Raw genomic sequence first — 69,178 nt, 5'->3', positions numbered from 1 at the left:
ATTGATATACAGAATACGTTTAAATAGATACATAGTTACATGATGAGGGCAAAATTGATTCCTTAAATCAAGGAAAGTATCCTCAAATTGAGGAAAGAATTTTAAATTCAAATCGAGGAAATTATCCTAAAAGATTTTAGGATGATATGAGATTATCCTAAAAGATTTTAGGATGATATGTTATCATTATTGTCCTTTTAAGAGTCATCGGATGATTCTTTTGATCCCTTTCTTTTTGCAAATTTACGTCTAATCTTCTTTAAGGTCTTAATTGAGTTGATATGAAGAGAGATATGATGGAGTTCCTGTTCCTTTGATGTTTTGTAAAGATGTGACGCATCTTTCCCTCTCACGTAGTCCTCAAAGCTTCCCGTGACACACGATTTGTCGAAGGAGTCCAAAAAAAAACAGAAAAAGGTTCGAGACTCAAAAGTATTATATATATATATATATAAATCTGAAAAAGGTTTGCAATTATAGGAGAGTTTTTTTCATTATTAGGCCGATACTGAGTTTTTCTAAGAATTATCTTAATATTGATAGATGTATACGTAGAAGGTTGTCATGTACAAAGGATGTGCAATTACTGTCGAGAGTAATTTCTCTAATATAAAATTTGGTTTTCATAATTTAGTAATTTACTCATTAACTTTATTGGGTATTATTGTCCTTTTAAGAGTCATCGGATGATTCTTTCGATCCCTTTCTTTTTGCAAATTTACGTCTAATCTTCTTTAAGGTCTGAATTGAGTTGATATGAAGAGAGATATGATGGAGTTCCTGTTTCTTTGATGTTTTGTAAAGATGCGACGCATCTTTCCCTCTCGCGTAGTCCTTTAAGCTTCCCGTGACGCACGATTTGTTGAAAGAGTCCAAAAAAAAAACGGAAAAAGGTTCTAGACTCAAAAGTTATATATGTGTGTGTGTGTGTGTGTGTATTCTTATAAATCTGAAAAAGGTTTGCAATTATAGGAGAGGTTTTTTCATTATTAGGCTGATACTAAGTTTTTCTAAGAATTATCTAAATATTGATAGATGTATACATAGAAGGTTGTCGTGTACAAAGGATGTGCAATTACTGTCTAGAGCAATTTCTATAATATAAAATTTGGTTTTCATAATTTAGTAATTTATTCATTAACTTTATTGGGTATTATTGTCCTTTTAAGAGTCGCCGGATGATTCTTTCGATCCCTTTCTTTTTGCAAACTCATGTCTAATCTTCTTTAAGGTCTAAATTGAGTTGCTATGAAGAGAGATATGATGGAGTTCCTGTTCCTTTGATGTTTTGTAAAGATGCGACACATCTTTCCCTCTCGCGTAGTCCTTAAAGCTTCTCGTGACCTGGAAACTTTCCAAGGAAAAGTATGCAAACCATTTCAATTATGTTGGGAAAGAAGGAGATGAAAATCATAGAGAAGAAGGCAGGAATCACATTTGATTCAATCACTAAAATTAAACCTATCAAGTTTTTCGTGGAAATTGAATGTTTAATAATAACCGTGGATATGAAGAGAAATGATTAATGAACCTGCTCCTTCCACGTCTTTTAAAGATGCAACACATCTTTTCCTCTCGTGTGGTCCTTAAAGCTTTCCGTGACACGGAAACTTTCCAAGGAAAAATATGCAAACCATTTCAATTGTGTTGAGAACAAAGGACATGAAAATGATTGAGAAGAAGGCAGGCACCACAGTTGATTCAATCACTAAAATTAACCGATCAAGTTCTTAGTGGATATTGAATGTTCAATAATAATCATGGATGCCAAAATGTACTTGAATATCTGTTACGTTTATTGTGTGGTCTTAGAATCACACTATTAGCAATAACGTAAATTTTTTTATAGAGTATTTGATCATTTATTTGTTGTTCTTGATTATTGTCGGGTTGAACTATAATACTAGGAACAACTTTAGAAGTTTTAGGTATAGGAACTTTCACCCTAACATCTTGAATGCAAACATCACGCATTCTTTCACTCCCACTGATGTCAACATCTTCGACGAACCTAGCATTTCCAGATTCAACAATTCTTGTACTATGATTATGACAGTAAAATCTATACCCTTTAGATTTCTCTACATAACCAATGAAGTAACCACTGGTTGTTCTTAAATCCAATTTCTTTTCATGTGGATTGTAAATTCTTACTTCTGTTGGACAACCCCAAACATGCAGGTGTCGTAAACTAGGTTTCCTTCCCATCCACAGTTCAAAGGGAGTCTTTAGAACTACCTTACTAGGAACCCTGTTTAATAAATATATAGAAGTCTTTAATGCATACATCCACAATGATAAGGGTAGATATGAATAACTCATCACACTCCTAACCATTTCCATTAAAGTACGATTATGCCTTTCTGTTACACTATTTTGTTGTGATGTACCTGGCATCATGTATTGAGCAAAAATACCATGTCTTTCAAGGAATTTAGCAAATGGACCCAGATATTTTCCGATTCATCATACTTTCCATAATATTCACCACCTCTATCCGACCTTACTAGTTTCAATTTTTTTTATCTAATTGCCTCTTGACTTCTTTAATATATACTTCAAGTGCATTCACTGATTGAGATTTATCATGCAATAGATAAATATAACCATAACATGAAAAATCATCAATAAAGATGACAAAATAACATTCTCCACCAAAAGATGGAACATCAAAAGGACTACATATATCAGTGTGTATAATTTGAAGAAGCTTTGTGCTTCTTGTGACACCTTTCTTAGTGTGTTTTGTTTGTTTACCTTTAATATAATCAATACACACTCCAAGATCAGTAAGATCCAAATTCGGAAGAATTCCATTCTTCACTAATCTTTACATTCTTTCTTTGGATACATGACCCAAACATTTATGCCACAAGTAAGCAGAATTCTCATCAACTAAACTGCGTTTAGTGCCAACATTATGATGCAAGGTCATTAAAGTTTCAACAAAAGCATTATCAAGTTTAAACTTGTAGAGACCATCACATAAATTTTCAGTTCCAATAGAATTATTATTCTTATATAAACTGAAAGATCCACAACCAAACTTAAAAGAGAATCCCGCTACATCAAGTTTTGGCAAAGAAACTAAATTGCGGGAAAATGTAGGTACATAAAGGGTTTGAAACAAATCCAAATAATGCCCATTATCAAAGATCAAACGATAAGTGCCAATGCCTTCAACTGGAGCTTTGTTTCCATTAACCGTGAACACATAATTCTCATTTGGCTTTATGGTTTGGATCGAAAGAAATCCCTACAACATATTTGAAACATGAGTGGTGGCACTAGAATTAGTCCACCAAGTATTATGAGGAACTTCGATAAAGTTTGATTCAAAACATACTAAAGCACAAGGCTTACCTTTCTTTTCAAACCAAGCTTTACGCTTCAGGTAATCATTCTTGAATTGTCCAATTTTATTACAAAAGTGACATTTGATAATATTGCGTTCCGTCTTGTGGATTTGAGCTTAGAAGAGTCATTCATGTTGTGTAAACATTTCTTCTTGCTCCTTCCACCTATCCTTTTGGAATTCTTTTCAACTTCTTAATGACTTAAGAGATGAACATAATGAGTCTTTTGATTCTTTATCCTTGTTTCCTCTTGAACAAGCATACTGGCCAATTTATTTACATTCCACTTGTCATTTATGGTGTTGTAATTTACTTGAAATGGCCCATATTGTTCATGAGGCAATGAATTAAGTATGAACTATACTAAAAAGTACTCATCCACGTTCATTCATATAGTCCTTAATTTTGCCGCTAAGTTTGTCATCTCAAGTACATGTTCATGCATGGTACGTGAACATCATATTTCATGATGGTCAAAGTACTCATCAATGTACCAGCAAGTGACTTATCAACAGTTGTGGGAAGAGTGGTCTTTAAGTTGTTCGCAACTGTTATCCGCATAAATATTAAGCTTAATCTGTTCGATCTTTCCCAAGCTTTATAGAAAGACTTTTCATTATCGATGCTCTCATTAGTAATAGCAGCCGGTTCCTCAACTTGAACTACTAAATCAAGATCCAGGACACTTGGGTGAAATTGGACTTGTTCACTCCAAGTTGGGAAACTCATTCTATTGAATAAAGGAACAGATGAAGCATGCGAATGAAGAGAAGCGGGTACAGATACTACAAATATGCAAGACAATACTCATACATTAATGCTTTGAGAATATCACATAATCATATTCAAATTAAACAATACATGTACATCATAATTCTCCTTTGGTTGATCCTACAGTAGACAAACATACAATAAACCATAATGACGCTAATAACTTTTATTTTGCAATTATAAATACACCTCATTAAAATTTATTTGATATCTTTGGATATACAAATAAATCTAACAAGACATATTAATTACCAACTATTACATTCATAAATTATAAGAAATTCATTAACTTTTGGGTGAATCCCTAAAGTCTTATAATAAATGAACTTCAATATACCCGTGACACAAATAAGGATATGTAATATATCAATATCAGTCAAAGCATCAATTAATCATGGATAATTGAATGAAACTTTATACAATTTCAAAAATTCAAGATACCTTAAGGTTTGGCCACTTTGATGACTAACAAACCATTCATAATTGAATTTATTAAAATTGTAAAGCACAATAATTGTTTCATTCACAAACATTCACCAAATTGCATGCTTAGGGAAAAATCGTAAATTAATGCATAAGAGCAAAACTGTAAAATCAGAATTCTTTAGGGGCAGAACCGAAAATTTAGCAACCAAGGGCAAAATGGTAAATAATTCGGTCAATGGCAAAACAATAAATAATTCATAAATGGCAGAAATAGAAATCACCAGCCAAGGGCAGAAACGTAAATTTACACAAAAGGGGCATAACCTTACTTTAGCACAAAGGGGCAGCACGCGCCTCAACTACTGAGCGAGCGCGTGGATTCCACGCCCCCGTCTCTCCTCACACGTGGCGCGTGGGTCTTACCTGCCTAATGCCTTTATTGGGTGATTGGCCATTTTCCGCTTCCGCCCAACCTTCTTCCGCCCGGGTCTCCTCCGACAGCCCATCTTTGACCAAATTAATCTGTGGGTTTTGGAGACCACGCTAGCACAACCACGCAGGTCCAAGCTTCGGCGAACTTTATCCATAAACCATACATATTTTTAATAATTGGAAAAATCATAAGATCCTAAACTATGGCTCTGATACCAACTGTTAGAGATAACGTAATTCTTTTATGCGAAAAAATTCTGAAATCCAGGATATTATATCTTAATTATTTTCACAATAAGAGGAATGAAGACATACATTTATCCATAGCGTTGCCCTTGAAGATAATTGTCGCAGAAATAGAAGAAACGTAGAAATTTGATATCTCTCTCTTAATCCACTTTTCTCTCTAACGTATTTTATCTGATGGGGGATAGAATACAACCGTTCGTTCTTCTTGGATGGAGAGAGGACCAGACTCTATTTATATGGGTTATCAATAGGTGTCTTCCATAAAAGCATGTTCCATTTCATAAAAGTCGCACCTCTTCGGAGGAACTGGAACTTCTTAATAAAAATGCATCTTTTGATCTTTTTCATAACCAAGATGTTTTGGCACTTAATTTATTAAACCATTAATTAATAACATCACGTGGGTCACAATTATTCTTACATCACTTGCTTTCAATGGGTGTGATTTGTTACATTGCACGGGTCCTATGTAGACTCACCTGATTCTCAAGTAGCCAGAAGACAGCCACTGCTGCCGCTTTCCATTAAATCCATAGCCACGCGTGAGCTGACCTCTATTTGCCCCTGTTTTCCAATGCCATCGCTAAAGAGCTCAAGCCGCGGCCGCTATTGTTTTACTTGTTGAATATAATCCTTAAAGTTGCTTTCGTGTCTGTCTTGTTCAGGTTCAATCCTTGATTACTTCACAGAGAAAGGCGAGTGAGACCGAGACCAAGAGATGCTGGTGAGTGATGGCTTTGAACGCTTGCAAGAAGGATTGAGAAAAAAAAAAAGGAAGAGAAAAAGCCACGTAGGATAAATGAAGATAAAAATCCATGCTGTTGGGTGGGAATTAATACAAAAAAGCAACAAGTGAATAATCAATTAATTAAAAAAGCCATGTAGGACTTTTGTCAGGAATTTATCGTCAATGCCAGTTAAGTGATCGTTTTTTCTCCGATTTGATACTCAAATAATCCGACGAAAAGTTTTTGGCACTAAAGTGAGCGCCGTACGCAACTTTCAGCACTTTTAATGTCATTCTGCCCATATAGTTGACATCATATTAGGATTTAGCGCATCTTCTTTCCACTGCTGTTTAGTGAGATGCTTTGGAAGATCAACATCTTCGAGATGATTATCTTTTACTGATCTTACAGCAGCTGAAAGTTCAGAATGCGTAGCCATCTCATTACTAGCCTGTGGTAGTTGGCTATTGTTGTCAGCAGCATTGTCAGTCACTTATTAATTTCTGGCTCTCGCCGTTGCATTTTCTCAAATCAACAAAAGGTCCCATTAGGTATGCCCCAAAGATGTTTCACCAAAAAGTGAAAAATCTCAAAAGATAAGGATGATTCGAATTGAATTGACAAAGATTAAAAAATGGTCATTTGTTTATTTTGGAAAGGAATGTAAATGGAACTAAAGGTATTTAAATTGCGAGTACTGAACTTCAGAAGTTGCAAGAAAAAAAAAGGTACCGGAAAGTTAAAGGTATTGCGAAGGTAAATTTGCAGGATAGTTAAAGACGAAAATAAAAGCAAAAACAGATGTTCAAATTGATTGATTATGGGTGCTGACCAAAAAAAAACAAAGATTGATTGATTATGTGCAGTTAGATTACTACATGAGCTCTTATAATACACTGTAGCAGTTATTTACAAGCAGTTCTTGGATTTTGAATCTATACAAACTTCCTAGCACGATCTACATTTACATTCTCTGAGATTCTAGACATGATTATACACAAAAACATGCAAATCCCTAGATTGTATGCATAATCATATGGCAATCATGTGTTTGAGTCAATCACCTTTCTTCATATTCAACTGTTGTATTAGCAAACCTCTAGTTTATTCATTAATATCATTTCCTCAACACTTAGCCAAAAATCTGAGATTGTCTGTGGTCGATGATTTTGTCAATCAATTTCCTTTAAGTTGTTGACTGGTGAAGCCTCTCGTTGATAATTTTTGCACTACATATTGTGATGACTTTATAAATGATGTTATCGATTTCCTTCACTAACGTTGAGCCTAATCGGTCTCCGTTTGTTTTTTTTTATTGATGACTTCTGCTTTTAATTATCGACTGAGCATGCCACTCGTTGATACCAATCTAGAGTTGGTCCCTTTTTTTTTTTTTGTGTCAACACTTCCTTTCTTCTTTCTCATTTTCACAGCAAGCGCTGGCAGGTTTTTGATTGCTTCCCTCACAATTCATTCAATGCCAAGAAAATAGAGATATCCAAGCACCCCTCTTTGTCTGCCTACGACTTAAATTAACCGGATAATTTCGATTTAACATGCATCATTCTCTTTTGCTTCCTCTCAAAGCGTATCTTCGAGAAAAGATAAAGGGAGTGGTCTAGATCAATTTCTAATGTTTGGTGAGCGAGTGTGTCAAAGCTAATAGTCAAAGTCCAATTTTCACCCGACCTAGAGGTTGCAAATCTTTTTCTTAGAGATTTTTTAGTAGTTCTGAATACACCGGTCAAAGAGAGGGAGTCCGGTCGGTTTTGGTTAGGTCAAAAATGGAAGCAATCCAAATTGATCTAATTAATCCATGTCGATCTATTTTTATGTAATACAATCTTAGCAATCTATATTCGACCCAACTTGACCTGACCCGTACTCAACCCAACTCGGGCTCCAATTTTTAGCAATTTTTCCCTTAAATACAAAAAATAATAGTATATTGAAAAAGAACTAATGAAATAAAAAAAACAAATAAACATGAAATAAAATCAGCATATAAGAAATTTCTAAATAGTTTCACAAATCAAGCTACTACAAAATCTCCTATTATTTCTCCTAGTGCTTGGAAGACTATTGCCTGAGTAGATATGTTAATTGGGAAAATGCACGTTGAAAGACAACCATACTTTCAAGCATTAGATATGTAGAGTTTCATCTATTAATGACATCTTGACGTTGTTGGGGAAAAATCAAGTAATCAAGAAGATGAACGAAAGCAGACTTTTTTTTGTCATAACACACTCTTTAAGGAATTATTTTCCCCAAAACGTTGCTAACGGTTACTAGCAAATTCCTCCATGACACAAGTCTCAAGCTAGAATACCCAATAGTAATTCTGGTATTTTTCCATGAACTCTCAAAGGGAAACAATAGAAAACAGTTGTCATATATCTTTTGAAAGAAACAAAAATGGAAGTTGTTCTATTAAGCAAAAATGTTGAGTAATTAATAGCGAAAAATATGTTTGAACGGATACAACCTTTTAAAGGTTGTAAGAGCACCTAATAATTGTTCGATAGAAATAATAAATTCGGAATTAAATAATAAACAAAATAATTGTAACTCTATTGCTAACATTTACTCTGTTTCAATAGGTCACAAATGTTATTTTATAATTATAAATCCGAATTTTAATAAATAAAAAATAATAATCGTTGATTAGTGCCAAATTTGTTCTACACTCACCAAAATCGCGCAACTATTCGCATGGCCGCATGCGGGTATAGTAGGGTCTAGTTCATTTAGCTATTGTCTTTATTTGTAAGAAAAGAAGACTTTCACAATTATATATTCGCCAACACACTCCCATTTAATTTATGTGGAACAAGGTACTTTCCAACATAAGCACCTTTGTACCGCTCTTCAAGCATGACATTGATATATAATCAACACATTTCTCTCCTCCCCTATGTAGCTCTCCCAAAATTTGAAATTGTTAAGTTTTTCAAATCGGTAGTCACTTAAAAAGTACTCCTTCTGGAGATAGATCTATGGACAACGTTGTTATACACCCTATCGTAATTACAGGCTTCCAAGCAAACTGGTGGTTCATAGATTTCTCTTTTGAAACATTTTTTCGTGGCCACAGGATTGTTATCCCACAAAGTCATGTTTAAACGTGCAATAAATAAAACGTGGTTCCCAAGAAACACACGTGCATGAGGGGGTCGTACTAACAGGGTCAGTATGACTCTGTGCATGTAGAAACAATAAAGTGCAATGCTTAGAGGATGGCTCGAGTAAGTAGAAAAATTTGCTCCCAAAGCAGCTACAAACTTTTTTCATTATGGATGCATCGCAGCACACCTATATAATGGATGGTTAGCACACTCAGAGTCTGGCGGGAAAATTTCATTTTGATACTCAAAGTGGGGCCTTTTTCTCAATTTGGTACCCAAAGTGGACATAGTCCCAAATTGGTACCCAAAATGCCCATTCAGTCTCAATTTGGTACCCAAAGTGCCCATTCAGTCTCAATTTGGTACCCAAAGTGGACATAGTCCCAAATTGGTACCCAAAGTGCCCATTTAGTCTCAATTTGGTACCCAAAGTGCCCATTCAGTCTCAATTTGGTACCTGAGTTCGCCGGCCGGTCAAATGCTCACCGGCCGGCTAGAAATTCTTTGTTCGGCTCACGGAACATTATTTTACTTTTTTATTTTTTTTCCTTTTTTTTTTTTTTTTTTCCTTTTCCTTTTCTTTTTTTTTCCTTCTTCCCTCCGCCGGCCCACGACCATGGCCGGCGGAGGTCGCCGGCGTCCGGGCGAGGGCGGCCCTCGCCCTGGGCTAGCGAGGGTCGCCACTCGCCGGCGTCGGCGAGGCGGCCCTTGCTTGGGTCGGCCTCGCCCAGATCCGGCGAGGGCAACCTCGCCCTCGCCGGATCGGGGTAGGGTCGGCCCTCGCTGCGTCGAGCGAGGGCCACCCTCGCTGGGCGGGCGAGGCCGACCCTACCCGGATCCGGCGAGGGCGAGGTTGCCCTCGCCGGATCTGGCGAGGGTCACCCTCGCCGGCGTCGGCAAGGGCGGCCTTCGCCTGGGCTGGCGAGGGTCGCCCTCGCCTGCGTCGGGCGAGGGCCGACCCAAGCGAGGGTGGCCCTCGCCCGACGCCGGCGAGGGCCGACGCCGGCGACCTCCGCCGGCCATGGCTGTGGCCGGCGGAGGGAAGAAGGAAAAAAAAAAGAAAAGGAAAAGGAAAAGAAAAAAACAGAAAAAGGGCAAAAAAATAAAAAGTAAAATACTTGTTCCTGAAGCAGTCTGAATAAGAGTTTCTTGCCGGCCGTGAGCATTTGACCGGCCGGCGAACTCAGGTACCAAATTGAGACTGAATGGGCACTTTGGGTACCAAATTGAGACTAAATAGGCACTTTGGGTACCAATTTGGGACTATGTCCACTTTGGGTACCAAATTGAGACTGAATGGGCACTTTGGGTACCAAATTGAGACTGAATGGGCACTTTGGGTACCAATTTGGGACTATGTCCACTTTGGGTACCAAATTGAGAAAAAGGCCCCACTTTGGATACCAAAATGAAATTTTCCCGAGTCTGGCAACAGATTTCGCAATGGCTCTTCCTTCTTTGGTCGCAAGCTTCCTTCCCTCCTCAATTCACCATAGCCAACCCTCCTCCTCTTCCTCCTCCGCTGCGTCCTCCGGCCCTCGATTCGCGACATGCGGTTTGAAGATTGAAGATCAAGAGATTGCGAGACGTTCGGCGAATTGGACACCGAGCGTTTGGGACTATGATTTTGTGCAATCACTCGGTGTTGATTACACGGTAATGATTTTCTTCTTTTTTTCAGCACAGAAGGATAGAAATTCTCGAAGTTTATTTTTTTTGGTCGAACAGAAATTCTCTAAGTTCAAGAGCTTGATTGTGCAAATTTTAAGTTCAATGACCGCGTTGACTACAAAAATAACCTGAGTAAAGCAACCAAATGTACAATTTTTCCCTATTTTTATGTACTTTAATGGGATGAGTCCACCAATACAAAAAAGACACAACCAAAAGAAAATTCGTCCTTGGAATTAGATATATGGATGTTTACTTCTTATGTACTTCTGTATATAATTTATATACGACGTTCGAGATATGAAACATCAATTTACACATTCATCCACTGCCACTCTATCAAATACACGACCAACCCCATCAACATTCTATTGGAGACATTAATAAACCTATTAATAAACCTGGTCGAAATAGCATATTCTCAATATATAGACACGAGCTCAACCGTGCCTACTCAAATGTTTTTGCAAATAAAGTGAGAATCGAACTGTTTCCATACGGGAGGCAATATTGAAGTCTGCTTGTGTATTGACTTTGATTAAGATCTCATTTTGCTGAGCTTTTCATGTGCCTAGGAGGATATATATACGGAGCAAGTCCGAAGGTTGAAGGAAGAAGTCAAAGGTCTATTCGACCGGGAGATGAATCAGGTGGCAAAACTCGAGCTCGTTGACGGGGTTCAAAGACTGGGACTAGGATATCATTTCGAGACAGAGATCAAGAACGCTCTTGGTTCCATCCATAACAACATCGAAGATGCTCAGCTTTCAGATGATCTCTATCCCGCTTCCCTTCGATTCCGGCTACTCAGACAACATGGATACAACGTACAGCAAGGTAGTCACCAACTAGTTAACCTCTTTAAATCATGTTGATGCATCAAAATTTACCTTACCATTCCTTTTTTTGGACATATAGATGTGCTTCAAAGGTTTATGAACGAGACAGGCACGTTCAACGAATCGCTCAAAAGGGATGTGAAGGGGCTTCTTGGTCTTTATGAAGTTTCTTTCCATGGATTGGAAGGTGAAACCATACTTGATGAAGCTTGGAACTTTGCTTCTAAGCATATGAAGGATCTAAACCTCGACGAAGTTCCCACTACTTTAGCGAGCCACGTGAATCATGCATTAGATATGCCGATCCACTGGAGGCCAAACAGGTTGGAGGCTCGGTGGTTCATCGACATGTACGAGAAACAGCAAGACATGATCCCCTCTTTGCTACGATTGGCTAAATTAAACTTCAACTTAGTGCAGTCTATCCACAGGAAGGAAGTTAGCAATCTGGCAAGGTATACACAAACACTCTATATTTCATAAATGCAATCTGGCAACGAAGGAGCGCATTTTGATTGACTTAGTCATCATATGACAAATTTTTCAGGTGGTGGGTTGAACTTGGGGCCAACAAGATGACCTTCTTTAGGGACAGGCTAGTGGAAAACTATTTTTGGAGCTGTATATTAGTTTTCGACCCTCAATATACAGCTTGCAGAGAATTGAATGTGAAGATGGGTTGTATGGTGACACTTATCGATGACGTTTATGATATATATGGGACGCCGGAAGAGCTTGAGCTCTTGACAGATTTCATTGTCAGGTTTGCATAGTATCTCTACCATCATCATTTTCCCTTGCAATTATTATTGCTGAGAAAAATGACAATTTATTAGTCTATGAACGTGATGGATAGAACAGATCCTAAAAATTATATATTATGAAATAAATTCTTCATTGTGTTTTGGACATATCATCTTTTATATCAGCTTGTTTTTCTTCTATGTAATTGATTGGTTTGGGCTGATAAAGTAAAGGTATGCACTAATTTTCATTGTTATTACTAAAAAGCATATTTGAGTATTGGTAAAATTTATAATATCGTTGAAACGGTGATAACTTGTCTAGGTGGGACATCACAGACATCGATAAGCTTCCTCCAACAATAAGAGATAGTTTTATGGTCTTGTACAACACGACCAACGAAGTTGGGTATTGGATGATGAGAGAGCGAGGAATCAACCCCATCCCTTACATGCGGAAAGTGGTAATCTCGACTTGCTAAATCTTTCACCTAATAATTTATAGCCCGAAAAAGTAGGAGAAAGAACGTCCCTCTACTTGTTCATTGACACAGTTTTCGAATTTCAATCCTATAGTGGGCGGATGAATGCAAGGCGTACATGAAGGAGGTCCATTGGTACAACAAGGGCATTAAACCGACACTGAAGGAGTACATGGACGTTGCGGTGGATTCAATCGGAGGGCTGATTGTGCTGTTGGATAGCTACTTCCTAACCACAGACAAAGTGACAGAAGAGGGACTTGATTACGTGTCGAAAATCCCAGGTGTCATGCATTCTTCCGCCAAGATCTTTCGATTCAACAATGATCTCGGTACATCATCGGTAACTTACTTTGATACTTGTCCTTCCTTGTTAATCGTCTCTTAGGAAAACTGTACACTATCGGAATATTCACTGTGATGTTCCATTCTTTTTTTGTTTCTTTGATACAAATGTGAGATGAATCTGGGGACTTACGTTTGTGACCCGTCTTTTTCGTCCATGCTTAGCATGAACTGGCACGAGGAGACAACTACAAGGCCCTAGAATGCTACATGAACGAAACCGGCGCTTTGGAAGAGGCCGCGCGGGAACATATCAGGCATCTGGTGCGTGAGACCTGGAAGAGGATGAACAAAGAAGTGTTTGAGGACTACACGTTTCCCGGGTTCGGGCCTTTTCTCAGTGCTTGTTCGAACTTAGCACGAGCTTCTCAATTCTTTTATCATTATGAAGACGGATATGGCCATCCCAGTCACGAAATCAAGGACCAGATTTTGTCGGCTTTATTCGACCCTGTTCCGATCGATTACGTATGCATTATATACCAAGGTCTTGCTTTTGGAGAGAGTCTCTAGTCTTAGCTTTTCTGGTGGCTCTGTGTGTGACATCCAGAATTTTCATAATCATGTTTATGTAAAAAATTTCCGTATCCGATAATGATACCTAAATTATAAAGTTAAGTATTATTTATCTTAGAATTCGGGTGGACATTTTAAATCATAGTCGGATTGTAAATTTTGTGAAGCGCGGAGGATGATTTTTCGTGAACGTAATCGTTCTGAGTTCGACGTATTGAAAATTAAAATATATAAATGTTGATGTATATGTTAATAGTAGAGCGGTGTTAATCAATTTATCGTTGTTTTAGTTGTTGATGGGTGGTATTATTTATTTAAACTTTAGTTAATTAGTACTAATAGTTGCTTAGTTACATTAATGGCCCCAAAAAAGAAGAATACTGTTTTATTATAATTATTCACAAATATCTTGGATTAGGACACAAACACATCATGTGACATTTGAGAGTAAGTGCTTGGCCATATGCCTCTTTCGTACTCAAACTTTACCACTAATTTTAACACGTATCCTTGAGTCATCATTTTCAGTAAGCCACCCTAGTAAGCCACTTGTTTTTCTTAAATAGCATGAGAGGCTTGAGAGCCACTTGTGTTATCTTTGCATGTCAAGACTCTTTTAATCTTGATGCATAATGCTCATATGCCCTTCTAAGGATACATGCAAAGCCCTGTGTCTCTTCCAAGGTGAGACTCATACTAACTTGACACCTAAAGACTAAGTGTCATCACCATAAGGCATTAGTCATCAAATTCTTCTCCCATTTGGCCATCAACTAAGTGAGACATTGCCACATGTGATTTACATGCAACCCTCTATCTAATAATTACCCATGATCATCGTTTTAATCTTGGTAACATCAAACTCAAATGGTACCTAGCCATATCACTCTATTTTTCCATTTTCAAAAGCAAATTCTCCTTTGATCTTATCTTCCACGAGTTGGAAGCATCCGATTGTTCAAGATTTTATTCAAGAGACAAATGAAGACTCTAGATGTTAAGTTAGTTCAATCTACTTAACACTTTTAAGCTTGGTTGGTTGAGATATGTCATTTTGATGTGCTATAATACTATGAACATGGTGATTGTTGGATTCGTTTTGATGGTTTTGTACATATTTAAAAGGTGTGTGATTGGCTTTCTTAAAGTGTGGCATATTTGGTAAGTGAAAATGATGAATCTGAACATAAGTAGATTTACTTCTGAAACTGAATAGATTTTACTCTCTGAACTCTAATATAATTACTTTTAAATCCGAGTAGATATAATTTTCTGAATCTGAATATACTTACTTCTGAATCCGAGTAGATTTTACTTTCTGAATCTGATACTTACTTTTGAACCCTAGTAGATTTTACTTTCTAAATCTGAAAATACTTACTTCTGATCCAAAGTAGATTTTATTTTCTGAATCTGAATATATTTACTTCTGAATCCGAGCAGAGTTTACTTTCTGAATCTGAATATGCTTACTTTTAAACCCGAGTAGATTTTACTTTCTGAATCTGAGTATATTTATTTTATAAACCTGAGTATATTTACATTCCGAGTCTGAGTATAATTACCTTATGAACTTGAATATGTTTACTTTTTTAACCTAAGTATATCCATTTATTGAGTGTTGACACCTAATTTTATTGGCTAGGTAAGTCGTCAAAAAAATTGAAAACGAAAAATATAGACAAAAGCATAGAATAACAAAAAAAATTGAGACAATTCGACCCGGCTCGCCTGGTTTGGGCTCTAGCCCTCTCCCTTCTTTTCTTTCCTTGGCCCGTTTCTTTTATTCTATTTAAGCCCAGCTCATTTTCCTTCATAAGCCCGGCCCCTCTTTCTTCCTTTCCCCTCTCTCTCTTCTTTCCTAGCATTGGCTAAAGCGAGGACGAGTGGCTGCTCGCTCGCACAAGAGACAGGCGGCAGAGCAGGGCTACGGCCAATAGAGGGGGCGTGCTGGCTACAAGTACAAGTTCAAAGGTGGCCTTAGCCGAAAATGGATCTCGGCTGGTCCCAAGGAGAGGAGCGGTGGCAAACCGACACTGGGAGGAGGCTTGAAGAGAAGGGAGGTTCGGGGACACTCGACGTGGGGGGGGAGCTGAAGAAGGGAAAGAAAGAAGAATCCAAAGAGGGAGCGGGCTGAGAAGAGAGAATCAACGGATAGCGGAGAAGGGTTTCAGTGAAACGGTGTAGCAAAGATTCTCTAGTGTCCAGAGCAATGAGAGGCTATTTCGGATCCGTTGGACTACGTTGACACCTAAATTTTTTGCCCTAAACATCTCTTTTCGCATTAAGAATTTAATTTCTCGATATCATCAAAATTTGGTCCCTAGCAAAAATGTTCACATTAGATTTTTATATTTCACATTGTACGGCGCTCATTTGAGTGTCATAACTTTTCTTTTCTATCACTTGAGTGTCATAATTTTTCAATCGATTACTTGAGTGCTATAATTTTTTAAAAACGTGCATCACAAGTGCGATGTCACGTCGGATTTTCGGTACTTAGGTGAACCTTTTTAAAAAGTTATGAGACTCATGTCGCGACCCTCGTTAGGTGTCAACAACTTAAGTGATCAATTAAAAATTACGGCATTCAAGTAGTTGAAAAAAAGTTATGACGCTCAAATGAATGCGTACAAAAGTTATGCCACTTGTACTGTCCGTATCCCTTACTTTATCATTGTGATATCCTTAACATTTCTCTTTATTAGAGTTGCATTCACATGCATTATGTGACCTTATTATTAAAATAAGCTTCATTCGCATTTTATTATCTATTTAGAGAGAAAATTTTCCAAAAAGTCCTAAACTTATTGCCTTTTTACAAATTTACTCATAAACTTTTCAATTTTGTCAATTGAGTCCTATACCTTTTCACATTTTGCCAATTGAATTCATCTGGCCATTTTTTGTTGAAAACCACTGACGTGAATATCGGCCGTCTTACGTGTCACGTTCGGCGCTAACGTGAATAATTTTTAATAATATTTTAATATTTTTCAAATTATTCTTTTTCCTTTTTATTTTCTTCTCTTTTCCTTCTTTTCTTTTTTTCTTTTTTTCTTTTTTTCCCTTTTCTCTTCTTTTCTTTTTCTTTTCTTTGTCTTCTTTCTTTTTCCCTTTTTCCCTCTGTTGGCCACCGCTAGGCCTCGTCGATGGCCGACGAGGGTGGCCCTTGGCCTCAGCCTCAACCCCGGCCCGGGCCATGACTTTCAGTGGTGGTCGGGATCTGAAGCTCATGGCCGCCATGGCCACTCGAGCTCGAGCTTCAGCTTGCGGCCATGGTCGGGGTGTGGAGCTCACATATCTTGAGCTCAATGCCTCGCGGCCATGGATGTAAGGTGGTGGTCAAGATCTGGAGCTCCTAAAGATCATATCAATTGAGGGTTCAATCTTTAGTCCTAAACATCATATCCCAATTGAGCTCCTAAAAATCTAACACTCTACATGATGTACAATATTAAATATCACCACAAATAAGGAAACAAACTTAATTGAGGGTTCGATCTTTAGTCCTAAAGATCATATCCCAATTATCAAACGTATATACGAAACTGACTTAAAAAGGAAAATGTCTATTCGGTAACGCCTTACAAATCAAATCAAATCCAGTTATAGCCAAATAATATCAATTTAGGCAATTAAATATTCAATCAAGCATGTAAATTAGGAAACTACCTTAATTGGGCTTTCGACTTGAATGACGACCAGCGGCGAGGAGGTTTGACGGTAATGGTAAGGACGAACTTGACCGACGAGGAAGCAGCGATGGTGCGGTGGGACCGTCGAACTTAGCGAACGACCAACGAGGGATTGATGCCGGCAGCGATGGAGAAACTGCTCTGGGCGCGGCAAAGGACTTCGCTGGCACGGCAAGCTGTCGGACAGCGATGGAAAAACCTACAGGAATTCAATAAGATTGCTTGGAAATTGCTGTGGTGGCGTTAGGGACTGCGGCAAAGAAGAGCAAACAACGATGCGAGGCGACGGCAAAGCTGAACGGCGATGGCAATTGGACTGAGGACCACAAGTAGTGACGTTGGTGGGATCTAGTGCTTGCCGTGGACGGTGCAGGTGGCGCTGCGGGAGGGACGGCTTGAGGAGCAACGGGCTTCGAGAAGTCCTGCAGGATGCCGCGTGGTGGAGGTCAGGTTGTACAGCGAGGCGACGAGGCCTGCGGTCGATGGTAACGCACACGGCAAGAGGGACGACAGAGCGGTGTCGCGCGGCTTCAGACGCGGCGATAGGCGTGAGGGAGAGCTTCTTTCTCGTGTGTGTCTCTCTATAGATTGCTAGCTTCTTTCTATTGTGCCCAACCTCTATAATTTGAAGAGAAAGTACATTTATAGAGGGTGAGATTAGGTCACTCTTGTAAGAATAAGAAATGTCTTAGAGAACAAGTGATATGACCAAGATAAGAAACTAGGGTATTTCTATTTATTACTTTTCCATATTGCCAAATCTGGTGATATAAAATGCTTCACCACTGCCAATTTGACACGAGAACATAAATCTTTCCTAGCTTAGGACATCGTATTTGCATTGCGCATGCGATTTTTGACAAAAATGAAAAACGGTCCTACTCGAACCCGATCCAGAAATTTTTTGGAATCGAGAACCGACTCGATCTCTATTTCTATTCTCCCCAGAATCAGCTCAGAACTGGACCAATTGATATTTTTTACTGGGCCTCGCAATAACTAGTAGGACCTCGTCAAATTGAAGGAGGCTAATCGTGGAGGCCCATAAGCACCGAGACTTTGTTCTTCGCGACCATTCACGACTACTCCCCCATTTTTCATTTTAAAAAAAAATTTCATCCGAAACCCTCAGCTACATCTCCATTTACAAGGCCAGTCCCATTATTATCTTCTCGGTTGCAATTCGCATGAAAAAGGATGGATTGCCCAATGGGCAGTGCCCATCCCACAACGACACCGGCTTCTTCAGCCATCAAACCACAACTTTTTGACCCGATTTAAGTTCACCGGAAAAAAGAAAAAAGAAAAAGAGGCAACAACATTAGGAAAAAAAACACTACTCACGACTTCCAGAAAAGCACACTAAATGCCTTAAATTTCCGGGCGATCACTGAAGCATCACGACTTTCTTGTTTCTGAGAACCCATTATGAGAATGAAGACGTACGGCTCAACGAGCGATCACTGAAGCATCACGACTTTCTTGTTTCTGAGAACCCATTATGAGAATGAAGACGTACGGCTCAACGAGCGATCGATATTTTTTTTTTCCTTTTATTTCTCAAGGGCATTGCAAGTATCCCCCACATTCCCATAAAATAAAAAGGGCAAAATTATTCCGTAGGGATTTAGGTTGCATGTTGATGTAGGGAGTCGGGGACAAGGGGGGGATTATGAAGCCACCACCGTCTCTTTTTCTTGGGGGGATAGATGTTTAATGTTGTTGTCCTGGCGTGTACCCAAGCGGGCCTAGCTACACGCCAAATCCCCCCCGTTTTTTTGAATGGCTGTTTTCTCATGAGCGATCTCTCAAAAACTCCCCCCCAAAAAACAAACGACGGATCCAAAGTCACCGTGAATCGGAAAACTCCAAAGCGCGATGACGATTCGACCACGTAACGAAGAAGGAAAAACCAAAAGTTTCGTGCTAATCATCGACGGCCCTCCTTTCTTTGCTACGCATCGCGCGGAGTCAAGCCCGCCGCCGGGTCACGCTTCTCCCGGAACACGAGCCTCATGTGCAGGAGCAACCCCCGAGATGCAAACAATGACAACAAAAAGAAAGTTGACAATTTATGTCGGGATGTTACATTCGACGTGATTATAGGGTGTCCTTTCGTAAAGCAATATATAGTGATAATGCGCCGATCTGAGCCATACTGCTCGAATTCGAATTTCTTTCGATAAATTTGTATAACGTTATTTTGTCATGCTAGTGAATCTTCGCCTATCTAAAACATCGAGTCGGTGATGATTTGTATCTGATTAGACATCATTATACAAAAAAAAACAAGATTTGGGAACACGAGTAATGAAGATAACGAGTTGATTGGACACGGGGCAGTATTCTTTGGGAAGCAACACCCCCACGTGACTCCGGACTCTCGGCACGTGATCCTCTGCTTCCCCGGCAGCTTCCCCTCGCTCGTGCGCAACTACTACAGTTCACCACCGAGTGTTTCCAAGTGAATGCGCTCGCTCCCTCGCTCTGCCAAGTTCCCGTTCTCCTTCTCCTCCTCCACCTCTTTTGCTCTTTTTCAACGCTTCCGTACAGTCTATTTAATACGCAGATTCTCTGAGCCCGAATTTTTTTTCAAGCTGCGGAGGCATTGAGATGCGTTCGCCACTTCCGCATTAGCAGTCTCCTTTTCTCCGTCCTGCTCATTTTGCATTCACATTCCCCCGCATTCGCAATTTGCAAGGCCGATAAGGTGAAAGCATGAGGGAGAGATTAGGCGGCGGCCTCACACCTCTACAGATTCTGCTAGCGATTCTTTGTAAGTGCTCTTGTTCCTTTTTTTTTTACTGCCGTTGTCTTCATATGGCATTGCGGTTTCTTTTTTTTGGCAAATTGACGAATTGGGTTGTCTTGAATGCTTGTTTTTGGAGGACCCGAGTCTGCTAAGTTTTCTGGGTTTGCTCTGTTGTGTCAGTTCTCTGCTCTTCTGCTTATCAAGAATCTGGCTTTTTTAAATTTCTGCCGCTGGACAGCCAATTTTGGTTCCAGCTCCAGTTTTTGCCGACGCTGTTGTTTTGGTGCAATCTCTTCATAGTTTGGTGGTTTTGACCTGATATTGGAAAATATTTTAAGGTGAAAAAGCTGTTAAAACCGAAGGATAGGGAAATTAATTGGAACCTTAGCAACAAGGCGTGTGGAAGCAGAAGGTATGATAGGAGCGAATTTTCATACTTCCGAGAGGCTTTGTTGGTATATCCAATCAATCCTTTCGGATGCATAAGAAGGGTGTCATACTTGATTTGTATTGTTAGAGCTTTATGAGCAAGTTCAATGTAGAATTTCTAAAACTCGGGATGGGCGTTGATGTCCAAAGAGGACCCTGAAAAGAGAGCCGGTATCTCGTTTCCAGTCCATAATGCGGAATAAATTGGTGGCATCTTTTGCGCATGCATGCTTTTTAGCCAAGTTGTGGTGCAGAAAACATTGTTATGAATGCTAATGAAAAGCTAAATTGATGGTTTTATTGAAGTACTTTACTGATTGACCTGATTAGCTTCTTGGATCGATGGTAGCTTTTCAGTTTGGGTTTCTGTGTAGTTAACACGGGGAAGGTTTTCAAAGCCCTTTTTATTACTTGCAGGAAAATTAGAATGGGTTTATTGGTTTCATGTTGGTACATCAACTAAGCTAAGCTCAGCAGGTTGGTCTGTAATATTCCTGCTAACAGAATCATTCTCCAGTTTGTGCAAAACTTGTGATACACAAGTTATGGTGTCTGTTTTGTGCAATGTTCTCTCAGACTGTAGGAAACTCAAAATGTTGCATTAACAACTTTCTAAGATGGCTTCTGGGGTCAGCTTGGACCAAAATTTGTGATTTCTGAGTTATGTTGCATTGCTTTAGAACCCATTTACTGTTTAAAGGGGAGAACTTTAAATTTTTTAATTATATCGTACAACAAATCAATACGAGCTGGCGACTTTATGCTTATCAGCAATTTTCATGTCTTCCTTAGCATGTATGACAGGCTATCAATCATTTAGTTCCTTTGTCTCTGCAGGTTTAAAAGTCTCCTATTGCAGCTCAATTCTTGGTGATGAACACAATGCTTTAGTTTCAATAGAGAGAAGTGCTGTGACTCCAGATATCTCGCCCAGTGCAGAACCTCAACCTTTTCTCCCTAGTTTAGCTCCTTCACCATTGATGCCATTCACGAATGCCACTGTGCCGAAATTATCAGGTGCGACTCACTTGCTCAAATATCATACGAATAAAGGTTTGCCTAAGCAATGTCAGTTACGCTTGGCCAAAAGTATTCTGGATGTGCTTGGGGCAAACTACTCTGAGTTTCCTGAGTATGACTATTGTGGAAAGCTTCCCAATAATCATGCTTGTAGAGCACCCTTTTCTTTTATTTGGCTTTGACCTGAACATTGAAGCTCCTATTTGCGTCACTTCTTCTCGAATCACGTACGACAGTGGGTTTTTCATGGAGACATGACAGGATTTCGTGCAATGATGCAGGGCAACTGCATCCATGATTGCAAACTGGTGTGAACATGTGACAGCTACTCTTGGCATTGATTAAACCCCGTGTGTTCTTTCTACCAGAGTTTGAATTAGCGAGCATTTTCTTGTGTCCACACCAATTTTGGTCAATTAAGGCCTATCCCACTTGACTTTCTTGACTAGAGTAGAACTATCTTTTCGTGCAAGGCAGTGCACATGGCCTAATATTCTGTTGCTTTTGGTTTCGGTTCATCAGGACTTTGCAGCTTGAATTTTTCAGCGGCACAAAGCATCATGAGTATGACAGCAACGGACTGTTGGGCTTCATTTGCGCCATATTTAGCTAATGTGGTATGTTGTCCTCAGTTTGATGCCACGCTGGTCATTCTCATGGGGCAGTCCAGTAAAAACTCTGGGATGCTTGCTTTAAATGCAACTCATTCCAACCATTGCCTCTCAGATGTTATAACAATCCTAGAGGCTCAAGGTGCCAATGGAACTCTTCAAAGCATATGCTCTGTTTCTCCTGCGAACCTCACCGCAGCCTCTTGCCCTATCATTGATGTCAATGAGTTTGAGAGCAGCGTGGACACCTCAAGACTTCTAACTGCTTGTGAAAAAATCAATCCTGTCAAGGAGTGCTGTGACCAAACTTGCCAAAACGCAATTTTAGATGTGGCCCAAAAACTATCCTTGAATGGCATGTCGAGTTCGGATGGGATTCCTATCTCAGCTGAGCACTCAAATAGCGTTGATGATTGTAAGAATATTGTCCTGCGATGGTTGGCAAGTAAACTGGATCCCTCCTCCGCTAACAGTGTCCTTAGAGGCCTCTCTAATTGCAATACAAACAAAGGTAAGCATGTATCAGAAAACATAGGTACACATGCATATGGTTGATCACTTTTTTGGAATCACATTCTGTTAGGTACTGCTCGTCATTGAGAGCTTTCAAAAAATTCCTGGAACTATCTTAGTCCCTATTTTTAATATTCTTGGGTGTTCTTTATCTGATGCAGTTTGTCCTCTGAAATTCCCAAACATAACGACTCTTTCCAAAGAATGTGAGGGACTCATAAATAACCAAACAGATTGCTGTGAAGCAATGGAGAGCTATGTTTCGCACTTACAGGAGCAGAGCTTCCTAACCAACTTGCAAGCATTGAATTGTGCTGTGTATCTTGGAATGAAATTGCAGCAAGCCAATGTCTCAAAGAATCTCTATAATCTTTGTCAGATAAACCTCAAGGATTTCTCTCTTCAAGGTCAGCAAATCCTTTTGCTCTCCATTTTCTTCCCTTCTTGTGGCTAAGCGAGCAATTTACTGTCTGCTTCAGTCTTGTAAAGAACTGATACTGACCAAGGTCTTTCTTGTGCTTCATCCTCTATGATGGGCGTTTCTGGACGGGATGCTTAAGCTTTATCGCAAGGTAACATCCTAATCTTAGTATTTTACTAAGATTATGCAGTGGCTTATTTTTTCTTATAAGTGACAAATTTCAATCTCAAGTGTAATGTCTGATTCTTGCTTAATTCTCTGGTGAAGCATCACGGGATAGAAAGGGTTGCAAGGTTTCTGATTTTACAATTAAATCTCTATTTCGAAGCATGAAGTAGAAAGGTTGAGCTCGTATTTCTTCTGAAAATCGTAATGATTTTTAGGCTCATATTTACTCATCTATTACCCAGTACGCAACACGGCCTTTGAGAATAAAACAATCCAAATGGATACAAATTGTGCTATCTCTAATTTCATGTGAGATCCCGATTCAAGATATTCAGTGCTATTCAACAACAACCTTGCCTTAGCAGGCTAAACTCACTAGTTTCAAAGCATTCACATAAGTACCATATGAACTTATTGGACTCTGTTGTTGCTGTATATTTCTTCCTGAGAAATTAAAAACTCCGTTGTTTTTTTCCAGAATCTGGCTGTCTTCTACCAAGCCAACCTTCAGATGCGACATTTGACCAAATGTCAGGAATAAGCTTCATGTGTGATCTCAACGACAACATTGCAGCTCCGTGGCCGTCCTCCACTTCTATTGTACCTTTGCCTTCTTGCAACAAAAGTACATCTCAACTATCTGTCTTTCTCTCGTATGTCGGTTTGCGCCTTTGCTACTTTGGTTTCAGCACGTTTGTTCCCGACACGTTTGCTCTTTCTTGGCATTGCAGCTAGCAAAATTCCGGCTCTTCCCAAAGCATCATCTGCGCACTGTGGTAAGGAAATTTTGCACCCATTTCTAACCGAATATTGCACTGTCATTACTTTTTTATTGTGTCTTCTTGAACAGTAACTACTCATTTTCCCTAGTTCAACACATGTTAAAGTCTCTTCGAGCGCATGTAATTGCTTACCGGTGAATTTTTGCGTATTAAGGTCACTATAGTGATCCAAATTTGGCACTTTTGATTGGCATCTCAACCGGCGTGAGTGCCCGAGTGGTCTGAACGCAGGATACATTTGAGAAGGTCACTGCTTGCTGAATCAAGCCCCTTTCTTATTTTCATTTAAATTAAATAAAGAAATTTGATTACAAAGCCTAAGATGCATATTCGGAAATTATTGAGTCAGTTGGCCCCAGGGTTTGGAATGGATGCAAGGTGCATAGATTGATGTGAGACTGTTTCGACTTAATTGGTAGAACTTCACAACAACAGTGTTCTCTTTCTTTAACAAAATTCCATCACCAGTAAGATCTTCATCAGCGGCGTCTTTGCATTGCAAATATGTGGTGCCCTTCATGTTAAGGGCGATTTCTTCGTTATAGCATTCAGTCTCAAGTACTAAGATTTTCGTGATGCATTTGACGTGCAGGCGCTTGCATCGAAAAATTACTGGTGATGCTGCTATTCGCAACCTCGCTGTTTCTCAAGATGCCTCCTTGAACTTGTTGCCACCACTTTGATTTTCCTAGCCGCCATTCGAGCTCTTCCGTAGATAGGAGTTTATTCTCATCTTATATGTCCCTCCGAAGTTGGAGGACGAAGAAATCATACTTAGAAACGACTGTGCAAGACAGGGAAATGTATCGGCAAGCCCAATGCTTGACATCTTCATTCTTTACCAGGCAACCTCTGTAACTTTAATAGCATTTAGGAAAAAGGGCATGAGGGAGCACAATTCTTCTGGCTCCACACAATAAATGCTGTAACAAGAAACTCATATACAAGTGAAAAAGATGCTGTAATTCTCCTCTTTACATCGATTTACTTTCTGTTTTTCATGGAGTGTTGAACTACTAAGATGATACCTGCTAACTATTGTGGACCGTTCTTACCCACCCACTGCAGCTACTCTAGTCAATGTGCAGGATCATTCTAAGTTTTCAAGTTTCACTATTTGTCAACCACCAACTACCCATTTCGAGTTTGTAATGTATTAACTGTAAAATTTTGTGAATCACAACTGTACGTTTGAGTTATTAAATGAAAGCTTGATTTAATATTTAAAATTTTTAACTCTTAGAAAAGTCAATCATAATATATGGCTTTAACAAAATAATTAGCCAATGTGTTCTTTTAAATGAAAAGTCAGTGGTTTCGAGAATTTCAAAGATGATTGCCGTCGTCCCGTCCTAAATTTTTAGTTCAAATCAATTTCTTTCAACGTCATTTAGATTCCTCCTTTCAAAACAATTCTTATTCAGTGATAATTTTAGGTGTATGAAAATATTTTTCATTATTGTCTCACCCATACATGTGGGGCTGTATGCTTTTTTCTGTTGATGGCTCTCAAAGCCAATTTTTCCTTTCTAATTTCAAGAGATTAAAAAAGGAAAAAAAAGAAGAAGGGGAAACTTCAATTTGGACTCTACTTCATTATGAACCATTATTAGCAAAGCATCGCTGCTTTGTGCTTTAGCTGACGCCACCTTCTACGCACCAATTGGTCAAAGTCAAAGTCAACTTGGAGAGCACACATGCGGAATCAAAATTGGCAAGGCAACAAATCAAAGCTTCGGTAGTTCGCGCATGAAGCAAATTTGGACATTGATGTTGATTATTCTTAGGCTTACTTCTCCTAATTGGTTCCGGGCATCTTAACGGAAGGGAAATTGTTCAGTACCCGATAAAAAGCAAATCGTTAGAATACTCAAACCATTATACAACGTCTTCATCGAACAATTTGACTTTTTAGAACAGCTAGCGGCACTCCCACAAGAAATCTTTCGCGGTATCAAAGCAAGAAGAACGAGTTCAAATCTTGCTAGGCCCGTTCAATCTTGAACTGAAGTTTAGCCTACACGGGAAGGAGGATATCGGAATATTTCAAATATTGAATCATATCTTCATCTAACTTTTTAGCAACTTTTTTTAGGACAGTCAGTAAGGTCCCTCAGCACCAAATCTTTCGCCAACCATCAACATTGTGGAAGTTCCACGTTGAGAGATACATGGTATGCCAACTCTACCTATCAATTAGGGGTGAGCATGATTCTAGGTTCTACCTTGGACCCTAAGAACTTGACCGGTGGGAACATGTAGGTTCCAAGGTATGTAGGGTAGGTTCCAGGTTCCAAAAATTAGGGAACTTATTTCGACAGGTAGATTCCAGGTTTTAGGTAGGTGGAACCTGAAACCTGAAACCTAAGCAAGTTTTTTGTGTTTTTTCTTGGTCTATATCTTCATGTGATCCTGTGGTGTTTCATGGCGTTAAATAATGAGTGTATAATCTGGAACTACTAGTCTAAGTTTTCGTTTTATGACTTGTTAATGTTTCATATTTTTCATGTGTCTAAATATAAGTTGTAGTCCATGGGTCAAAGTAACAAGTGGTGGTCATTAAAGATGATGATTCATTATAATTGTCTAATTAATAATATAAGAGGAACCTAGGTAGACCCTGTAACCAACTTGGAACCTATGATAGAGTAGATTCTAAATTCCAAAAAATGAGGAACTTATTTCCGTGAGTAGGTTCCAGGTGGAACCTCTATGGAACATGGAACCGCTCACCCCTAGTATCGATTTACGCAATAATTTCTCATTTTAATTGTATTTATTTGAACTGTAATACCAGGAAAACGAGTCTTTTGTATTTTCTTTGGTGAATGACAAGATTGTTCAATATTGTTGTGTTCATTTTCGTTTTGTTTAACTAAAAATGAAATAAATAAAAAAATAACCTGTTAGACCCTGGAACCTATCTTGGAACCAGTGACAGGGTAGGTTTCAGGTTCCAAGTTCCAATGGGTAGGTTCCAGGTTCCAAAAAATAATGAACTTGTATCCGAGGGTAGGTTCTAAGTTCTAGGTGAAACCTATAAGGAACTTGAAACTGCTCAGCCCTACAGTATCAATCAAAGGTGGTCGTTATCGAAATATTTTCCGACGGTTCGGATGTTCTGTGCAGTGAAATGAAAAAGAAAAAGGATGGCAAGGTCACGTTCTGAATCGAATTTGATTAGACATTTCAGCTCAAAAAGAAGAAACATTTGTGAAATTGAGACACTGCTAAAGCGTAACTCGTCATCGACTCTATAAATGCAAGTGACATTAGCAACTCCCGTTTGCAAAAGTGACGTATTGGCTGACAGCTGATGTGGTAATTAACGTGCAGCCTCGACTAAATTAATGCAACTCCCTCTGTTTCGATTTCTTTCTCGATTATCAAACTCATCACGACATCTGATTCTATAAAACCCCACCGTCGACTCTCACACGTTCTTTGCCAATTCACTCGATAGTCCTCTCCTCCTCTCCACGGCCGCCGCTGCCACCACGTCTCACTGCCGCCACATCGCCGCCGCACGACTCCCCGCGCCAAAGATGGGTTCTTTGCAAGCCGGCGACACGAACTACAGCCCTCTGCCGGAATCCACCCTAGTCCCACCACCTCCATCTCCCCAACCCCACGGACGTCGTCCCGATGACCACGAGACGAGCAGCCATCTTGAATCCGTGCTCTCCGACCCAACCCTGGCTGTCTGGGACAGAATCAGGGCTGCCTCATGGATCGAGCTGAAGCTGCTCTTCCACCTGGCGGCCCCTGCCGTCGTCGTCTACATGATCAACTACATCATGTCCATGTCCACCCAGATATTCTCTGGCCACCTTGGCAACCTCGAGCTCGCTGCGGCGTCCCTCGGCAACACCGGCATCCAAGTCTTCGCCTATGGCCTCATGGTAGGATCACACCACGATCTTGATTTTATTCACGTTACTTCTTTGATATCACGAAATCACTGTGAACCAATTTAAAACTTTAAACAGTTGATCATTTCACACGTTAATCTCTGACATAAAGCTCGATATTCGCGTGAATTTCATCTATAGTTCTGTTGATAACTAATCATCTAACATTTTCTACGTCCAAATTCTTGAACAAAAAAAAAATATATCAGCTGGGCATGGGGAGTGCGGTGGAGACGCTGTGCGGGCAAGCGTACGGAGCTCACAAGTACGAAATGCTCGGCGTGTACCTCCAGCGGGCCACCGTCTTGCTGACAGCGACCGGCTTCTTCCTTACACTGATCTACGCCTTCTCTAAGCCCATCCTGCTATTCCTCGGCGAGCCCCGGGAGATCGCCTCAGCGGCGGCGGTGTTCGTCTACGGCCTCATCCCGCAGATCTTCGCGTACGCCCTCAACTTCCCCATCCAGAAGTTCCTCCAGGCGCAGAACATTGTCGCCCCGAGTGCCTATATCTCAGCCACCACACTGGTGCTGCACCTGGCGCTGAGCTGGCTCGCGGTGTACAGGGCGGGGCTCGGGCTGCTGGGGGCGTCGCTGGTGCTGAGCCTGTCGTGGTGGGTGATCGTTGTGGCTCAGCTGGTGTACATCGTGAGGAGCGAGAGGTGCAGGGAGACGTGGACTGGGCTCAGCGTACAGGCCTTCTCTGGGCTGCTCGGGTTCTTCAAGCTGTCCGCCGCGTCGGCGGTGATGCTGTGCCTGGAGACGTGGTATTTCCAGATACTCGTGTTGCTGGCTGGGTTGCTAGAGAACGCTGAGTTGGCGCTGGACTCTCTCTCTATATGGTAAGCCAAAAACAACATTCTCTCTTTATTAATCTATTTAGACAGATTGAAGGTCTCTGCATTTGACTCTTTTCTAGCCCAAAAAAGAAGAATATCCGCATGCTTAACATGGTAAAAAAAATCTTAGCTTGTTTCACTATGTACAGTGCTGAATGTACAGTAAGATTTCCTATATTATGTGCATGTGATGATCCCCATTTAGAAATTATGTGCATGACCCGAACGATCCGGCGAGGTGAATTAGAACTAAGAAGCTATCGAATTGAATTCTGAAGGTGCGAGACAAGGTTAAGTATAGTGAAAAAAAAAATTGACAGTCAAAAGTGTTTTGTGGCTGGTTATAGTTAAATGGATACCCTTCATTTGAGGCAGCCATTGCTTTTAATGTTTCATGGCAAAGCCTGCAAGATACAGATGAGCATATGAACAAAAAGTTGTTTCTGTATGTGTTTATCAAAACGAGAACGTGTCGCCATTAGAAGTCACTCGTGAAAGGTGCCATGGAGAGAGCTTTTGGTTTGCCTTAGAAAGTAGAGACAAGAAAGCTGGCCAGTTTCTTTGAAAATGATGTCATCTCGGTTGGAGTGGTGCGGATCTTGTGAAGCTCGGATGGAACGTTGCTATGCGTTGAAATGAGCATTTTTCGTCGCTATTACTCAATGGCTGTGGAGTTCCATGCAAATCCGGACAAAGCAAGCCATTCGCACGCCCTGGTTTTCACAGATTCGAGCCACGAAAACGTTTTCCTGCGAGTACTTCAATTAGGTCGAGTGGGTGTATCGAAACCGATACGCGAAAGATCGTCAAAAGAAGAATTGCATCGTGATTGAGGGGTTAGGAACATTGAACTACTCTCTCCATGCAACTTCTGATGTAATCATCTCCTTGTAATACGATTGACGCTTGGTTTTTCCCATTTAGACTGATCCTAGGTAGAAGGCGTTAGTCATTCATGTGACGATTTCTTGTCTTCATCTTCATTCTGATATCTTGTTTCACATGGGATAGCCGCCTGTCTATTGCTACAGACGACAACGTCGACGACAGAAGCCAGGTTGGTTTAGCAATGGCGGCTTGAAAAATTGCTTGCGAGGACACAGAGGCTTGAGAATTATTATTAGTTTGGAAGTGATTAAGCACATGATTATGAACTCCTTTGACTTTGGCAAATTGCAGTATGACTATATCCGGGTGGGTGTTCATGATCTCAGTTGGGCTGAATGCTGCTGCCAGGTTAGTCCCTTTGTACTTCCTGAATTCTCTCATGCATATATTGATTTCGATGTTCAAATCGTATTATTCTTTCATTTTTTGTTGTCTTGTCCACTTACATTGTGTTGTTCTTACTTGATAGATGCTGTATGCAAGTTCGATTGAAGAGCCCTAACATATGTTGCGTTTGATCTTATGTTTGTCAAAACAGCGTGAGGGTGAGCAACGAGCTCGGAGCCGGGAACCCGAGGTCGGCGGCATTTTCGGTGGCAATAGTGACGATAATCTCCTTCGTCATCTCCGTGATCGCGGCGGTGGCGGTGCTTGCGCTCTGTGGCGTCATCAGCTACGCCTTCACGGAGGGAGCTGCTGTGGCGGCCGCCGTCTCTGATCTGTGCCCGCTTCTTGCCCTCACCCTACTCTTGAATGGCATTCAACCCGTGTTGTCTGGTAAGAGGATTGTTCAAGTAGCTAATGGCTAGATTAGCACCATTTTTTTTCTGTACACCGCTCTTTCGAATAGACCGTGAATATTTTCTGAAGAAGTAATATTCAACGTCTCTCCGCTAACCTGCCAAAAACTACTCTATATGTGTCTTTTCTTTTTGGTACATCATGTGATAATATTAATCTACCATCTAAGTCCCGATTACATATAAATTGGCGAAGGTGTGGCGGTCGGGTGCGGATGGCAGGCGTCCGTGGCTTACATTAACATCGGATGCTACTACGTGGTCGGTGTCCCGTTGGGCTCGCTTTTGGGGTTTTACTTCAGGCTCGGCGCAAAGGTAAGTCATAACCAGCTCAAACTCTGTGAACCTTTCTTGTCTTTGTAAAGGACCGCCGCAACCATTAAGATATGGAAATGTAAGCGGGGCGAACCGTCATGGTGATGGCAGGGGATATGGGGCGGCATGCTTGCCGGCACAATCATGCAGACCCTAATCTTGATGTGGATCACATTCCGAACGGATTGGAACAAGGAGGTATGCGACCGTATTCACTAAACAGATAATATCAACACAATTTCATACGCATTCCTGCCGAGTTGACTGCGCGATGAAGAAGGCGTTAGACCATATGGTTTTCCGACATGGCTAATCTGGGTGTGTCTTTGCAGGTGGAGGAAGCAGTGAAGAGGTTGGATCAGTGGCAGGACAAGAAGGAACCCTTATTGAAGGAGTAATCGATTAGGGCAAACTTATGTTCTGGTGAAGCACTTTGAATTGAGCTGGGCAGATTGTTATAGGTGTTCGACAAGGCTACAGCTCAGAAAAGATTTCCTCCTTGATTATTTTCCTGTGTTAGATATATAGATATATTTGTGAGATTTTGTTTTGATTTTGATTTGACGTAATTGATATTTTGTTATTTGTTACTTTAGATAGTTAACATTTAAAGCCTATAAATAGGCACATGTACCTTTCATTATCGATGTACAAAAATATTATTAAACACAATATACAGGAGCAATTATGGCTGCCTTTAGCCGCATTCTTGTTACCTTAAGATATTAATTTCTTGAGATTTTACATGGTATCAAAGCTATCAATTGCGAAAGCATCATAGCCATAAGTTCCGATCTAAGTTACTCAATAGAATTGAGTCCGGCGACTCCCGCTACTGTTAGCATCTCAATGCCGTCCAGTTCAACAATCTTGTCTCTCACCAGCCCCATCATTCCGTCATCCGAAAATTTCATGGGGTCATCCGGTTGTCCAAATCTTGGGGTGAAATTCACTGGGGACAACTATGTGGCGTGGAAAGCTCGAATCCTCCCCTTCCTTCGAGCAAATAAACTAATTTCGATCGTCGATGGAACGCTGCCATGTCCTCCACAACAGATTACTAAAACCAATACAGATGGTTCTTCCAATATTGTGCCCAATCCCGAATACGATAACTGGTATACGCGGGACCAGATTGCTCTAGGATGGATCTTAAGCACGACAGCTGATTCAATTGTGGGTCAGTTATCTAATCTGAGCACCTCTCATGCCGTATGGAATTTCTTCTCTGTATCTTTCGCTGCCCAAAACAGTGCGTGAGCTACCTAATTGTGGCTGCAACTTCAGACGATGCGGAAAGGTAATCAAACCGTGACCGAATTTCTGCAACATGCTACTTTTATATCTGATCAATTGGCCTCCATTGGTGAGATCATCTCACCACAAGAGTACCGAATGCATATCTTTCGAGGCCTAGGAGCTGAGTTTCAAAGCTTAGCTGTTGCAATTTCGGTTCACACTCAGCATGAACAAATAACCAGGGAGTCTTTTCACGGCCTTCTCTTGGCTCATGAAGCAATGTTGGAGCTCTAGGAACCACAAACCACCCAACCAGCTGCCTTCGTCGCGCACAACACCAGCTTGGGCCAAAATTCCCATTCACAGCGTGGCTGCGCTTCCAATTTCAATAGCCCCAACTCAAATACGAGACAACAAAGGAATTTTCATCCTCATGGACAGCAGCCCAACTTCAATAATCAAGACAACTTTCAGTTCCGAAATTTCAATGGCAACAAAAATCAAAGACGCAGCAATGTAAGGTGTCAAATTTGCAATCGCTTAGGACACAAGGCCATTGCTTGTCACAATCAGTTCAACCAACAATTTGGGTTCTCTGAAGGCCACACGCACCAGCAGCAGTCACTTCCACCACAAGTTCAATTGGCTGAGATACCTCCTCCACCATCAATGCTTTCTCCCGATGCCTGGTATCTCGACTCGAGTGCCACACATCACATTACCAACAATCCTCACCGGTTGTCCTCAATTCAGCCATATCATGGCACTCAGCAGGTCACCATTGGTAATGGGTCAAGTCTTCCTATCACTCACATAGGTACCCTTATTACTAATGATTTTCCGCATGTCTAATATCTTGGTCGTTCCATCTATCACTAAAAACTTAATTTCTGTTCGTCAATTCTCTGCTGAAAATTCATGTGACTTTATTTTCTCACCGAGCTGTTTCTTTGTGAAGTGCCGTCATAAGGGCAGAATCCTTCTCCAGGGGGACATTAATCAAGGCCTTTGCACACTCTCATCATTGTCACCTACGTCTCCAACCTGCTTCGTTTCTCAAGTGGAGTCACTCACCCTTTGGCATCGTTGTCTTGGTCATGCTGCATTTCCTACTATTTCAAGAATCTTCAATAAGTCGTTAAGTCCTGTTCCAATTTGTTCAGCTTGTCTTTCCAGCAAGAGTCATAAATAGTCTCATCCACCAACAACTACTAGGTCCAAGGCTCCCCTAAAACTAGTTCACTTTGATGTATGGGGGCTTGCTCCTGTCACGTCGTCCCAAAATAATAAATACTATGTTTGCTTTATGGATGATTACTCTAAATTTTCTTGGTTTTATCTTTTTCACTCTCGTGACCAGTTCTTATCCATTGTCATTGTTTTCCTCACCTTCATTGAAAATCAACTCAATAGTAAGGTCAAAGCTTTTCAATATGACCATGCAGGAGAGTTTGTCTTTGCATCGTTTGTTCAATTATTGCAAGCGAAAGGTGTTTTTCACAGGACCTCCTGTCCATGCCCACCCCTTCAGAATGGCTCAGCTGAGCACAAACATCGCCACATAGTTGAAATGGGACTTGCGATGCTCTATCATGCTTCTGTCCCCTATCATTATTGGGGCTTTGCCTTTGAAGCAGCTATACATATTATCAATCGGCTGCCCACACCAATTCTGCAGAATAAATCACCATGGGAGATCTTATTTCAGATGGTTCCATCTGTTGCTCATCTCAGATTGTTTGGCTGCACAGTGTATCCCAATCTTCGACCCTATGCGAAGAACAAACTGCAACCACGGTCACACCGGTGCATTTTCTTGAGTTACCCATCATGATACAAAGCATACCGATGTTATTCCCCTCAGCATCGACGATTCTACGTTGTTGCTAACGCAGTGTTTGACGAATTAGATCTCCCTTATGCGCAAAACACTCAGTAATCATCTTTGGAGGCCGCCACAACCATTTAGCCGCTTATTTCTGCCGAGTTGTCTGGAACTCCTCTGCCACAACAACCACCGTGTGAGCCCTATTATCCCTCTAATTGCAATTTGCAGTCTGCTAATTCTTTGCTGCAGAATCAGCGCAGTTCAGGTGTGTCCAAAACCTCACTGCATGAACCCGCTGATGAGTCTCCCTCTCAATCCGCAACTTCACCAATCCTGCCAGCAACTTCTCCGCCAAATCCACTAGCTCAGCCAACACATCTTATGGTGACACGCCTTCGTGATGGCACTTTAACCCGTAGACATATTCACACTGATCGCATTTATGTGTTGGCCACTTCTACGTCAAATTTTGTCATACCTTCTTGCTTTAGTCAGGCTGTGAAAGATGCAAATTGGCGTGTGGCTATGGCGGATGAATACACTGCCATCATAAAAAATCAGACCTGGACATTAGTGTCTCCTCCTCTGAATTGTAAACTTATTGGCTGCAAATGGGTCTTCCGGGTTAAGCTCAGTGCCGATGGTTCTCTTGAGTGGTATAAAGCTCGATTGGTTGCAAAGGGCTTCCATCAACAAGAAGGCGTCAACTACAATGAGACTTTCAGCCCTGTGGTCAACCATGTGATAGTTCGCACTGTCCTCTCTGTTGCCTTTTCTCGTGGGTGGCGACTCCGACAGCTTGATGTAAAGAACGCATTTCTTCATGGTCACCTAATAGAAGAAATTTTCATGGAGCAACCTCCTGGCTTTGTTGATTCTGTTCATCCCCGCTATGTCTGCAAATTACAGCAGTCTCTTTATGGTCTTAAACAAGCTCCTCGCACTTGGCATCAACGCCTCAGTGCTTTTCTAGTTCAAATGGCCTTCATTCCTTCAGTTGCCGATTCTTCACTCTTTATTCTTCATACAGCTCAGCATAGTATCTTCCTTATGGTTTATGTTGATGACATTATTGTCACCGAGTCACCTTATGCGCCCTTGTCGGCTCTCATTAAATCTCTGCAGCAGGAATTTTCTATTAAAGATCTGGGAGAGCTTCATTACTTTATTGGCATTAAAATACAACAGACGAACCGAGGCATTATTCTTCATCAGGCTAAATATGTTGCAGATTTACTTATGCGGGCCATAATGACCGAGGCTCGTCTTGTTTCCACACCTTGTACCACTTCGGCTGGTGCCTCGTCTACTCATCTTGGTGTGCCCTTCTCCGATCCGCCACTATATCACAGCATTGTAGGGGCTCTATAGTATCTCACGCTCACTCACCCAGATATCGCATATGCTGTCAACACAGCTTGTCAGTTCATGCACTCTCCCACTGAGATCCACTGGCAATTTGTTAAAAGGATCCTTTGTTTCATCAAAGGCACTCAACATCATGGTATTCTCTTCACTCCTAGCTTTTCTTTTCAGCTGCATGCTTTTTCCGATGCGGGATGGGCTAGTGCTCTAGATACTCGTCGCTCTGTTGGTGGGTTTGGCATCTTCTTGGGTTCAAATCTCATTTCGTGGAGCCCCCGCAAACAACGGACCGTTGCCCAATCCAGTACCGAAGCTGAGTTAAAGTGTCTTGTTGACACCACTGTAGATCTTATTTGGATAGAAGCTCTGCTACGCGATCTTCATGTTCATCTGCCCGCTCCTCCTGTCATTTGGTGTGATAATCTTTCTGCTATCCATCTTACTTGCAATCCCATCTTCCATGCTCGCTCTAAACATGTAGAGATTGACTACCACTTTGTGCGCAAGCGTGTGGCCAAAGGACAACTTCATGTTCAGTACATCTCCACTCATGATCAACCAGCCAACATCTTCACTAAAGGCCTCTCCACTCCTCAGTTTCGTCTTCTTCAAATCAAGCTTGCTGTGACTCCTGCCACATCAGCTTGCGGGGGGATGTTAGACAAGGCTACAGCTCAGAAAAGATTTCCTCCTTGATTATTTTCCTATGTTAAAGATATAGATATATTTAGGAGATTTTGTCTTGATTTTGATTTGATGTAATTGATATTTTGTTATTTGTTACTTTAGATAGTTAACCTTTAAAGCCTATAAATAGGCACATGTACCTTTCATTAGCGATGTACAAAAATATTATTAAACACAATATACAGGAGCAATTATGGCCACCTTTAGCCGCACTCTTGTTACCTTAAGATATTAATTGCTTGAGATTTTACAATAGGAAAAGGAGCAAAGGCTTCAGATGAAGCATATTGGTTTATTTCTTTAGTCATCTGTCTTTCGCACCACACCAACTACAATATTGAATCCTTTTTAATTCTTTTTTCCGTTCCTTCTCCGACAGCAAGAGGTGCCTTTTGGCTTGCAAACAATACTCATTTCGAATTAATAAAATATCCGTGGGATTTGTGTGGGATCCACGCGGTAGAAACCTGAATACCTTTACCCGAGGAGATTATTATGAGGAAGCCCGATATTGAGTCCGTCTATGTATCCGGTTGAGCCCGCCTCCACTCGAAAACTTAGATAATTTTGAGTAATGTGCCAATTAAGATATATTAGCTGCTCTATTTTACGCCACATATTTCTGTTGTAAGGCTTGTTTCAACTAGCACCCTCGCACATGCGCCTTAACCGTTTGGACAACCCTTTTTCACTAATCTTATTTGATGGAACGTACTGCGGTTAACTTGGGAGCGCCCGGCGAAGTTGATCATCGACAAGAAAAATCTAATCCCAGCCCCAGCCCTGAAAGCTTCACATCTCACTTTTCAAATCATCCATCAAAGACAATAAATGTGTATAAGTTAAGGTCTTTATGCGGGAGATTAACCATTGTTCATCAAAATGGAATGCATTTTTTATGTTTCGAAACTCAGATATTTTAGCTCTCAAATCACCTGGCGATTTTGCTATTATAATCATCATTACTAGTTTTAGTTTTCCATCACTCCCGAGTAGCGATGAGAATCGAGTCGATTTCACTAGTCATTTGCATCTCTTTTCTTCTCTTTTCTTTTGGGTTTTTCGGTTTTCATTTTGCCTCAAGTGACAGTTGCAATTCTCAGTTGACATTACCGAGTTTTAGGCCTTTAGCCATGCAGTCAAACTTCTGATTTAATTTCTCTCTAATAAGAAGATGCTCATCCGAATAGTTTTACTTGGTTGCAAAAAATTGGATTCGAAATCAATCAGTAAGAATCAAATAATATGCGTCTGTCGTCTCATTTCCAGTCATGTGGCGTGGAAAGAGAACCGAATTGCTACTGTGCGTCTCTCTTGTTTCGTTTTGCATTCATGCTCACAATGAGCCAGAGCCTGGTTTCTCTTTGTAGTTTCTAGATTACCTTGATGCTCTTTCAGTCTTTTAGCTTACTGATGATCTCAGCTAAAAATTTGCCTTAGTCTCAATTCTTACACAATAAGTAATCGTGCTTGAATCGACGTACAGGTCACTAAAGATGGTGGTGAGAAGTGGAAATCCATGTCAGAAGCTGTAAAATGTTGTTCCTCAATGCAGCATTAGCTCACAAAAGCTGCGGAGCCCAAGAAAAAAAAACGAACTGCTATAAAATACGATGGACCTCTTGATTCAGTTTACTGTTTATGCAGGAGAAACATCCTTATGCAAAAGAAGCCTTGGAGAAGAAGGCAGGATATGAGAAAGCTATAAGAATGAGGTATTTTTCTTTCTCAATTGGACTTTTAGTTTGAATTAGTGTTGCTTGTATGATGCTTCCGAAGAAAACGAAGAGAGCATGTAGCTTCTTGCTGTAAACCCGCACCAAATGTGGCAGCTTCCCCGAAATTAAGCTTAATATGTTCGTTTCCTGGCCTGATGCTAGGATGTCGATGAAGATGAAGCAGAGCCTGCAGCATCATCCGAAAAATCTACTTCTAAATCAACTTCTGAGGTCGATGATGAAGAGGAAGACAGTTCTTAGGTAATCATCAATATTTTCCTATCTCAGGGTGTTCTTGATTTCCAGAAAGAATAGATAGGGTAAGGAGGAGACTAAAAAATCTCAGCTAATTTGAGATTTGAATTTGGCTAGCAATGTCATGAATGTCTGGGTTTTCGGCAAACCAATTATTCAAGACCCGGCAGCCACAAACCAATTAGTTATCGGCTCGTTTCAGGTCGATGCAGAGCTTTTGGATGTGTAAGTCCTCAGAGGCAGAGGGAACAAAGACAACTTTTTTCTTCCTTGGTATAACTACTCAGTTGGTAGTTCTGAGCCCCCACACACCAAAACACACACACCCCCACACCAGTAAAACTCTAGAAGTATAGTCATTACTGCACATCATCAATACTTCACACTATTTCGGTATTAATCGGTTAGACAATCATGAGAACTGCAGGAATGGACATTGTCATAATGTAGTAACATTGCTTTATCTTTCGGTAGGACCAGATTACTAAAGAACTCAAAACCTCATCTCCCTGGTAGTATCTGCCTTCGTGCTCTCTTGACATTTCTTTTGTTCTTTTGTTTGGGGATACAAAAACCGCTGAGTTTTGGAAAGCGCATGACGCTGATGAAGTTTCGTTCGGCAACATGTTCTGTTGGTGCGATTCTGGCATGTTGACAATCCAAACTGGATGTTTACTATGAAGTCACGAGATCATAAATGTCTCATGGGGAAGTTAGCTCTGATTGCTGATAATTAATAATGAACTTAGAGTCCAGTCGTCCTATCGAACCTGCACCCGTGCTGTAATGCGCTTACGAGCTACTGTGTAAGAGACTAGGCAAAGAAGAAGAAAAGGGGTTTACACAGCCAATGCTCTAAAGGAGCTAAAGGAAAACAACGAAGAGAAACTTTCAAGATATATGCATCGTTAACTAAGATCAGCAAGAATGTGAAGACAAGAATATCATTTTGTCCTGGCACTCCATAAAAATGCAGATTTGCAGTCAAACCAAACATTTTTTCATCTTGATATGCCTGCGTTCTTGGTATTCTATAGATGAGAAACTTCGCTAAACAAATCCCCACGAAGGCAAGAGAAGCGAGAAACCAAGTAAAGTTGCATCCATGGCCAAATTATCCAAGAACATGTAAGGATGAACACGATGAGATAGTCTTTTGAAATAAAATTACCAAGCAAAACCTTAACAGATTACTTCCAAGGTGAAGAAATGCAACTGGTACAAGTTACAAACAAAAGATATGGAGAAGAATGGTACAGCAAGAAAAAGAAATAGGGCCATCACTTTTTCTTCGCTGACTTTCCTTCCTTTAATCTGACAACTTCATTGGCATATCTCACACCCTTTCCCTTGTAAGGTTCTGGAGGTCTCCACTTTCTGACTGAAGCAGCGAATTGACCAATTGCACACTTATCGTAACCGCTGACAACGATCCTGGTGTTTTCCTCTACCTTCACTTGTATGCCCTCGGGAATGGCCATCCTGACCGGATGGGAAAAACCCAGACTCAAAACCAAATCCCTGCCCTCCAACATTGCCCTATACCCCACTCCAACCAATTGAAGTCTCTTCTCGAACCCTTTGGATACTCCCACAATCATGTTATCTGTAAGTGTCCTGCATATGCGAGATTCAATTGACGCGTGAATATGAAATGCTATAAAGGACACTTCAGTAAAGAAGTCGGTTTTGGATGGAGATGAAGAAGGTATGACAGGTATGACCAAGAGAAAGGGTACTTGAAGTGACGTATGAATAGTTCCTTCTTCTGCCGATCATGCAGCAATCATAAACTTCATCCTAGACATTCTAGCTGTCCATAAAATCCTCGATGTTGGTGTTCAATTTATGAAAGTTCCACAAGTTGACACTGGAGCTGACATATTTCCATTCCATCTGTCTATACCCTCTTCGGAAAGGATACATTATGTATCAGAGGTCGAGGTCTATCACAGGTAATTCATTCATTTTAAGTTGAAGAGATGACTTCCAAGCGCGTCAATGTGTTTTCAACACGTGTCTTCCAAGTATAGGTCTGCTTATTACAGATTTATACAAGTCCCATAAATGGCGGACAACAAATAATCTCTTCAAAGCTTAGATTAAGCACCGCCAAGCATCATTATAGCCAGGAAAATACCACATTAGCCTACACTTTCCACAACTGGATGCTACCTCTGAATCTTCAGTAAGTAGCAATCTAGTTGTCATTCTACTCGAGAGGAGAGAGAGGAAGCACAACAACCTCTACAACTTATAGTTGATTCAATCAAAAGAAATGAGAACATAATGAAGAGACTCTTTTGCAAGAATAGCCAAGTAAGAGCTCACCTAAAAAGGCCATGCATTTGGTTGGCCCTTCTAGTTTCAAATGTTTTGTTCACCTTGAGATATCCGGACTCTTGCTTCTCAACTTTCACTTCTCGTGGATAATTCTGTGAAAGCTCTCCAAGTGGACCTTTCACTTTCAAGGACTGGCCCTCCAATATGATTGTCACGTTCTTTGGCACCTCAATCGGCTGCTTCCCTATGCGAGATTCCTTACATTCTATATTCCTCCTCGTGAATCCAACATGAGTTACAGAAGCAGAAGAAATGCATATGCCACTTCTTTCACCCAAAAATGCTGATCTCAGTTTGCTGTAACATGATAAACAGAGAATGTTCCGACAATTAGTACTCAGATTTGATAAGTTGCCCCACGCTAAAAGGATCAACATAAAATTGAATAACAAACTCTAACTCCCAAACTCTCATCGAGGAGCAAGAGAATAGGATAACGTACAAGAACCTCCTATATAGATACCGCTACTGCATTAAGAGAAAAATAAATTTGAGGTTCGATTGGAAAAATAAAAAAAAGCTTTATCCCCAATGAACTAAAAAGAGCTTTCTGGCACTTTGGCATGGTCTGATTGATTCTGTTATGCAATAAACTGTGCCCTTTGGCTTCAAATCTGAAGAAACGACGATACTTCTCTGGGCAAAAAGGACGAGAATTTCTCGACATTTCATTGGCGAGAGGAGAGCCCTATGCCATAGAAGAAAACAGAAAAACACATCATCAATATGTAAATTCCAGGCCACAGAGCTGCAAAGAAGCCCTTATGATTTTCCCATTTCTTTTTCAAAGCATTTTGCACGATGAAAGAGGTGGCTTTTCTTGTACATGAGAAGGAAACCATCACGAACTTTTACAAGAAAGCGAAGGTGTAGGATTGAGACCATAAACCAGGAATTGCTTCATAACCAAATGAGAGAGTCATAGAGCAAAACACAATATCGTCAAGTCAGCAAAAGCACACAGCTTCAACATTTTTGCCAAACACCACAATTCACCACCTTAACTGAATCGAATCAATGCAGACCCAAATCTAATCTGAAGAAAAAATCCAACTTCCACCGTAACCAACAGGGCAACATTCTAAATGACAGACATAACTCGACGAAATGTATAAAGTGCGGGAGATCAAGAGCCATAACACGCCTTCCACTGACTACGCATACCCAATCACTCCATACCCTCTCAAAATCTCAAGTACCCAGAAGCTGAAAATATAAATTCTAACTGAATCGAATCAATGCAGACCCAATCTAATTTGAAGAAGAATGAACTTCCATCGTAATCAACAGCCCAACCTCCAAATGACAGACATAACTCGATGAACTGCATAAAGCGCAGGACATCAAGAGCCGTAACACGCCCTCCACTGACCACGCATACCCCCAACCACTCCATACCCACTCAAATTCTCACGTACCCAGAAGCTGAATTTCAGTATAAATTCGAATTGTACATCCGCAGGGCCAGAAAGAACGCGGGGGCCACAAACGAGCGCCAACACAACGCGTCGTGCTCGGACCAAGAACGCCGCACCCGCGGCGAACTCGACAAAGAACGAAAGAACTACAAGAAAAGGAGGCGCTGACCATGTCTGCAGTGGATAAGAGAGGGAAGAGACCATCGTCACGACCCAGAGCGCATCGGCTGGGAAGAGAGAGACAGAGAGAGAGAGAGAGCGGGTGTGCCCGCGGGCCGAAGTTGCTGGGAGGACGCTCGCGAGCCTCGAAGGTCTTTGTCTTTGGTTATCCGGAATCCAAAACGCAACTGTTATCCATTTTTGCGGCTCGGGAGCAATTTCTCCCCAAGAAGACGTAATTGCCCCTCACCTACAATCGAAACCTCCCAAGTACCCTTCCCGTTGAAGCAAGAACACATCAAAATTCCAAAGGTTTTTTAGTGCATCCATCTTTGAAAGAGCTAGTTTTGTCATCTCGATTGATTTTCCATACTACACAGCCAACGTGCTCTGTATACATATGATTTAATTTGATATTAGATGAGGCGAGAGAAAGAGTTCGAATCGAATGAGCGATATAGATAAATAATCATCTTAATGTGTATGTCTCTTGGAGAAATAACTCTTTGCAAAACAATGCATTAAACATGTATGCACTTTGATACGACAATATGGTAGATCAGTCTTGATATACTCGGAATTATTTAACCCACGACTAGTGTAATGCCATCTCCGCTATCGTCGGCTATTTCTTTATTTGGAAAAAAGGAGTGATTCATCTACAACTGGTACCGAAATTCGAATTCTAATACACTGTTTTTCCTGTGCTATGTGCAATCGCTGTTTTCTTAATAAGAAATACTCTTAATTGAGTTTCAAGATCCATGTAGACATGTTTCTCTAGCCTGGGCTTAAGTCGATACCTGTCAGAGATTCAGATATTGGAGCTGAGGGTTGGCCCTGATTTCCTAGAAAGAGGAGGCCTCAGGCCCACAGGAAGCCAGCTCAAGCAATAAGTGGAAACGTGTTTGGGGGAAATTGCTAAGTAAAAAACTCCCAAGAACTTTTTAAGTAGCTTGAAAATTGCATTTATCAAATTGGTGACGGTAACCGGGCATCAGAAGTTCATTAGTTTTTGACAGAGCCGAAAAGTCTTTTTCTTTCTCTTTTCTCTCCGTTGTCTTCTTCAACCTTGAGTCACGGAGGGAGGGTTTGAACTAGTCTTACCCTTCCCTCCCTCTCTTGTTTGTGTTTGTTTTTTTTTGGTTCTTTTCTTGTTTTTTTTTTTTCTCTCCTAATTTAAATCTGGGAGCTCTCTTCTCCCGATCTAGTTTTGGATCCGAAAGTTTGAACTCTCCCGATTTAGTTATAGATCTAGGAGTTATCTTCTCCCAATCTAGGTTTGGGAGTTTAATAAATATGTTGTTGGGGATTCGATATCCCTCTACTATGTCCTTGAACAGGTCGTCTACCTCAAACTTATGGTGCGCTAAACCACAAATTTTTGCTCTTACAAATGTTAGCTCTGTGTTTGGTGCAAGAGAAGCTAAACCTAATCGCGCACTGCCAATAGGCAACGCCATATTTTTGGAGAAGGAATTTTCAGCGTGTGCTTATCATTAACAAACATACAAGATTCAATGATCGATCGCCGATTATTTTGTTTGATAGATTCGTTTTTGTGAAACGAGTGTGTGTTTAACCCTACTGACACTATTAATCCTCTTTGTTTTCTGGATTTAGCTTTGTTTTGTATTATTTTGGATTTTACTTTGTTTCGATTTACTTTGTCATAAAAGAGTATGTACTTTTCATGTATCTTTTTGAGTAATGAATACAATTTTCTTTCAACCAAAATAAATTGGTGACAGTATAAAAAAGGTTCTCGATCTCGCCGCTTTACGTGTCAAAAGAAAAAATCAAGAGAATGCATTGAGGTTCAAGAAGATGCTCCAACATCAACGACATATATTTCTCATTTAGATGAGAGCATCCTTATAGCTCATCACCTAATAAAGAGTGTTTTTGATAGGTAGATATATGCAAATCTAAACATATATGTTGAAATTGTCCACGAGCATATTTTTTTCTCGATATGTGAAAACTAATCAATTCATTTTTACAACACGGGCGATTAATAAACTAGGTTGGTCGTATTCTTCCGACGTTACACGATTAGCTCTTTAGTAAATTCTCAGGGAAAATTACCAAAACATTCCTAAACCTATTGCGATTGTGCCAATTCAGTCCTAAACCTTTTTTTTGTGTCAATTCAGTCCATACGATCAATTTTGGTCGGCCGGTGCTGATGTGGACGCTGACATGGCAATTTTTAAATATTTTTCGAATTTTTCTTTATTTTTTTCCTTGTTTTTGTCCGTTCATCTTTAACCTCTAGCTGGTCGTCGAACCGGTGACTAGCCAAAGGCTAAGGCCGGCGAGGCCTGCCTCGCTAGCTGCTGGAGAGGCCGACCTCGCCGTTGTTGGATGAGGACGAGCCTCGACCTCGCCAGATCTGGTGATGAGGAATCTCCAAATCTGGTGAGGTTGGCGAGGGCTCGTCCTCGTCGTTGCACCGTTGCTGGGTGAGGATGAGCCTTGTCGGCAACTAGCAAGGTCGCTTCGCCCAGCAACGGCGAGGGCTCATCCTTGCCAGCAACTGGCGAGGTCGGCCTCGCCAGCGACCGGCTAGAGGTTGAAGATGAAGAAAGAAAAAAAAAGAAAGAAAAGAAAAAAAAGAGAGGAAAAATCGATAAAAATTTTTAAAAAAATTAAAAATTTCCACGTAAGCATAGGTCAAATGGCCGATGCTCGCTGGCGTCCACGTCAGGACCGGCCAGCCAAAATTGGCCTGTTGGCATAAATACAAAAGATTTAGGATTGAATTGACACAAAAAAAAAGGTTTATGCCTGAATTGGCACAATTGCAGGTTTATGAGTGTTTTGATAATTTTCCCTAAATTCTCGCGAGCACGCGATGCTATCAATGGCAATAGACACCGCGACTAAACCTAATGTGTGACGCCCCAAAACGTCACGCGCGATACATGTCTTTTATTATTACTAATCTTTATTAATAATTAGGCCAGCGGAAGTAAAAATATGAACATGTTTTAAACATGAAAATCACACAAGTTTAGTCAAAGTACTTATGCTTCTTATTAACACAACTTATCAAATTTACAAGTCTAGACAAACATCATATAAGCACAAAAATAAAAGTCTGAGTAGGTCGATGTTGCCTATCTCCATACTAGATTATACTCCAAAAATATGATTGGACAAAAGTCTGATGACGTCATGGATTGATAACTTCGCCCTCCGTTTCGAGACCATCATCATCCATGTCGAAGCCCTTCAACAGGCCAACTAACTCGCCGTTGAGATTACAATACCAGGCAACAAAACAACAAGGAACCCATTCTGCAAATCCCACGTCGATCTAGACAGTAGAGCTACATTTAGTATATAGTGCTTCGGACTCAGGTACAAACACATTTGCATAGACACATTCATAATACACAGGAACTCCAAAACGCACAGGCTGTCGAACATCCATCCTACACGTCTGAAAAATAAAGGAATGAGCCGAGGCCCAATAAATGAAATCTCTATTTTTAAATTAGGAAAATCAGCTTACCACTTCACCTGACACAAACAATATACATGCATAACAAACGGTATGCAAAAAACTTGAATAAATGTTATACATTTTCCATCTGGATATGTCATAATGATCTAATCAATTCAATATTCCATAATAATTCCATTCAGACGCAGTCATATGATGTAAAACATTCATGCTCATGCGTTAGGTTCATTACTTCTTCCTCTCGAACACTCCTGGGGCATCTCGACCAATGAAGCATCTCAACTCCGAGGCATCCCAGTACACCTTCCGGGGCATCCCGACCAATGGGACATCTTGACTCCCGAGGCATCTCGGTACACTCTCCGAGGCATCACGACCAACGGGGCATCCCGACACACAGGGCATCATCACCGTTGATTTGTAGGTGACAGAAATTATATTATTCTCATACAAGCCATGACAAACAAGTATTTGCATGCATATACTCACCTTCTTTTTACATCACATATCCCTTAAAGCAATGAAATGCATCATTCAAGCAAATAAGTACGAAGCAATATGGATTCAGACTCAAAAGACTAAAGTCTACTCAAGTTTAAAAAGTACACATATCCATATTTTGAGATAAAAGCTACTCAGTTTAGAAAATACATATATCCATATTTTGAAAATAAAGCCTACTCGAGTTCAAAATACACATGTCCAGATTTTGAAAATAAAATCTACTCGAGTTCAAAATACATATGTCCAGATTTTGAAAATAAAGCCTACTCGAGTTCAAAATACATATGTTCAGATTTTGAGAGTAAGTTCTGGTCGGTTTTAAAAGCAGACATGTCCAGATTCTGATAATAAAATCTGCTTAGTTTCAAAGATAGACATGTCCAAATTCTGACAGTAAAATCTGCTCAGTTTCAAAGTTAGACATGTCCATATTATGACAGTAAAATTTGTTGGGTTTTAAAAGTAGACATGTCCAGATTCTGACAATAAATTATGTTTGGTTTCAAAATAGGCATGTCCAAATTCTAATAGAAAATTTGTTCGTTCTCAAAAACAGACCTGTCCAGATTTTGACAATAAAGTTTGTTCAGTTTTAAAAGTAATCAGAATCAGAATTTGAGGCTAAAATCTGTTCAATTCAAAAGTAAACAAAATCAGGATTTGAGGCTAAAATCTGCTCAGTTCAGAAGTAAACATAATTAGGATTTGAGATTAAAATCTGCTCAGTTCAGAAGTAAACAGAATCAGATTTTGAGGCTAAAATCTGCTCAGTTCAGAAATCAATAGATTTTTACAAATGACGGTTAAGTCTGAACCTTAAATATGACTTTATCCAAGTTCAAATTCATCATTTCCATTCATCACATGTACCCCCACTTAAGTCAGATGATTAAGTACCTTTTGAACATGCATGAAATTAGCAAAAACAAATCCAACCATCACCTCATATATGACGTTTTCAGGTTCAGATTTAACAATTTAATTTGCCAATAATACCACAATTTAAGAAAACAATTCACACACATTCTGCACACGTACAAGGCTAGCAAAACAAGCTAGCAACCACCAAATCTACCATATTATAGCACATAAGATAGCATATCCCAGTCATCCAAGTTAAAAGCGACAAGTAGATTCATCTAACTTAATTCTAGAGTCTTCACTTACCTTGCCTAAATCTGAATGTCCAAAACCAGCTTGTAGATTTTGGATCGGGTGTTGATGAAAGTAGATTTTTTCTAAAGGTTGACGGTGAAGAAGAGAGTTACGGTTTGGGGTGAAAATTCCCTTCGATGTTACCCAGATGAAAATGAAACGGGGGAGTAGACTTTGAGGTGGATAATTGCATGTACTCCTAGGTGGCATTTTCTTCTTTCCATCCACGGTCAGGTGTATGAAGTCAAGACACATTAGGGATGAGTAATAGCCAAGTAATGATGGCTTGTGGCTAGGTGTCAAGTTAATGCAAGAAACTTGGTTTAAGAAGGGCATGTGGCATATTTGATTCCTCTAAGTATGGTCATGCATGAATCCTCCAGAGGCCACATGAGAGTAAGGTGTCTTGAGGAAATTTTTGTGAGAATTAAGAATAAAAACAGAATATCTTCCCCCACCTTAACACTAATTAGCAATTAATTAATGGTTATCAATAATTAACTAAAGTTTAACTAATAATATTATCCATTAACTATTAAGACAAAGGTAAATTTAATTAATACCGTATTACTATTAACATACACATCAACATTTAGAAATACTAAACACATCGAACTCGGAACGATTACGTTTCCAAATTCGCGTCTCACAATTTGCGATCCAACGACGATTTCTATGCATCCACACGAATACTAAGTTAAATAATACTTAGCTTTATAATCTAAATATCATTATCGAACATGATAAATTTTCAATATTACATATATATTATTACGAAATTTTCGGACGTAACATAATATCTCGAAATCATTCGACTACCTATCGCAATTTGAAAAAAATTTCATGTGTGCTCACGAGGTACACCACGTTAATTCCTTTGACTATAACGCCTACCGTGGGCACCATACGATGTGGACTTCGCCTTGGTCGGCATCACTTTAGTAGCAATCAGCGTCCTAAAAAGTATCAATCATTCACGCGGGTCCCGATTTGTGTGTGGATTCTAGGGTCTCCACGTATGTATGTGTATGAACATCTAGGAGTTTGGATTGCCACAATTTACGTCCTAACTGCACATGCTTCGTTAGCTGACACTTCTAACGTAGGCCGGTCAACCTAATTATGAATGGCGACTTTTTAGGCTCTAGTGTTTGATTTGAGTGAAAAAAAAAATTTGCGAATTGATTTTAACTTTCACACGTTCTGTTTACTGAAAATATCAATCAACGGAATTATTTACAATAGAAAAATATATGCAAGCTTAGAGTTTTGAAAATGAATTCCCTAATTTAGAAAGGGAAAAATATTTTTCTGGAAAATAATTTCTTAGAAAAAAAAAATTTTATCACGAAATTTTTCTTGAAAGGGTGCGCTTGTTTCACCGACAACTTCATGTAAAAATCAGTTGATTTGTTTTCATTTGTTTAGTGGTTTAGAAAAATTGATTTTCATCTTGTCAGAGAAGTCATTTTCCCATAATCTAAACTCGATGTTTTCAGTTCATGACAAACCTTTTATGGAGATCGATTAGTTTATCGTCATCAAAACATCGAAAAGTCGGAAAATAATTTCTCGAAAATAATTTTCCTTAAAAAAAAAGGGACCCTAAGTGAGTACCCGAATCGCCCCATCTATCCTCCTGAGGAGAGGTTCATTTGTACCAGTAACTGGATTACGGACGAGTGCTCTCGAAGTAGTTGATCCAATTCCAAAATCTTGGATCGAGTCGGCACACCATTTTCTTCTTCCGTTTTCTCAAAGGGACTAGAGGACTCATACGGTCTGTATCGGCAACACGTTTCTCTCGCAACTCAATCGCAAATCCAGCACGCAACTCTCCATAATGTGCGTTGTGTGGGAAAACGGGTCGTCCACGACTATAAAATACAGTCGTGATCGTCAAATTCCGTGACGAGTTCGAAAACGAAAGGCTCTTCGATCTTATAAACCGAATGGTTTTGTCCAAATCGTCATCAGATAACATACGATAAGTTCTAGAGCAAAGGGTGAGTATCAGGAAGGAGATTCCAACATCTAATCATTGAGATCTTTGCCTGAATAGGCACCGTGCAAATAACAATATTATATACTTATCGTGACCTTACATTCCAATGTCCAATCGGATTTTAACGTTTGTAATCTATGATTCTACATATGTTCTCAAACAAGATTCGTGATTGAATAAGATATTAGGGGTGGGGGTGGTGTGTGATTAATAGTTTGGTGGGCTGTAGACTTCTATGAGCTCCATGTTTCCGACGCTGGCCCCCAATGACTGTAGCTCGCGGCCCCATTTTCCAAGTAGTTGTTGCGGAGACATAAGCCAAGATAGATTGCTTAAATAGCAGTAAGTTTATGAAAATCGCCGATTTGAGATTTTATCTTCTTACTTATTAATGGGTTTGGCGATGAATCAACAATTCAAAGTGCTTTTCTTGTGTATTTTTCGTGCGGGTCAGAACTTACCCAACAAGGAATTTTCGCTACAGAGGTGGAATTGAGAAAGAACCATCAACTACAGCCCCAAAAGAACCAGATTTCGTAAACAACATAAAGGGAGTTATACATTTGTGTATTGATAAGACCATTCACTATTTCTTGAAGCTCGATCTCTCCCCCGGATAAACCATGCAGCCAATTCTTCTATTCTACGTGAAATTTATGGTTTCCGATGAGAAAACATTTCTCATTGGTAACAAATAGTTATCCATTAAGCGGGGAAATCCTCTTTTCAAAGCTGAAATCTTATGTCTATACTCTTGCAAAGATCCTCCTTTTCTTCCGAAAAAAGGGAAGCCTATCTGAAGAAATGATTCATCGAAATAATGAGTCACCATTGATATCGACCCATCCGAGAGATAGTTCCCTAATAAACCGAGGGATAAGTAATTCGACTCACTCCAACACTCCACCTTTGTCATATATTCCATACATCAACTAGATAGAGATCGCCCCTTTCATTCTGGGGTGACGGAGGGATCGTACCAAAACAAGCCATTTATGGATATTATCAGGGGGTTCGTGCAGATTCTTTTGTCGATGGATGCTCCTATTACACTCGTAGTCTCTGAAGGATGAGAACCAACTGTATAGCATTGGGATGAAGTGAGTTCTTTAGGGTCAATTAGGGCTTGGTTAGGGTTTCGTTTTTGGCGCCGAGCGTTCGGCACGAGAAAGACGAACACTAGCCAATGAACTATTTTTTTTTTTTGAATAGGTTAACAGGGAAAAAGTCACAAGAGACTCCAAATTATATTAATCGTGACACATTTATCATTTACTTTTTTTGCGACATTAAAGATCCCAAACTATGCCCACCATGACATAATTAACCTAAATCTTTTCTTGTGACATAAAAAATCCCAAACTTATAATTAGGTGACACATTTACCCTCCGTCAAGGTTCAGTTAGATGATTTTTCGACCAGAATAACATCGTTTTTTATTTCACTTAAGTCGTGTGGGCACCATATCAACATTGTTTGTTTTGTGGCATCCATAAAGATAGATCTTTAACGGTTTTCATTGACAGAACTTTCACGGAAGGTAAAAATGTCACAAACATACAAGTTTTGGATTTTTTGTGTCATAGAAAAAAGTTTAAGGTAAAATGTGTTATATTAGACATAGTTTAGGGTTTTTAGTGGCTTTTGTCCTAAGTTAAATGTATGTAACCGATTATTATCTTATTCAACCAACGTCGTCGGGTTAGACTGCCATCGCACCTCAGGTGAACGATTGAGATACCGTCATGGGTATGGCCACAACAAATTTTCATTTTAAGGTAGAAAGCCTTTTATATGTATATGAAAGTGAAAGTACCATGACTTTCTATTAGAATAAGTATCGAAGGACAAGAGATTTCATCCTATTATTTTTCACTAAAAAGTGTTGTTAAAATCTTAATAACCTTATACCTCTACATGTTCATGCCTTGCGCAATTCCTAGAGCCTTTCAAATGGTTAAAACACAATCAACAATTATTTTGTTGCAAATACAGCAACATGATCGATTATGATGGGAAATAATATATGCAAGTTCTAAGAGCAATGGTATGGAAATAACACGGATGATGGGAAATTACAAATAGTATCATCAACTTTGCTCTCCATATCAAATACCCGAATCAAGTTCGAAACCTACAATTATTATTCTTAGTTTCGAGTTGCATCTCCCTCCCGCACATAATTTATTATGTTATTATTTTTTGGAACCGAAATCTCCAGAAATGTGAAGGCATGGCTAAAACTGCTGAAAAACTGCTATAGGCAGCTATGTTGTAAATACCATAAATACTAATGTTCGTATACTGGAGAAAGCCCCCGCGCACAAACAAACTTGTTATCTTTTAATTATCTTTACTTTCACGCACTGTACTTTTAATTTCCAGACTCGCGTCGTCAATTAAATTCCAGCGTGTACCTTTGTAATATATCCTGGGTGCCGCGTCGTCGATTAAATTCCAACGTTGTATTTTCGCATTCTCAAGCCTTGTCGTCGATTAAATCCCGGCGCAGTTTGTGTACGTTTGGTTTCGTTTGAAGTAAAATTATCGCTTCTCTTGTCTACTCATAATATTTCTTATTCAGAGTCCTTACAGAACCTGTCTCCTATAATAAAAATCGAAAAACGACTTTCGGAGAAAGATATTTCGTTGCCGAATCCAATTCGAGCGAAACAGCTAGATTGCATCGAATCGAGTTCAAATTTGATTCGAATTGAGACTATCGAAATACAATTTAATTTAGGATTGCAAAAAAATAATATCGTCGACTCTTCCGTACATATAGATGCCCCACCTCACGTTTCAAAACCTACGATTCCCATGTCATTTCAAAGAAATCGAGATAGAAATTAAACCGGATCAAACTCGCGATTCGACACCTTCCAATTCGGATCAAATCGGAAACTCAACATCAATCCCAATCAAGTCGGTTTATCAATCCATTAGTCCATGGGGCCCAAACTTTATTTAAATTAGGCAGCCTGCAGATTAAAATCACACATTGTTGACAAATTAGCCCTTTTCTTTTGGGAGGAGCGGGGGGCGTACTACATCGAAAATTTCCCCCAAATTGCCCCTCCAATTGGCAAACGAGTTGGACAAATCAGCCGGCAATTTGGACTATGCTCCTATTCACACCACCCTCCTCCCCCCTTCCTTCCGTCAGCACGCCGGTCAACCATGCCCGTTAAATCAGTCGCATTCGTAGCAACAAGGTCCGTTGCAACTGATTGAAACACCAAAAGGTAGGGGCCCCAAAAATTAAATTAAATTAAATTTCATCGCCACCTTTCCTAAAAATATCGCACCCCCTCCTTTTGACACCGAGCATGATTGCACTCGAGCGTCCCCGTTTTCCTGGCCGATAAAGAAAGGGAGACGCTCCTCCTAGGAACATCCATCCTCGTACACTACTAAGCTTAGCAACACACCACCCAGCATACCACCCGGCACGGAGAAATGGTCCGGTTCAATCTCGGACGCCGGGTCCATCGCCGCTTCTCGACGCTCCGGCGGTGCTTCTGCCGCACCTGGCGCAAGATCCTCGCGCGATCCTCCTCCTCGTCATTGGCGGCGGCGGCGGCGGAGGAGTCGGGGAAGCGATGCCGGTACCGGATGTTGCCGTACGCTAAGGTGACTTCCCGGACGGAGCCCGTGTCGTCGTCCGGGGTCCCGTCGGCCGGCCCCGCGGCGTGCCGAGGCGGCGACGGGGATTCGGATCTGGTGGCGCTGAAGATCGGCCTGCTGGGTGATCAGCAGATTGGCAAGACTAGCTTCGTGGTGAGTCCTTCAATGGAAAGAATTATCTTTCGTTCGGGTGCAAAAGTGAAACTGACACGATCATCCTCAGGTCCTCATTAGCAATTTCTGATGTAATTTTATTGTTTTTTTTTTCTTTTGGGGCGGTTGGCGAAAGGTAAAGTATGTGGGGGACGAGAAAGAAGAGATCAATTGCTCGGACACGAAAGGCTTGAATCTAATGGACAAGACATTGCTGGTCAATGGCGCACGCATCTCTTACAGCATTTGGGAAGTCGAAGGTAAACAAAATGCATTCGGGCATTCCTCGTATACGCTGTCGCTTTGATTGAATCTGAAGCTGCTGTATTCCTTGTTCGATTGGGTGTTGTGCGTAGGCGACGGAAGGCCCGGCGATCACGTCCCGATCGCCTGCAAGGACTGCGTCGCGATCCTGTTCATGTTCGACCTGACGAGCCGGTGCACGCTCAACAGGTGCGTGTCTCGTCCCCGGGTCGTCCGGTAATCGGGCGGCTGGATCGATTAACTCTATAATGTGATGATATCCCTTCTGGGTTTGGGATAATTAGAGGCTACAATTATATTAATCCTCAAGTAAGTAACCGTGAGAGCTTGTTTGTGTTGCAGTGTCATAAGCTGGTATCAACAAGCAAGGAGGTGGAATCAGGTATTTTTTTTTAAAGATTTTTAGAGACTAATCCTACATTATTATAAATCTAAGTTACATATGAATCATTTTTCTGGGACGCTAATGCTGGTTGCTGATTGGGGCAGACGGCAATCCCGATCATAGTAGGAACCAAGTTCGATGATTTCATCCAGCTGCCCATAGATCTGCAGTGGACGATAGCTAGCCAGGTAAATATTTCCCACGATTCATCTGTTGCTTCTTCTTTTTTTCTTTTTCCAAATTAGAATGCCTCAATTTATCCATCCCGACACCTAAATTAGTGAAATTAGCAGCGAGAACAATCCATTGTCGATCCAACTTCCACTTCCCAAACGACCCACTTGAAGATCGAAATTAGGGGTATATTAAAAAAAGATTAGACCCCAAATCCCCACCCAGTTATTTTCTCTGAGGGAAGATCATTCGCCTGTAGCTTTTGGGGAACATTCTTCCGCAAGTTAAGGGCCAAATTGCGGTCCGAAGGAAAAAGGGCAGTTTGGCCTGATGCAGATGCAGCAGCATCGAATGATCTTTGTGCGCGTACCTACAATTCAATGGTCAATCTCAATCGGGTCGAGAAGACATCGAGGGGGTTTCGATTTTCAGACATTTCACACGTGCTGGACTTTGAAGAGGTAGGGCAACGTGGGACTTGGGAAAGGGACGGGTCGCAATAATGGAAGGAAGGGAGTGATGAGGTAGGCCAAGGCAACGTTGAGGGGATGGTCCCGGCTAGAATAATGCCTCGATTGATAGCGTTAGGTGCTCGATGGGACTGACTATGAAGACTTGGTACTATCGTCGAACTTGAGCTTGAAATATCTTTAGAAGGTTTGCCACCCAATTCAGAAAATGAGCTCGACGAGTTCGTGACGGTATTTTTCGTTTTGTGATGTTTCGCAGGCTAGGGCGTACGCGAAGGCCCTCAACGCCACGCTCTTCTTCTCGAGCGCGACCTACAACATCAATGTCAACAAGATCTTCAAGTTCATAACCGCGAAGCTGTTCGACCTGCCGTGGACTGTGGAGCGTAACTTGACGATCGGAGAGCCCATCATCGACTTCTAGAGTGTTGTTGTCTCTTGTAGATAGTTGGTTCGTCAAGGCAACCGGTGTCGCTAGGGAAGGAATTAGAGGCTCGCCTCGATCTTCCTAGCAATATCTCGAGTTGTGTCGTCTGCATTTCGATTGGCGATCGACAATAAAATCAAGTATGGAACAAGTTTTGACGAAGGAATTAAATACCTGATAGGGAGCATCAATATCTCTCTCTCTCTCTCTCTCTCTCTCTCTCTCTCTCTCTCTCTCCCCACAGGATGAGAAGGCAACTCGATGCTCTGCTCACTCCAAAGACTATGCTGGTAATCTTGGCCTAAAGAAATTCTGAAAAATGAAGGCCAAACGACCATTTTATCAGAATTGTGGGATGATCTTATCAAAATCGTCACATTCCTGGAGATTTCCATCAATCTCATAACGATCAAAACAATTTTATGTGAAACTTCCATCCCATCTCATCTCCTTGTATCATAATTTTTCTCGGTTTAGTTCACACAACTAAAGGGACTAACCCTTTGCTCCTCTGAAAGATATGTATTGTCCTTCTCAGGTTTAGGATACTAAGGATCGTATAGCTGAACTGGCTAAAGAAACAGATTGCTAAAGGAAATTCACCAAAACCCAATAATCTGACCACCGGAACTTCGAACCTAGGCTAACAACTAGTGTCGCCTTGTCCTGCTCCTCCTGCAGCCGCCTCTCAACACAACCACTCGCTCCAGTCCTCGTTGCTTCCTCAGTTAATTTTTTTTTCTTTTACGAACAATTTGAACTCGCAACTTCATCATCACATTGTCTACAGTAATAACAAGAACTGTAAAAGACGCGATCAATAGCCTGCTTCTTCCCAGATAGGAAAAGAAAACCAAGTTAAAGATTCATTTTATTAGCTGGTGTGGATAAGTACACACACACACAAAATAAAACTAGAATAAAATAACTGGCTGCACTTCAAAAACCCGTCTTCATCCACAGATATTACAAGAACAGAGGCAGAGATTGGAAACAGAAGGCAATCATAGTCTAAAAGAGGTTGTGTCATTCAAGTTTAACCTCTCTCTTTGGGGACTCCAAGTCCAAGTAGTAGAATGGCTCTGTTGGCTCCTCCCTGCACAATACAACTTTTCATGGGAATGCAGCTACAAAGCAGCTAATGATGCAATAGTGGCAATAGTGGCATTATGTGTCCTAACCAGGAAAAGAATGGGTATTCTTTGCATAAAAAAAGACAGTTTCACACTCAAGGCGCATCAATTTCATGGCTCAAAGCGTCCTTCACTTTCTATATTATAAGAAGAGATAATCTAACGATCATCGTTTTGATAGTAACTTTTAAATTTTCTGCAGCCGGATTATAGTATGCCTTTGAGAAGAGAGTCAAGTTTGAAAATCAGGAGGGGAGAAGAGGGACCGGGAAGGAGGGGGGAGGGGTGTAAGGTAAGACATCTTTCATTCGAATTCCAGAAAGTAAAACCATATAAACAATGCACCAAGTCAAAATGATATCAAGAGAAGAACAGATGAACTTCGTAAGAATAGCTAGAGATATCTATGAAGATCGAATTAGGTCCCAAGAAGAAAATCAGTGTTTTCCACGCAGTTTAAGCAACAGCTATTATTAAAGGCATGATTTCTATGACACAGAAGGTACAACCAAAAAAAAAAAAACATACCCCGGTTTTGACCGCATGCATTGCCAAAAGAGCTTGAAGGGTCCTGGGACTGTCTTGAATGGATTTCCTTCAAAACAAGCCTGCACAGATGAAAGTGAAGTGGGCATAGTGCAGCAAATAAATTGCGGATATACCTATTCTTAAATTCAAAGATCATTAGCAAAACATAGCCTCAATTCATTCTAAAACCCAAAAAATAAGATGACAATATCCAACTAATTCTACTTCAAACGGAAGTTTGAAGCTTCTAGAGCATGGATCCTTCAAATAAAAGAGTCAGAAAGGGAGCATGCAAACAAAAAGAATAGTAGCATGAAACCTTCCCTGTTACTACTTTCTCTTTCCTTCTTATCTTTTAAGTGGGTTGGTGGGGGATAATTATATGGATTCTAGTTAATTAGATCAACTAAACTATAAAAGCTATGTACAAACGATATAAAATTTATTTTCAACCAGCATGAAACCTTCCCTTTTACTACTTTCTCTTTCCTTTTTTAATGCTAAGAAACTGGGATTGCATTATCCTACATCGAGAAGATGACCGGCGATGTATGTGAATCATCTGGTTGAGAAGCTGAAGCTTCTCTTAATTGGGCGGGAGGTGGGGGAGCATCAAATGATCAAAGAAGCCTTTCTTTGCTTGACTTCTCTTGATACTCATTCATTGCTCTGTAATTTTAAATTTTGGTGCTCTGCAACTTCGCATTAATCCACACTATCAACAAGACAGTCAGTCAACTTACTTTGATAAAACAGCAAGCATGTCTTGACACTGAAGATACTACGACTTACCAACTTTCGAGACTGCAGAACAATATATCTAGATATAAAGGACTGTTTGCCATAAAGGGATGCGCTGCAGGTATTGCTCTAGTACTCCTGCCCCTTCTAACTCTCTCAACTTCAACAAGATGACTAACATATAGTAACAATTGTTAAAAAATACCTCCTTGCCACAAATCAGAGAGCTCGTGAAAAAGAAGATCCCGTGCTTGAGAGAAGATAATAAAAATCTCTCTCGTGCTTACTCAGTTGAATACAAAAGAGTCATCCATTATCCTTATCCTAGAAATTGAACAACACTATCAAAGGTTGAATCAAACTTAATGAGCATTCCCTCGTAAAAACTGCCAGTTCACCTCTTCAGAATAGTAACAAATAAAAACCATCAGTCGTCGAGTCGCGCTAAGCACGAGTGAGAGCTCAGGCACACTCAGTGAATATCGAGGTGGCGTCTTCCTTATGAAAAGACACAATTTAGCTGCTTTTAGAGGCATCGAGTATTATTGGTTCATATCAGCTAAACCCAGTTCATTGCAGTAAAATGCACGTACGACTACATCCGTAGTAGGACACCATTCCTGATCCAGAACACATACCCTTAGACATGCCGTAGTGGAACTCCACAAAGGCCTCGGTTTTGGTTCAAGGACAGGATCCCGGAAACGGGACCCAATCACAAGTCATCTAACTCATCGGAATTAAATCCAGAGTTAGTTGTTTGACAGTCCAGAAAATTCATCATGTAATGGAGATAGCTCCGCTCTTTTGGTACTTTATCCTACACAAGCCACTGCACTGACAATCAAACCGATAATTCCACCATCATCACCTCCACCACCATCCTGACTTCGTCTCGTCCCCACCCTCATCAAATTTACCACCGCCACGATCGTTCCAGTAACGGCTCCTACCCACAGAAGCATTTTTGAAAAACACACAAACTGCATCACTCCAACTCTTCGGCACGCCATAGCTAAATTAGAGAGAGAAGTCACCGACAGGATGTGGGTGTGCGCGTGCGTTGAATGCAAATTCACTAACCTCGGCGACGGGGAAGGGACATGAATCGAAGCAAACACCTCAAAGATGGTGCGGCGAAACACAAGAGAAAATCAGAAAAAAAGATCACAGCGAGAGAGAGAGAGAGAGAGAGAGAGGCATATACTTGAACGACGTCCTCAGCTCGATCGTTGCAGCGATGGGCCTTGGGTTGACGGTGGTCCCCCTCCGGCCGTCCCCATGGGCTCTCCCTCCTCGGCACCGGCCTCGTCTCGCTCATCCTCTCTCCCTCTCCCTCTCCCTCTCCACAGTCAATCGCAGAAGAGAGAGAAAGGAGGAGGAGCAGCTGGAGAAGAAGAAGAAGGGACAGAAGAAGACGACGATCTCGGCACGGGTCGGACTTCACCGATGGGCCGGGCCCGGAAACGGATCGAGATTCCGGGCCGGATCCTCCTTGCCTCTCTGTCACTGACACCTTCCCTCCCATGTGGAAATTGCAAAAAGAAAGAACTGCGCACTCCTCCGCCACTTCCTCCCATGGCCTCACGACCCTCTCCCCTTGATTCCCCCATATCTACATAAACACGGCGCGGCCAGTCTCCTTCCACCTTCCACCACCGCCCCTCTCTCGAACGAACGAACGAATCCCACCCCGAGGGGAAAATGGGTGCCCTGGTGAAGCTGGTCGACGCCATCCTGTTCCTCTTCTTCCTCGTCGTGGCCGTGTGCGCGCCCCTGTTCGACGCCCAGGCGTGCCTCCCCGAGCCCCTCTTCCCGCGCGCCCTCGTCGACCTCAGCGCCTGGTACGCCGCCCGGGTCGGCGACTACCTCGTCGCCGAGAAGCCCCTCTTCTTCGTCGGCCTCGTCTGGCTCGAGCTCCTCTTCCTGTGGCCGCTCTCCCTCCTCAACCTATACGGCATCCTGGCCGCCAGGCCTTGGTTCGGCACCACCTGCTTGATCTACGGCGTCTCCGCGGCCACTTCCATGGTAAATGACTGTCTGCATTGTCATTGACATCGTGAGGAAGCTTTTTCCAGGCAAAGGCTGTAACTTTTACCTGCTGGGTATGGCTTGATTGAATTGCTTCTTGCGAAAAAAAATTTGTTTCTTGACCTTCGGTGTCGATCAAGTTAATGCGGGCTTTGACCTGTTAGAGGGTTTGATTCAAACAGGAGAGCAGTCGAACCAAGATTTTGTTTGGTTTTTGGGAAACATTCTTATGAAGTAGGTAATTGATTGTTTGAGTGGATCCTTCCATGTCGAGTAGCCCGACAAAGACAGCAACATGGTATCTGAATTTGGTTATAGATTATTATCGCAACCTTCGTTACGGTAATGGTTAGGCTGTTAAGGCAACCCAATTGTTTAGTGTAAGCTATTTATTTCGAACCCTGCGAAGCGGTAAATAGTTTGGCCCTGCTGCTTTGTAGGACGAGATCTGTTGTCTGCCGATCTCTTTGCGAAAAGATGTATACGCAACTGATACATGAGTGCTTTCCCCGAATTGAAGAGTGCTTCGATATGAAACGAAATGCGTGAATTGCACGGATTGAAATTATCTACTCTGCTTTTGAGCTGTTACATGATACTGTTGTTGGATTTCTGGCAAACAGAACAATGCAAAAGTATAATGCATTTCTCTTGGCTCTGATATTTCATGCAAACGGACTTTTTCCTGTTTGTAGGTTGCTATTATGTCGGAATTGACTGGGTCCGGTAAAGCATCGGATAACTTGCTGATGGTGTACTTCCCCTTCTTGGGACTCAGTTTGCTGGCCTTTCTGAGGGGTCTGCTGCCATGTTCTACCAAGATTACGTCGACCATCAGCAAGAAACCTGCATTGGCAAGGAAAAAGAGGGCTTGAGATATGACACCGCGCTGTGGACGTCCTGCGCTTTCTAGCCAATTCCAGATCCAATTCAGTTCTTTTCAGTGATATCAGATTGAGAATGTTGCGAATTAGGAAATTTTCTGATCTCGGGGCTGCCTTTTATGATATTTTTTTCTGAAAGCTGTTGCACGTTGGAATTGAACTCATCATCTGGGAAGAACTTAGTTTGGTTTGGCGGCACTTTTTTGTTCACTCACCTGAAATAACTTTTATTGCACCAAAATTGCTTGTGCAGGTGGCAGAAGCTGCAATTGCTTATGCTGCTTATGAGTTGATTGGCGTAAAATATGTCATTGATTTGGTTGTCAATTTCTCCATCTAGAACGGTTTAACTTTACTATTGATTGATTTCTCTCCACACTCTGAATCTCTTGTTCATTGCTTGTAAATCTGGAGATATCAGGAATAGCGCGGTTATATTGCAGATTCCTTCCAAACCTAAAATCTGCATGGCCATTGTTTAACAAGAGATTTGTGAAAACGGGAATATCACAACCTTTGACATGATTTGGTGTCCTCCCCAAGCGATTTATGCAGTCAGTCATCATCCTTTCTTTCTGTTATTATTCAGTTATCTTTATGCATCTCAGACTATAGCGGTAGCAGAAATTCACGCAACTGCTATATCGGTCATGAGATTTTCCGTTCCTTTCGCGTGTCATACCCAGCAAGTTAAAAGGTAAGCGACGCATCCTCTGAAAACCTTGAGTCAACGCTTCTTATTCACTCGAAGTTTCCAACTGCTACGATATGCTGATCCAATGTTTTAGGAGCCAACTTAAAATTGCTTGGACATTGCCACAACGGAGAAGAAAATTTGAGAACAACAAATGAAGCAGTATCGTTCTTATCATTGACACTTGCAATGGGTGGTTACTATGAAAGGGGATTAATAAAAAATAACCCAAAGGAACTTTTGATGGAGCACGCAACTGAAAACTTTACCGCTACAGTTCTAAGCTAGCTTAAACTACCGAAGTTCTCAAAACTTGGTTAAATGAAAAGTCGAAACTCGGGAAATGGAATGTTTCGTGTTAGTTTCTCTATCTTCACTTTGTCCTTTGGAAGTCAATACCCGAACCCCTTAATCCTTGCAAATAAGGTGCGATCTTGACTTCTCCAAATTCGATATAAGCTGACGTTTCTGCTTAAACATAGAAAGCTGCTTGTTCTTTCTTGACGTTGCTTTTGTGATGTCCTACATCTGCAAAACATTGCAACCCAGATCCGTATAACAAATAAACAAAATCTTGTGCATACAGTTCATTGATGGAACCAAAACAGCATCAAATAATGCTGGCCCCTTACTTTCTTTTAAGAATCTTAACTTACCTGGACACTAGACTGCAGAGTTAAGCACTTTCGCACGACAATGAAGCCCGGATCCTCTCAACGGTGCAAGCAATCAAATTGTTAACAGTCGCAACTGACCCGAGAGAGAGCTTAGCTGTAGGAACTGAATCGACCAGAATCTGGAACGCCACTGTGAGGAGAGACCCACCACCAGATCCCACTGCCTGTTGATCATCGCCACCTTGCACGGTATTACCGTCAGGCAGTATTGCAAACCCCGAGGGCAAGAGCGCGACATAGTCTGGATCCCCGCCATTCAGCACCACATTCATCGCTACGATATCCACCGGAGCGTAAATTACGAAGGAACCGGCAGAGTCGGTGCAACTCTCTTGCAAGATCAGCATGTTGCTTTGGCTTGAGTTGGCACTCTAAGAGAATACAGTAAAAAGAAGGATGAGATGACTGATCTTGTAGGACATGGAGACTTGGTAACAGTATTGACAATGGAAGTTTGATAAACTGACATTGACTCGTAGTAGAGATACGCAGTTGCCGGTGTCCCTGCCATTTGCAATATGCGCCATTTCTTGAACCACCCCTCCGTTCGAGAGAATATCCCACTGTAGCACAGCAATTCAGCAATGATTTAATTAGCAGTGATAGGTAATCTCGGATTGAAGAACACAGCAAAAAGAAGAAACTATGTTTTCCCCAGAATAACACGTTAACTAGAATCACAACAAGAGTCCAGCCTCCAATGTCATCTGGAATGTAGAATTCAGCAGTTTATAATTAATTGATTACCAATGTTTGTTCATGAATAGTCACTGTCTTGTTTACGAAAGAAAAAGGCAGGTTCACCATGAGTAGTAGCAGAAAATCGTTACTTGAGTCGAATAACTGACAGATGATCTCATTTAGAGATAACTTTTAGAACTACCTTAGAACCACGAATCTAGAGACAAGGACGGACTTGGACGTGGACTTGGTATCAGCATATATAACTAAGGGAAAAGGAAATTTGGTACCTCGCTTCGAGAATTCTCGTCACGGAGGAAATCGAAGACTCTATTTGGCAGCACCGGAAGCCAGAAAGAAGTCGCAGCGCTCAGTACTATACCGGGGGGCCTACCCGGATCGTCAATACTCTTCCTGGTCATGACCCTCACATCATCGGCTCCCGTCCCTGACAATGTCGTCCATGTGTGAGCCGTAGACGCGCTGACTCCGGCGCAGAAGCTTATCACCATTCTCTCCGCTAGTTTTAGCATGCTCTTTCTCCCTTCTTGACTCGTGATCACTGCCACATATAAGTGAACTCTTGAGTTGAAAATGAGTGTAACAACTAGCAAGACCACCTCTAACAAAACATTCATTAGCTAGCACAAAATACTTCATGGTTCTTTAGCCAATGACAACCTGAAACTTTTGTGTTTTACAAAAGTGAAGTAGAAATGCACGCGTAATTACTATTGAGGGATCAAAATAGAATTGAAAATATTATTACCACCAACGTCGGTGTTGGGAATATTTGTTGCCATGGCACTCGCAAGGCGTTCACATTGTCTATCTAAGGTGGCGACCCACCGTTTAGCCCCAAAGGCATGGCCAGAATTAACAAGCTGCTTGTACAAGCTGTGGACTCCTCTGTCATCCACTTCCACATTCTCAACCCATGTCACCTAGGGCACAACGACAGAGTAAATAAGTATGTAGCAAATTGAATTGAATGCTTTGGGTTACATATGTAGCCCTAGTTACAACATGGAGACTCTTCTTACCTTGGAATATCCATTCGGCATTTCTTGAATAACACATCCTGAAGGCCTTCTTCGGCATCTGGCAATCGGGCTTGGGCGTAAATTGTCCAAGGAAACATCGACGACAGCCCAAGTCCCATCACCATGCTGTTTACAGTACCGAACAAAGTAAACTTCGCGAGTTGGAACAAGTGGTGTAGGAACTTGAAATTCAGCTGTCATCTGCATTAATTCCATGTTTAGAGAGCTCAGAAAACAGAATTTGTAAGAAAAAACAAAAGGTTACTCGTGCTCATGTGATTTTGGACTATCAACAAAGTATAATCCTAAGTAACCATTTGACAAATAAATAAATATGTATACCACTTGCAAAGCTCCATTGTAGTTGCCAGCTACTCCAGTTGATAGTACTTCCAATGTTGCGGCTCGTGAGACAATGCCGGAGAACACTGTCGACCATTGGTTCTGCAGAAATAGTAAATGCGAGATATCATGTTGAGAATGAATTCAATTTTTTCGGTGCTGTGCATCAATACCTAGTCAAAAGCGAGAAATGCTTCACGATTTGGAGCACCCAAGAAGAGAACTAATAGAACCCTTACCACATCCATGAGAATCTCAACAAGGTTGATATGATCCATAATGACAACAACACTTTCTCGTGAAGCTTCGGTGTAAAATTCAGCAGGCTTCGGTCCGATACCTCGGGGACATGTTTTCATGTACTCATCTTCATTTAGCACACTTGATGAAGTGCCATCCAAGCTCTTACTCCAGAGGGGCTCTCCCATCTGGGCCATCCTGACCAATTCCTCCATGGCTGTGACCGCCAGCTCGATGATCATCGGCTTGTCAGCTTCTGTTGGGGCACCAATTGACTTGAGAAGGTCCCCAGCTCCATAAATCTCTCCTCCTACACCAGATTGACCCCCAAAACCTCCGACTCCGAGCTCGAGCGGACGAGGAGGAGCCGGAGGGGAAAGAAGAGGGTAGTTCACCACTGGTTTGCCCACATACTTGGCAGCAATTGCTGAAATCCTATCGATCTGCAAAATAAATAGATACAAAGTAAGAATGTGTGCATTAGAGTGCGAGAATTCGACTTTTATGTTAAGTCTTCGCTCATAAGTACCATCTATTCAATGTTTAATATATAAGGCCTGTAGTTATAACTTCTAACTTAACACATTCAATGCTATTAGCTGTTATAATCTAAGCATATATATACCATACGGAAAAGAAGTGGATCGATGTACCTCTTCTCTTAGACGGGCATTTTCCAATCTCAAGTGGTGTTCATCAAATGACATCTCTCCAATGGCCGTCGGCCCTCCACAGTTGGGACACGTGGCATTGCTCAGCGCCTCTCTGTACCTCATGTTGTCGGTCCTAAGCTTCTCATTCTCCACTCGGAGCTGCGTGTTCTCGCTGCGCTCGTGCTGTGCCTGCGAGACAAAAAAAAATGCACTTAACTTAGTTATAATCAAGTGCAATAAGCAAGACCAGCACTATGTAATAACCATAGGTTTGACTAGGGCAAAGCCCACTTCCTATTTTGGAAGACCAAAAATATTGCAATTATCCGCAAATTTAGTGTAAGTAAGACCTTACGGACGGATTATATCATATATTTACACGTGCATATTTTTTATTTGCTATTTTCGGTAATTGAATATACCTTCATTTGAGTGCGCTTGTTTTGGAACCAAAACTTGACTTGCAAAGGCTCTAAGCCTAATTGACGGCTGAGTTCCTTCCTCTGCTTGTCATCTGGATGCGGGCATTCCTTAAAAAAACTGCGAAATATTTTCCTCGAACCATTTTACAAAAATGATATAGAAATTAGAAACAAAATTGACGATTATGTTAACAGAGGGATTCAGCTTCGCACGCTTCCATCTCTTGGATCTGATGCTGGGTGTGACGATGGTAACGCTTCTTCTTGTTGGGACGCTGAAGATCCTGCAGGTCGTCTCCGGATTGACCTTCCTGGTTTTCGCTCCCCGACTTTGTGCTGATCTCGAACTCCTCATCTCGGAGCCGAGCAAGTTCGCTCTCCGATGCGGTCTGTTGAGCCATGTCAAACGGGTGGTGAAGCTGATGATGATGAAGGCCTTCGATCATGTTTGGCTGCGAAAACATATACATGTCTCGTGTAAGGTGATTTTGGTATGTTGATGTGGGGGTTTTTTGCCCATTGAACGATTTTTTTTTTCCTATGTGACGGACGTCTAATATGCATTCTTGAATCTCGAGATGGTTGTTCTGGGAACGGAAAAATGAATTTCCGGTAAATGAGATTCGAGTTTAGAAAAAACATTAAGTACTGAGGATCAATCACCACATAGTGTTCTCATTTTTACACTCCCCATAATGCACCGAGAGAAGTTAGGGTAATTATAAGAGTATATAAGGGCACAAAAATGAGCTTACCTGACCGAGGGTGAGCCTGGAAGACGATCCATACCCGCCGGCATTTCCATTGGACCCGATCATGGGCGACGACGACATGTTCCTTGCCGGAATCATGATTCCGGCTGGCATGTTAGCGAAGAAGCTAGAAACCCTAGTTCCAAAAGTGAAGCAAATCCTGATTATATTCTCTTCTCTCCTTCAGCACTGTTGAGCATAGGAAATTATTTAGACTTTCTGAGTACTCGTAATACTTGGCTTGACCTTTTTGAACCCCTAGATTGTCCTATACTTAGGAAAACTAATGGTATTTGAGCTGACCCTGAGATTTTGTCTCGAATTTTCTTTATATTTTTCTTTTGGGGAGGGGGATTAAGTGCCAGTGCACGAGAAAAGCAGAATTAAAAAACTAAAGATAAAGCCAGAGGTTGACAATTTTTTGTGAAACGGTCTCTTTTGGCAGACAAAAATCAGGCTAAAAGCATATGAAACGCCTCCTAAGATGTCGGAGTGAATCTAGCGAGAACATTCTCTGTCTTTCCTTTTCTTTTCCAAAACATTCTCCAGAAGATTTTCTCTCTCGTACGTGCGCTCTTATATCTGCAAACAAGAAAGGAGAGAGAACCCAGAAAATATAAGACTCAGTGCAAGGGTTTCGCATCAAGAAACCCTCTCCCAACAGTGATCTTGCAAGATCAAAGCCCACTTTTTCCTTAGGTAAAATTCCATACTAGAAATAGAGAGTAGTGTAAAGCGAACGCATGCGAGAAAGAATTTTTCTCTTGACCTACCTCAGGAAGGCATTCGGTGTTGGTAAAAGCTTCGATAAGAGAGGTTAGATCCGGTTGTTCGGTTGCGCTTCTTTGAACAAAAGCCACTGTTCTGGTGGGTCTCTCAGGGTTGTTTTATAGACTGAGTTGGTGGTGGTGGTGAGAGAACTAAGAACGCATATTTGCGTACGCGAATGAAGTGGGAAGTCAGACCAAAAAAAAAATTGATGTGGGAAGAGAGAGAGAGAGAGAGAGGAGGTGGAGTTGAGGTTGGAGGGGCAGATGCAGAGAGAGAGAAAAAAAGAACAGAGGGAGAGAGATGAAGAAGAGGGAAAGAGAGAAGAAGAAGGAGCAGATGGAGGAAAGTGAGGCAGAGAGATAGAGAGAGAAACAAAGAGAGAGAGAGAGAGAGAGAGAGAGAGAGAGTAATTGCAGAGCGTATTGAGAGGGTGCAACAGCATTTAATGGCGGAGAGGGAGGTGTAATTGCTGCTTCTGTATTGACATTGATATTAGAGAGAGAGAGAGAGAGAGAGAATTGAAGAAGATGAGATGAGTATGGTGCATCGAATGACGGCTACGAAACTCCCAATGCACCTAACTTGGAATACATGTACGTATCTCTCCCAATATGAATATACATTTCTATTGGGTGGTATTTGATCTCTCTCATCTCCAAAAGTTAGCTTAAATGGTGAGACTTGTTTCTCGTACTCGGAGGATCAACAACCTTCTTCGAGTGACTGTTGGGTCCAGATTTATTGATAACCTGCGCTCTGATACCAAGGTTGAGTGGTCTTGAGCCTCTTTTATCCTAAAAGCTAGTTCAAAGAGCGGGACTTTCCCTCACATTTATAAACTGACCACTAGATCCTTCAACAATCAATATGGGATAAACTTCAACAATTTCTTCGTGTCTCTTCGAGCTATTCACATTTATATTGCTGTTATAATTTAGATACGGTAGCTTCACATGTAAAGAGAAATGAATACGGATTATCAACTTTCTTCGCTTTTTCATTTTGCTGCAAAGTATTTTGCTCTCTCTCTCTCTCTCTCTCTCTCTCTCTCTCTCTCTCTCTCTCTCTCTCTCTCTCTCTCTCTCATGACAATTAAACCTTCGAATCGTCTCCTAGGTAAGAACGTACATACTTGCTAGATCTGTCAAACGAGCGGGTTGGGATTGGATTTAGGTCGGGTCGAAAATGATCCGATCCAAATTGACCAATTTATATGTAATACAAACCTAGTGAGCCATACCTAACTCGACCTATATTGCAAAAAACACTTATATATTTAACTCAATTTAAAAAAACTCATACCCGAATTAAGGTGAAAGCACAGAGTGAGCAAGCTCGAGATCGAGTGAGGACGAGAAAGAGTTATAGAAGTGTGTTGGGTCTAAGTAAGTTATAAACCCATTTAAAACCTATATCAAACCCATTTATGACCCAAAGAGTTGGATTTAACTCACTTATTGAATATAACTAACTCATATAGCAATCCAGTCCATCAAATACGGGTTAAGAAATGGGTTTATGATCCATTTTAACAATCTAATACTAGGTAGATGCACAAAAAATTTTCTCTGCGGCTTACTAATAATATGATAATCATTGAGTCATCCTTTGCCATTCAGATCCCAATTCAAAGATTTCCTAGAACCATTGCAGAACACAACTAGTGTCTTTTGATTATGAAAATAAATTGAGGCGTGGTCGATGTGGAAAATCCTAGCTTGCTCCATGGAGCTGGAGTTTAGGAAGAAAATTAGGCGGGAAGTTGAATATTCATCACTAGGAAGATAGGTGTTCATCTACAAGCTTACAACTCAAGCACTAACACTTTCAAGAGCATCTTTTTAATATGGAATTACTGTAGTACTCCTAAATCAACACGGTTTTTTTTGCGTTCAAAGTTACTGTAATACAAGTGTGTAATAAGTAAACACATCTTTTGCGGAAGTCGAAAAGTTTTTCTCTCTCTATTCTCTCTCCATCGTCTTCTTCGAGCTTCAGCCATGGGGAGGGTTTGAGCTAGTCTCACCCTCCCCTCCCGTTGATTTTGTTTGAATTTTTTTGTTCTTTTCTTCTCTCCCGATCTAAATTTAAGAACTCTCTTCTCCCGATCTAATTCTAAATCTGAGAGTTTGAACTCTCATGATTTAATTTTAGATCTAGGAGCTTGTATCTCCCAATTTAGATTTAGGAGTTTAATAATATTTTTGGGGATTCGATACCCTTGTCTTCTGTTCGTGTATAGGTTCTCTGCCTCCAGTTTGATTGATGATCGTAGGAGCTTTAGCATCTCGCTGGAATATGAAGATTTGCTCTTCCAAAAGTTAGATCTGTGTTTTTTCAACCCGTTTTGGTTGTCTCCGTCTGACGATGGTGTAGAAGAAGCCCAACCTAGGCATGCACCACCAACGGGCAACGCCGTAGTTATTGGAGAAGGACTTTTCAGCGTATGCTCATCATTGATGATGATACGAGATCTAGTGATCAACCGCCAATTTTTTGCTTAACAGATTCGTTTTTATGGAATGAGTATATGCTTAACCCTACTGGTGCTCTATTGATCCTCCTTATTTTCTAGATTTGGCTTTGTTTTGTTGTATCCTGGGATTTGCTCTACTTCGATTTTCTTTGCCTTGAAAGTTACTGTACTTCTCATGTATCCTTTTGAGCAATGAATACAATTTTCTTTCGATAAAAAAAAGAGAGTTAATGTAATACTTCTAAGTCAAGAAGATTACATGTGAACTTGAATAGTAGACATAAGCCAGATAGCTTAAGACAACTAGATTGGGCACATAATTAATCTATAGTGCACTTGATTCCAAGTCTAACTATGTTGTACTCCCACCTACATTCATTATCCCCACACCCAACATAGGTTGAGAAATAAAATATGCTTTGTGATATATGGGTTTTTATGCTTTTTATATATATAAATGTGGTTTCCCTCCGTTTACAAAAACTTTCGGCACTGGATTTGGCAATTAGAGGCCAAAAAGAGCTTGGGGATACGTGATATTTGAATTGAGGATTATGACAACCATCATTTTACTGTACTCTTTTGGAAGATATGTGCGAATAATAGTAACTAATGAGCATAGATATTTA

The 69,178-nt window shown here is 40.9% G+C and overlaps 8 protein-coding genes across 11 annotated transcripts; 5 read left to right on the top strand and 3 right to left on the bottom strand.

Moving 5' to 3' along the window:
* Nucleotides 1-11,336: 11,336 nt before the first annotated feature.
* LOC115682395 (beta-bisabolene synthase-like) lies at nt 11,337-13,962 on the top strand. Its single transcript, XM_056321506.1, has 6 exons — nt 11,337-11,598; nt 11,680-12,055; nt 12,148-12,363; nt 12,669-12,807; nt 12,920-13,168; nt 13,336-13,962. Exons 1-6 carry the CDS (start codon nt 11,403-11,405, stop codon nt 13,681-13,683), a joined length of 1,524 nt encoding a protein of 507 aa, XP_056177481.1. The 5' UTR covers nt 11,337-11,402; the 3' UTR covers nt 13,684-13,962.
* A 5,846-nt stretch (nt 13,963-19,808) lies between these two features.
* Nucleotides 19,809-25,081, top strand: LOC115682397 (uncharacterized GPI-anchored protein At1g61900-like). 2 transcript variants are annotated; one of them, XM_056321466.1, is made up of 9 exons: nt 19,809-20,160; nt 20,983-21,042; nt 21,403-21,582; nt 22,108-22,707; nt 22,871-23,116; nt 23,270-23,281; nt 23,777-23,923; nt 24,030-24,074; nt 24,673-25,081. In XM_056321466.1, exons 3-9 carry the CDS (start codon nt 21,546-21,548, stop codon nt 24,741-24,743), a joined length of 1,158 nt encoding a protein of 385 aa, XP_056177441.1. In that variant the 5' UTR covers nt 19,809-20,160; nt 20,983-21,042; nt 21,403-21,545; the 3' UTR covers nt 24,744-25,081. The 2 variants fall into 2 exon arrangements, with proteins under 2 accessions (XP_056177441.1, XP_030462471.1); XM_030606611.2 differs by lacking the exon at nt 20,983-21,042.
* Nucleotides 25,082-27,516: 2,435 nt separating this feature from the next.
* Nucleotides 27,517-31,597, top strand: LOC115682273 (protein DETOXIFICATION 40-like). The gene is made up of 7 exons (XM_030606442.2): nt 27,517-27,982; nt 28,201-28,832; nt 30,009-30,065; nt 30,256-30,494; nt 30,714-30,832; nt 30,944-31,030; nt 31,165-31,597. Exons 1-7 carry the CDS (start codon nt 27,626-27,628, stop codon nt 31,228-31,230), a joined length of 1,557 nt encoding a protein of 518 aa, XP_030462302.1. The 5' UTR covers nt 27,517-27,625; the 3' UTR covers nt 31,231-31,597.
* Nucleotides 31,598-39,073: 7,476 nt separating this feature from the next.
* Nucleotides 39,074-42,019, bottom strand: LOC115682380 (50S ribosomal protein L6, chloroplastic). The gene is made up of 3 exons (XM_056302398.1): nt 41,855-42,019; nt 40,256-40,564; nt 39,074-39,541 (listed from the first exon to the last, which is right to left on the bottom strand). The coding sequence occupies exons 1-3, from the start codon at nt 41,887-41,889 to the stop codon at nt 39,205-39,207; spliced, it is 681 nt and encodes a 226-aa protein (XP_056158373.1). The 5' UTR covers nt 41,890-42,019; the 3' UTR covers nt 39,074-39,204.
* A 10,278-nt stretch (nt 42,020-52,297) lies between these two features.
* LOC115682299 (septum-promoting GTP-binding protein 1) lies at nt 52,298-54,656 on the top strand. Its single transcript, XM_030606484.2, has 6 exons — nt 52,298-52,761; nt 52,898-53,021; nt 53,118-53,214; nt 53,368-53,407; nt 53,515-53,598; nt 54,314-54,656. The coding sequence occupies exons 1-6, from the start codon at nt 52,441-52,443 to the stop codon at nt 54,476-54,478; spliced, it is 831 nt and encodes a 276-aa protein (XP_030462344.1). The 5' UTR covers nt 52,298-52,440; the 3' UTR covers nt 54,479-54,656.
* Nucleotides 54,657-55,321: 665 nt separating this feature from the next.
* LOC115682301 (uncharacterized) lies at nt 55,322-58,258 on the bottom strand. Its single transcript, XM_030606486.2, has 3 exons — nt 58,091-58,258; nt 56,143-56,222; nt 55,322-55,577 (listed from the first exon to the last, which is right to left on the bottom strand). Exons 1-3 carry the CDS (start codon nt 58,202-58,204, stop codon nt 55,508-55,510), a joined length of 264 nt encoding a protein of 87 aa, XP_030462346.1. The 5' UTR covers nt 58,205-58,258; the 3' UTR covers nt 55,322-55,507.
* A 3-nt stretch (nt 58,259-58,261) lies between these two features.
* On the top strand, nt 58,262-60,174 carry LOC115682300 (uncharacterized). The gene is made up of 2 exons (XM_030606485.2): nt 58,262-58,911; nt 59,610-60,174. The coding sequence occupies exons 1-2, from the start codon at nt 58,588-58,590 to the stop codon at nt 59,787-59,789; spliced, it is 504 nt and encodes a 167-aa protein (XP_030462345.1). The 5' UTR covers nt 58,262-58,587; the 3' UTR covers nt 59,790-60,174.
* Nucleotides 60,175-60,647: 473 nt separating this feature from the next.
* LOC115682298 (homeobox-leucine zipper protein HDG2) lies at nt 60,648-66,465 on the bottom strand. Of its 3 annotated transcripts, XM_030606481.2 has the most exons (14): nt 66,076-66,465; nt 65,549-65,884; nt 65,306-65,517; nt 64,764-65,002; nt 64,551-64,668; nt 64,129-64,317; nt 63,475-63,918; nt 63,236-63,337; nt 62,894-63,094; nt 62,620-62,794; nt 62,141-62,412; nt 61,637-61,732; nt 61,149-61,540; nt 60,648-61,020 (listed from the first exon to the last, which is right to left on the bottom strand). In XM_030606481.2, exons 3-13 carry the CDS (start codon nt 65,414-65,416, stop codon nt 61,169-61,171), a joined length of 2,319 nt encoding a protein of 772 aa, XP_030462341.1. In that variant the 5' UTR covers nt 65,417-65,517; nt 65,549-65,884; nt 66,076-66,465; the 3' UTR covers nt 60,648-61,020; nt 61,149-61,168. The 3 variants fall into 3 exon arrangements, with proteins under 3 accessions (XP_030462341.1, XP_056177475.1, XP_030462342.1); XM_056321500.1 differs by having other exon boundaries at nt 65,306-65,884; XM_030606482.2 differs by lacking the exon at nt 65,549-65,884 and having other exon boundaries at nt 65,306-65,438.
* Between the last annotated feature and the right edge of the window lie 2,713 nt (nt 66,466-69,178).

The sequence above is a fragment of the Syzygium oleosum genome, unplaced genomic scaffold (assembly GCF_021117445.2).
Source record: "Syzygium oleosum isolate NSW1041296 unplaced genomic scaffold, Sole_v2.1 Sole_v2.23, whole genome shotgun sequence".
Taxonomy (NCBI): Eukaryota; Viridiplantae; Streptophyta; class Magnoliopsida; order Myrtales; family Myrtaceae; genus Syzygium; species Syzygium oleosum.
This window is presented reverse-complemented; position numbering and strand designations above follow the sequence as displayed.

Coding starts and splice junctions, on each gene's coding strand:
- LOC115682298 (XM_056321500.1), bottom strand. CDS start 65,416: ATGCCAGCCGGAATCATGATTCCGGCAAGGAACATGTCGTCGTCGCCC. Junction 63,919..64,128: donor ATGCCCGTCTAAGAGAAGAG/GTACATCGATCC, acceptor TTTATTTTGCAG/ATCGATAGGATTTCAGCAAT. Junction 63,338..63,474: donor TTGAGATTCTCATGGATGTG/GTAAGGGTTCTA, acceptor CTATTTCTGCAG/AACCAATGGTCGACAGTGTT.
- LOC115682273 (XM_030606442.2), top strand. CDS start 27,626: ATGGGTTCTTTGCAAGCCGGCGACACGAACTACAGCCCTCTGCCGGAA. Junction 27,983..28,200: donor TCTTCGCCTATGGCCTCATG/GTAGGATCACAC, acceptor AAAATATATCAG/CTGGGCATGGGGAGTGCGGT. Junction 30,066..30,255: donor GGGCTGAATGCTGCTGCCAG/GTTAGTCCCTTT, acceptor TTGTCAAAACAG/CGTGAGGGTGAGCAACGAGC.
- LOC115682301 (XM_030606486.2), bottom strand. CDS start 58,204: ATGAGCGAGACGAGGCCGGTGCCGAGGAGGGAGAGCCCATGGGGACGG. Junction 56,223..58,090: donor GAGCTGAGGACGTCGTTCAA/GTATATGCCTCT, acceptor TCATCTGTGCAG/GCTTGTTTTGAAGGAAATCC. Junction 55,578..56,142: donor TGCATGCGGTCAAAACCGGG/GTATGTTTTTTT, acceptor TGTATTGTGCAG/GGAGGAGCCAACAGAGCCAT.
- LOC115682299 (XM_030606484.2), top strand. CDS start 52,441: ATGGTCCGGTTCAATCTCGGACGCCGGGTCCATCGCCGCTTCTCGACG. Junction 52,762..52,897: donor TTGGCAAGACTAGCTTCGTG/GTGAGTCCTTCA, acceptor GGTTGGCGAAAG/GTAAAGTATGTGGGGGACGA. Junction 53,408..53,514: donor AAGCAAGGAGGTGGAATCAG/GTATTTTTTTTT, acceptor TGATTGGGGCAG/ACGGCAATCCCGATCATAGT.
- LOC115682300 (XM_030606485.2), top strand. CDS start 58,588: ATGGGTGCCCTGGTGAAGCTGGTCGACGCCATCCTGTTCCTCTTCTTC. Junction 58,912..59,609: donor TCTCCGCGGCCACTTCCATG/GTAAATGACTGT, acceptor TCCTGTTTGTAG/GTTGCTATTATGTCGGAATT.
- LOC115682395 (XM_056321506.1), top strand. CDS start 11,403: ATGAATCAGGTGGCAAAACTCGAGCTCGTTGACGGGGTTCAAAGACTG. Junction 12,056..12,147: donor GAAGTTAGCAATCTGGCAAG/GTATACACAAAC, acceptor CAAATTTTTCAG/GTGGTGGGTTGAACTTGGGG. Junction 13,169..13,335: donor ATGATCTCGGTACATCATCG/GTAACTTACTTT, acceptor GTCCATGCTTAG/CATGAACTGGCACGAGGAGA.
- LOC115682380 (XM_056302398.1), bottom strand. CDS start 41,889: ATGGTCTCTTCCCTCTCTTATCCACTGCAGACATG. Junction 40,565..41,854: donor TCTTATCCACTGCAGACATG/GTCAGCGCCTCC, acceptor ATCATGTTACAG/CAAACTGAGATCAGCATTTT. Junction 39,542..40,255: donor CAAATGCATGGCCTTTTTAG/GTGAGCTCTTAC, acceptor TCGCATATGCAG/GACACTTACAGATAACATGA.
- LOC115682397 (XM_030606611.2), top strand. CDS start 20,103: ATGAGGGAGAGATTAGGCGGCGGCCTCACACCTCTACAGATTCTGCTA. Junction 21,583..22,107: donor CACTGTGCCGAAATTATCAG/GTGCGACTCACT, acceptor TCGGTTCATCAG/GACTTTGCAGCTTGAATTTT. Junction 22,708..22,870: donor TAATTGCAATACAAACAAAG/GTAAGCATGTAT, acceptor TATCTGATGCAG/TTTGTCCTCTGAAATTCCCA.